At 33.5% G+C, this 72,089-nt stretch overlaps 2 protein-coding genes and 2 non-coding genes across 4 annotated transcripts; 3 read left to right on the top strand and 1 right to left on the bottom strand.

The window, feature by feature from the left end:
• Positions 1-1,019: 1,019 nt before the first annotated feature.
• On the top strand, positions 1,020-1,124 carry LOC113860370. The gene has a single exon (XR_003503823.1). It is a non-coding gene; the product is annotated as a small nucleolar RNA R71 (small nucleolar RNA).
• A 29,680-nt stretch (positions 1,125-30,804) lies between these two features.
• On the top strand, positions 30,805-31,827 carry LOC113859484. Its single transcript, XM_027492246.1, has 2 exons — positions 30,805-30,879; positions 31,006-31,827. Exons 1-2 carry the CDS (start codon positions 30,805-30,807, stop codon positions 31,825-31,827), a joined length of 897 nt encoding a protein of 298 aa, XP_027348047.1.
• LOC113860340 lies at positions 31,189-31,295 on the bottom strand. Its single transcript, XR_003503792.1, has one exon. It is a non-coding gene; the product is annotated as a small nucleolar RNA R71 (small nucleolar RNA).
• Positions 31,828-53,645: 21,818 nt separating the features above from the next.
• On the top strand, positions 53,646-57,976 carry LOC113857779 (pentatricopeptide repeat-containing protein At3g46610-like). Its single transcript, XM_027489969.1, has 2 exons — positions 53,646-53,727; positions 53,829-57,976. The coding sequence occupies exon 2, from the start codon at positions 53,831-53,833 to the stop codon at positions 56,117-56,119; it is 2,289 nt and encodes a 762-aa protein (XP_027345770.1). The 5' UTR covers positions 53,646-53,727; positions 53,829-53,830; the 3' UTR covers positions 56,120-57,976.
• Positions 57,977-72,089: the final 14,113 nt, after the last annotated feature.

Below are 72,089 nucleotides of genomic sequence, written 5' to 3'. Positions count from 1 at the left end.
CCAACTTCTCCTTCTTCACCTTCTGCAGCTAAAGTGCAACTGGGATCCTTTTCAGTAGGCATTTCTGGCTCTTGCATCACCTTACCAGATCTCAAGGTAATGGCACTCACATTCTTTAGGTTTGTGACAGTTTGTGTAGGGAGATTGCCTGAGCCTTGAGATTGAAGTTGATTAAGGGATGAAGCAAGCTGACCCATTTAATTTTCCAAGGTCTTGATACTTGCTTGAGTTTGTTGCTGGAAGGCTTGACTCTGTTGTTGGAAATTGAGATTACTCATGGTGAGTTGCTTCACAAGGTCTTCCAAAGATGATTCATTCTTTTGAGGTGTAGCGGCTAGTGAAGGGGAGGCTTGGTGGTGTTGTTGAGATGAAGATGATGGATGGTGATGTTGCTGGGCTGAATATGGCTTGTTTTGTCCAGCTTGATGTGGTTGGAAATGATTGTTGGTTGGCTGGCTAGAGCCTTGATGCTGTGCATTTCCTGCCCACCTTAAGTTAGGATGGTTCCTCCAACCGGGATTATATCTATTGGAAGATAAATCCCAGCTTTGTTGTTGCTGCGGCTGCTGAAAAGGAAACTTATTAGCATAAATATTAGCAGCATAAGCTTGAGGATTACCTTCCGAAGATTCAGTTTCCTGCAATGTGGGGCAACTATCAGTGAAGTGATCCGTAGATGAACAAATCCCACAAAGCATTGCTGGAATGGATGAAGGTGGAGGTGTATATGCAGTAGAATTCTTTTGAATGGATGCCAACTGTTTTACCATAGTAGCCAACTCATCTAGTTTATGCTCCAACTTGTGTGAATCTGAAGTTTGAATTTCATGGACACTCCAGGACATGATGGAGTTTTGCCTTGTAGCAAACTGTTGAGAGTTAGCTGCCATATTCTCAATAAGAGCTCTAGCGCTGCGGGAGTCTTGTCAACTAGGGCTCCCCCACTAGCTGCGTCGATCATGCTCCTATCCATTGGGTGTAAGCCTTCATAGAAGTATTGGATTAGGAGTTGGTCACTTATCTGATGATGGGGGCAGCTAGCACAAAGTCTCTTGAAACGCTCCCAATATTCATACAAACTTTCCCTCTCCAGCTGCCTAATACCACATATTTCCTTTCTTATTAAGGCAGCCCTTGAAGCAGGAAAAATTTTTTCCAGGAACAATCTCTTGAGGGTGTCCCAACTTGTAATAGAGCCAGGTGGAAGATAATACAACCAGTCTTTAGCCAAATCCATAAGAGAAAATGGAAAAGCCTTTAATTTCACATGCTCTTCAGGCACACCTTGTGGTCTCATTGTAGAGCAAACAATATGAAATTCTTTGAGGTGTTTATGCGGATCTTCACCTGCAAGACCATGAAATTTAGGCAAAAGATGGATTAGGCCAGTTTTAAGAACAAAAGGGGCATCCACATCCGGGTATTGGATACATAAAGTCTGGTAGGTCACGTCCGGTGCGGCAAGCTCCTTAAGTGTCAAGTCATTTTCTGCCATTTCTAAAGGTTCAGAATTTAAAGAATGCAGAGAAGAATATATAGAAGATGGAGAAAATGGTGAAGATGGCTCCTCAATATGTACAGAATTTTGTCTACTAAGGTTCCTAAGATTTCTATGGAATGTCCTATCAATTTCAATATCTGGAGGATATAAATCTCCCAGATTTGATCTGGTCATTCATTAGGAATTGTCTATGGAAATTTGAAAAGAAGTCAACTAATGAAGCAGTAAAAATGCAGAAAAATTCAGATGACATTTATGCAGAAAAACTAACATCTAAGTGCAGTAAAATAAAGTATTAACACCAAACAGCAAAAACAGAAAGAAATTGCAAATTAGGGAATGAAAATAGGCAACACACAAACACAAATTCTATAGAATTCTGCAGAATTATGCAGCAGAAACAGGGTAATTGCAGCAAACGAAAATACAGTGTGGTAAACTAAAATGCAGAAATCAGAATTCAAACAATATGCAGAAAACAGCAATTGAATCTACCTAAATGCAAGATATCTCTACTTACCTATGAAACTACAACTATATTAAAGTATTCACAATGCAGAAAACGAAAATGAAAACAGAGCAAATAACATGTTTATGAAAAATCAACACCAATGTCCCCGGCAACGGCGCCAATTTGATGATGATCTTTTTCGAGGTGTTTAAAAGATTTGTCGTAAATCCTCATCAAAATTTAAACAAATTAATGTAGTACTAGGGTAACCCTAGATTGTCTCCTATGAACATTGGTTATTAATCTTCATTAAACATGTTGAAGGCATTAATTAAACAAGCAATGAAAATGGGGGGTTTTGTGGTTTCAAATTAAAACAAAGAGCAATGAGCAAATGAGTTTAATTAATTCAAACAATAGAAAACAACAATCCTTAGTTCATCCACATAAATTCTATCCTCATTCCACTCAAGATTTAACATTCATCCTTTCTTCCATGAATTAGGTTAATTTAACAAGCGAAAATTAACCTTATGGTCCCAACGAAATTACGCAATTTGTTAGGCTCTAATCTCTCATCCCAAAATTACGCAACCTTAGAATTAAACCTAGGATTAAGCAACCCTTAGTTTAGAATCTCCTTAAAACAAAATTAGGGTTAATTGAGCAATACCCCCCTCATTCACCATTAATTCAATTCAAGAGACAAGGAAGAAGTAATTCATGAAAGAAAGGAATTATATTATCATTAAATTCAAGGAACTCAAGAACCCATGTGAATTCACTAAGGATTACACAAACTTAGCCCTCCATGGAAATGGGGATCAAAAACGCAATTGGAAAATGCAGAAAACTCATTAACATTAATGTAAAAGCAAGAGAAATGAGAAACCAAACCCTAGGTTGGACCCTTGGCTGTCACCCAAGGTTGCCCTAAGCTCTGGAAAGTATTCTAAATTGAGTAAAGAAAAGAAAAGGTTCAAAAAGTGTAAGAACTCCCTACCCTAATTTGGTAAAAATCTATTTATACTAAAGCTGGCGCCGCCCAAAGTAATTACTCTCATTCTTTCATAGTAACCACGCGCAGCATCAGTTGGGTTTTTCCTCTCTGGAGTGATTACTATGAATATTCATAGTAGTTACGCGCAGCACCTTCAATTTCTGCATGCTCTGGAGTGATTACTATGAATATTCATAGTAACCACGCGCAGGTTTGGTTGATTCTGGGCTGCTGTAGTTGTCACTTTAAGCTTTGGAAGTGATCACTTTGGTCCCTTTGCTGGAAGTGGCTTGCTGTAGTTGTCACTATCAATATTGAAAGTAGTTACTTTCACCTCAAATTCCTCAAAATCCAATAATTCTTCAAAATAAGCTTGGGGATTCCTGCCATATTATTCAAATGATCAAAATATGTAAAATAAACTATCTAAATTCATGTAAATTAACAAAAAACTAAGAAACCTATATTATTTAGCCTAATTGGAATATTCATCTTATTTACACTATCTAAGTCTATTCTTTTCTATAAAAAGTAATAAATGATGTATAAAAATGTAGTAAAATGTAGATTCATCACCTAACAGTACCAAGAAATATATATACACAAAGAGTATGATGGATTCTACTTAAAGGGAAATCAAAAGAGACACTAAAAGCTAATTCCATTTCCATCATAATAGTATTACTAGGTACATCATTTACAACTATAGCAATCCTAAAGAAACAAAGTCTTTGATACTCATTAAATACATAATTCAGTCTACTAGTTACAGAGCTATCTACTAATCTAATCCTCTCGGTGGATGCTGTCATCTGGGTTCCCTGAAATGTTTACGTAAGGATAAGTCTCTATTCACATTACCAAGCATACATTCACACAGTAAAACAAATATAATACAACAATCAATCATGTTACAAAGTCATACTCATATTCATGCAAAAATCTTTAAGTATTCAACTTATTACTCTTCATCTCTTGCTCAATACTTTGGATTCTCATTTCACTTTCATTGCCCTTGGGATCCCTCGAGGTATTCCTTAGCATAGATAGTCGCTGGATAGCTGCAGCTACACAGATACAACGTGTGTCGACCTGACCCCTTTTACCAAAAGCATGGTCAGAAGTATTAGTCAGGAAACGAATGTGAGACCTATGGTACTCCTACTCTCATTTGTTTTGCGCAATTCAAGAGGAGCATCCACCATCCTCATTTCTCCAAGACTTCTCAGTCATCTCCATCTTTCACACTCCCAGTGTACCTCTAAACTATCCATACTCATCCTTATCATATTCCATTCTCATTTCACTTTCTTTTTTTCATATTTCTCATCTCATCTCTATATTCTTACTATCTATTTATTCACATATGATTCATGCTTTTATATCTTTCTTTTAATCTAGTTCATTATTATATCACACATAAATCAATTATTGCTGAGAGTTAGTCCCCTTGAACTCAGTCCACTATGTACATGCATATACAGTCAAAATAAAATTCATACACATCATCAAACATCACAAAATAGGCTTCAAATATAACAAAAACATGCTTTCATCCAACATACACTTAAAATCATACATTTCATCACAACCTCTTCATGAATACACGCATACCACTTCCTCAGTAACAAAATAGAGCTCTCCTTACCTTGAAATAAAGGTTTAGTAAAAGGTTTTTGAGAGATCTTGCTTAAAAGGCTGAGTTCTTCCTAAATATCACAAGAGTTTTTCTTTAGATAAGGAAAAACAAGAAAATAACCAAAGAAATGGAGAATCAAGCTCCAAAAACTTACCAAAGAACAAGGGAACTGATCCTTCAAGCTTTGATCAGAGAAAAGTTGAGATTTTTCAAGGATTTGCTGAGAAAATGAGGAGAGAAGTCATAGAGAACGTATGAGGGTCGTGACTTGGATTATAATCCAAGTTTCTTAACTTGAAAACCCTTAAATACCCCTCAATTTGCGATATTCTCGCTACAGCAAGCCAATTCTTGCTACATTTAGAGATTCTCGCTACAACGAGACCTTATCTCGCTACAGCGAAAAAATTAGATAAAATTGCATTTTGCTGTCTGTCATTCTAGTTATAGCGAGAGCATCCTCGCTACAATGAAAGAGCATCATAATGCCTAATTTTGGATGCTGATTTCTTGCTACAGCGAAAAATCCTGCAACCTAAACATCTAAAACTCTTCTAATTTCAAGCAACATACATTAATAACTCATACCAAATACAAAACTAATAAATAATAAAAATAGGGGTGTTACATATATGAGCTAAATAATAAAGGATATAAAATAATAAACTTTAGGTTAGAAGACCATATTAAGATTGTACGAGTTGGACTGAGTTCGAAAGTGTCTGACGTTTAGCACATTGTACTGATTGCATGGTGTGATATTGTATGATAGCTTTCTATGTTAGACTGACATGATGCAATAAGTATAGATATGATTTGATAGATCAAATGTATTCAATTGAGTAAATTTGACATGAATAATTAAAATGTCGATTGATTTTTAAAGTATATGATGTATGAAAGAGAAAGAAAGAGATGCATGATTATGATGCTTAGGTTAGAATAACTTGAAAAAGGTGATTACGATATATATTATAACACATTGAAGGGTGTATTATAGTATATATTGTGATCCATGAATTTATATAGATTGTAACTCATGTATTATGACATAATGATCGATAAAAGGAATATAAAAATGAAAAATGCTGAGAAAGAGAAAGAGAATAAGTATAGATAGTACAGTGATACACTTGGGGTATAGAGTCCGAAAAAGATTTAGAAAATCTTGAAAAAATGAGGATGGTGAATTCTAAAGCACAATAATTTTTGTTGAAAAATAGACATTTACAGGCCACACCCTCATTTCCTGACAAAACTCCTAACTATACCTTTGCTAAAACAGCCGAGCAACACACATGTATCCATGATGTTGCGGCCAACCAGCAGCTATCTATGATATGAAGTCCTCAAGGGATCGCAAGGGCAATTATTACGAAAATGCTATAGATGTGAAATAGAATTAGAAATTGTATGATTATAATATATGTGTTGTAACAGATCGATTTATGTTGTAGTGATATGTGTGTTGTAATACATCAACGGGTGTGACTGGGACACACGTATTATGACATATTAATTGAGATGATATGATACATGTATAATAACGTACCGGTCAATATAGAAATATATGTGTAACGAATAAATTGTTGTATATGCTGTAACATCCTCGTTTTTGCTAAACGATTAATTTATTAATATAGTTCTAAGTTAATGTATAGTACTTGATTTTTTTGGGAAAAATTGGAATAGAATTAGCATGAGATGCTTTAGACAAAATTGTTAGGTATATTTTTAAGAAATTTTTGGTATTTTTTTAATTTTAAAATTTTTAAGTTTCAAAATTGTCAATTTGTATTGGTTAAAATTGCTATATAATGCTAAAAATAACATTTTATTTTAAAAATAACAATAATAATAATAAAAATTATAAAAAATTTATATTTATTTATAAATATTATTTGGAATATAAAAATAATTTTTTTTTGTAATTAATGAGCATTTTTGGATTTTCTGGTTAATTTTAAGTAAATTAGTTATATGCTCAAGCAGAAATTGCGTGTAAAAATTTTAGACACCAACTAAAGGATCAATAGTGTCAAAAATTATTTTATAATTATTTTTAATATATTTCATGATTATTTTAAATTTTGAGACTTTTATCTAATTATTTCAATTAATTACTAAAGAATTAGTGAAAATTCTAATATTATATTATTATTTTCACTATTTAAGATAAGATCAATTCATCCAATTCATTTTCTTCTCTCTTGGCTGCCGTAAGTGCTCTTCTTCTCCTTCCAAAAGCTTTAAAACTTCTTTGGCTCTAATCTTTTGATTTTCCAAGTAAGTTCATTAAATTTTTTGAATATTTCATCTATTTTCATCATTTTGAACACTTTGAACCGATTAATTTTTTTTATTTTCTCCCTCTTTTTGGGTGCTGGAACAGTGGCATGAGGGTGAGATTTTGTCCAAAAATTTTGTTTCTAAATTATGTTTTAATTAGCTTCATCTTTCTATATTTTATAATAAATAATTTTGGTGCTTTTTGTTTTGTTAAAAATACATTTGGGGGTTCAAAACCCTTGGTCTAGAGGTGCTGTCCCAAGAGTGTTATGAAGGGAAAATAATTGTTTTTAATCACCTTTAGGCTTATAGTATTCCATTTACATCATAGAAAACAATTGTAAGACTCGTAAGCCATTTTTGTGAAGATTAGAAAAAGATAGTTTCAACTCACTAGTAGTGGGTTGGGTGATTAATGCCTCTTAACATTGATCATGATTATGTGTGATTATTTTGTTAGGATCGTGATTTGAGAAGTGGTGGAAAGAAGTCGTTGGTGAGAAAAAATCGGTATACACTTTAAGGTAAGGGGGGACATATCTTTTTTCAAGGGTATAATAGAAAAACGTTGGGAGATGGGATGTTTTATTCCTTGCTATGTATGTATAAATTATTTGAAGGAATTTATAATTATTTCCATACTTAGTGTACAATTGTTTGATATTCTTTTTTGAGATTGATTTTATGTGTGATGATGCTTCTATGATAATTGTTTGTTGAATTCAATATAAATAATTGATTGCCTAAAATACTTGAGGAATGAACTATCATTCATGTGGAGTGAGCATATAGAAGGTATGTTGAAAGTTGAAAAGAATTGGAGAATTGTGAAATAAAGATGTTTATAAAAAAATGGGAAGATTTGAGATAAAATTTGATGGGTTTTGAAAAGTGTTTTAGAAATTGATAAATGCAATTGTGGTTAATTTTCTTCTTAAGAAAATGATTTTATTAAAAAAAATCTTCTTTAATTTCAAGTGGTTTGATCAAAATTTATTTAATAATTTTTATATATTTAAAGTATACCTATATACATATTTAAATAATTTAAAGTATTTTAATTCATTTTAAAGTATTATTTTAAATGAGTATTTTTAAATATGGTGATAATTGGAAAAAGGTATTTGAGAGCCATTGAAATAGTTGGAAAGTTCTGAAATGCGGTGGTGGTGAGTCTCTGCTTAAAATTAGAAGTGTATTAAAATTTTCTGGCTGTTTTGCAGAGAGAAGAAAATTTGAAAATATCTGAATTATAGAGGAAACTCTGCCGGATTATCGGTGAAATTTTGAAACATATGTTGTTGATTAAAAAGAAATATTTAATACCTAATTAAAAGACTGAAATTAGGTTCATGCATCATAAGCATGTAATGATGATGGTTTTGGATGGGAAGTATACGAAATCTAGGGGAGACTCCAGGTTAGTCTTGGGGATAGTCGGGTGTGATTGAGCCGGGCAAAGGCCAGGGCTCGCAACCCTGTGCTGTCGATTCTCACTGCAAAACTGGACTATGCTGACAGAACCCGATGGATTCTCAGAATCAGTTGAGCTATATCTTTGAAACTATCTAATGAGATGGTTATGACCAAGAATGGTTGGTGGCAGTGAACTCCTGATCCTTCCCAGAAAGAAAGAAAGAGAAAAAGAAAAAGAAAATGGTTTGGGCCCACATGCATGTGTCAGTATAGCAATTAACTAGGTGATGCACAGAATCATACATGGCATGTACATTGTGTGTTGAGTTGTTGCTAATTGCTATAATGATTGTAAATATCTTGACGTTTTTTCTACTATACTTTGGTTGAAATGGGTTTGTCTCACCCTTTTAGTTGCTATGTGTGTTGTATGTGAATATGTTTAGTAGATGAGGACACAAATGGCCCGACCACCATACCAGCTTAGCGTCACAGTCAGATATGATCCTGAAGGAAGATGGGCGCACGATTGGGAGCGACAACAGTTCACCCATACTGGCACTATTACCTTTTTGTTAGATAGAAATGGGCCAGGCCCACGGGCATACCCCATCCCCATCAGGGTACCCATGAGACTCACTTTTCCATTTCCTCCTGGAGTACAGTTTAGGAGACCCTATGTCCCACCTCTTGTCCCTATATTATCACCCCCAATATTACCCCCGAATTTTCTTAGATCTTTAGGGCCTTATGTACCACCTGTTGTACAACCCAATATAGCGAACATACCTCTACCTAGACACATCTTCGTCTCATCCACTTCAAATTTGACTTCCTCTAGTTCTTCTGACTTTCCGGATTCCTCTCACTGCTCAAACACTCCTATTACTACTAGAAAGAAGAGGACTTCTTCTCAGGCTAGACATCCTCCTAGTTTTGACTCCTCTGAGCAAGAACCTAGTGGGAAAGGAGAGTAGGCTAAGTCCCAGTAAAGTATAACTTGTACATATATGTAGATATAATTACTAGTGACTGAGGGAACGTATAAATATAAATCCTTAACCGTTGTTAACTTTTGGAGGAAATGGTACTTTTGAATATCATGGGTCTGGAGGGAAAGCTTGTGAGGTCAATTTTGTTGTTGTTGTCTCTGATATCGTGACCCTACTTTATTTTGTATGTAAATCAGCTATGTGTATATGTTTATATGATTGGATGACTGTATATTTTAACAGATGATATGTATATATGTATTTGGATAACTGATGCAGATGGTGTATTTAGTTTCTATTAATGTGAACAGATGTAAACTCATACATGTGGCTTTCTTACTGCTTGGATTATGTTAATATTATATTTATATTGATGGCATAATAAGTAGTAAGGGTGTCACATATGCTCTGATTGATGGTTGTATTATTGTATGTACTTGGATGTGATGATCATCAATATGAATTATGTAATATTGATAATGAAATAGAATAGAATATTAGACAATAACTTTAGTTTCTTTCGAAACAAAAAAAATTTAGTGGGCAGAAAATACTCACCCTTACTGGTATTTTCAGGTAATGAAGAAAAACAAAAGGAGATAATTGATACATTCTAGGGTCATACTCGTCAAGGATTGTGGAAAAGGAACTGCTCTGATATAATTTATTTAATATATTCAACGTATAAATCTATTTATGTGTTTCTATTTCATTGACATTGAAATATTAAATTGATAGATTTTGTAAATTTGTCAATTTTATTAATTTGTATTCTCATATTGTACTATTTCTTCTAAGTTGTACAAATTATTACTAATTTTCTTAAAAATATTTTCATTAATGTAAATTATTTAAAGCAAATTAATTAAAGAAAAGAATGATGTTACAGCGAGAGGGTCTCACTATAGCGAGATTCTATAGAAACCAGAGTGCAATTTCCTCTAAGATTTTCGCTACAGCGAGAGAAGGGTGTCGCTGCAGTCAGGGATCTCGCTGTATCGAGAGTTTCATGACTAGAGGGGTATTTGAAGGGTTTAGAGTTTGAAAAATTTATATTCCACTATTCCCTTTGAGATCTCTCTCTGTTCTCTCGATTCTCAACCTATTCTTACTAATTAAATTACCTCCAAAGCTGTTTGGGAGCTAGATTAAAGGTGGTAATCATGTTTGGAGCTTTTGGAGGTGAGTTTCAATGGGTAGGGTTTTAGTTTTCGTCCCACTTCTCTGTTTTCTTGGTTCTCTTTGAGTTCTCATTGAATTTTTCCATGTATTTAGGATAAAATCTGTGTGGGGGATGCTTTCATTATTGATTTGCATTGTGGATCTTCAATTTGAGGTAAAGGGGGACTCTACCCTATCTCATTGCATTTGAATCCGTTATTTTGCTACATATTGTAATGCGAATGGTTGGAAATATGTGTTTTAATGTAATTGATTTGATTGTAATGAGATTGTGTGAACTAATGATTCATATTTTGTACTCATATTTGTAGCCTTATGGCATCTTCCAAAATACCTTTTCTTTATTTATTTATTTCATTTAGCATATTTTTGCATTTCTTGCATTGAATTGGAGTTTTCATGAATACTTGTTATCTTTACTTTATATTTCATATTTTCTCTATTCTGACCTTTGTCCACTATTTTGGCCATAATTTTTTCTGTAGACCTCCTTTTTGGATGATTCTTTTTGTAATGGATTTCTAACTTCTTAGGCTTTAATTTGGACATATGAATCATACTGTTTGGAGTTTGGAGCTATTTTCTATTAATTTGTGAAGTTTAGACTTAAAACATGCCTTTTATATTTAGGGTTTCTACTTAGCGCTTCTATTTTATTTTTTGCAGAGGCCTTGGCCCATTTATTTCCATTTTCTTCTAAGAATAATATTTATAGGGGTCAGAGTTTGACTTTCAGAGGCCTAGTTTTAATTTTATATTTCCCTTCAATTTTGTTTGACAATTTTGTTTTTCTGTGAAGACCCTCTTTCCCGTTTTGAGGGTAAAATCTTTTCGTTCCATTCGCTTGCCTCTTTTTGGACTCTGCTGCATTCTCAATTATTTGTTTGTCATGAATCATATCGTCTCAAGCATGGATTGTTAGATCAATTGATCGCTCTGAGTTTGTCTTTTTACTTTCTCTCAATTCTTAATTAAGATTTATGCATGCATAATTTGATTAAATTCGATTTTTATTCTTGAATATAATATTGATCGATTGGTTTATGTTGCATTTGAGTTTTGGGTAAATTTGGTATAGTAATCCTAGTTGCGTCTTTGATTCGTGGGTTTAATTGGTGTTAGTTTTAATTGTTTTCATTTTTAATTTTTGTTTTCAATTTTTGTTTTCAAATTTTTTTTAATTTTTTTTTCGTCTTAACTTATCTCGTTTTTAATTCGTTCTTGTTTTTTAATTTTTGTTTTTGTAGGTTAAATTAAATTCATTTTTGTTTTAAGATTGTGTTTATATTCGTTTTCAAATTTTAAATTCGTTTTCATTTTAAGATTGTTTTTAGATTCGTTTTCAAATTTTAAATTTGTTTTCGTTTTAAGATTTTTTTTAGATTCGTTGTCAAATTTTAAATTTGTTTTCATTTTAAATTGCGTTCATTTTAAATTACTTTTGTTTTTAAATTACTTTCATTTTTAATCTGTCTTTAAATCACAAACCCTCCAAATTATTAACCACCATTGCAAGTTTAAAAATTGAAACAAAATGAATTTGTGTGCTTGTGAGATGACCTAGGTTTGCTCCCTATATTGCATGCTTATTTGAGGAATCTAGTCTTGTTTGAAACCATTACGACATAGTTGTCAAAATGGCGTTGTTGCTAGGGATACAAGTCATTTTGTTTTGATTTTATTGTGTGCTCTAACTGTTTTGTTTAAATTCCCATGTAGTTCGTTTGCATTTGGTCCTTGGGGTTACTTTTAATGTGATTTGTTTGTGTGTGTGGTCTCCTCTATTATTGATCAAATTAGAAAACAATTTTGATAAATCCATATTTTACCAATATTTTACTTTAGTTTTTAATACATTTGATATAGAAAACATAATGGAGAAAGCTAAAAAACCAATAAAAATAATAGAAGGTTCAAGTTTTGTCTAAATAGCTAGTTGTTTAGAGTTTGTGAATTTTCTGTGTAAAAAATTAATGGTTAGATCATATTTTGTAGGAATTCTAAGCTAAGTTCATAAGGATGGAAAATCAGGAGAAAGATAGAAGAAAAGTAGCAATTTTGGAGACAAGGAACAAGAATTAATGAAGTCAGCGTAGGGCGTTATCACTATTCTAAAGAAAAGTGATTATTCTAGAGCCTAATTTCAAGGATTGGATTATGCGTTATCACTTTTATAAAGAAAAGTAACCACACCCCTAATGAAGTGATCTAGTGTTATCACTATTTCTGATAATAGTGATCATTCCAGAGCTGGGTGAGAAGAACAATAATAGTGATCATTCTAGAGCTGGGTGAGAAGAACAAAATTGATTGGATTGAATAGTTGATTATGTTAATTAAGTAGTTGTTGATTAAAAATTTGATTACCAATCACAGAGAAGCTTTTGTCAATGGAAGTTGAAATTGTTTCTCAGATTTGAATCAATTACCAAGATTATTAATTTCTTAGGGATAAGTCATCTTAATCTTGCAATCTTTTGGTTTCTAATGCTTAATGCAACATTTAATTGAACCAGATCTAAGGAATTAGGATGATTGAATTGAATGTTAGATTCATTGAGTCAAGGAATTAACCTTTGATTAATACATCGTGAAACTTATTGTCATTCAATCCAAATGCTTGAAAGTTCAGAACTTGATTAAATTAACACTAAAATTTTGGTGAAGTAAACCCCTAACTATGTTTCATACATCTGTTTCCATATAAAATTCATAGCTTTTGCTCTGCTATAATTTCTGAATTTTATACTAGTTTATTTGCTTTCAAACATTACAAATTCCAATTGAATTACTTTAGGATCAACTAATTGTTGAATTGTGAAGTGATATGATAAATCCATATTTTACCATGTTTTTAGCATAGTTTTTGGTTAATAATTAGGAAAATAGTTCTAAAAATAACTTGAAAAGATCACCAAAATAAAATAATTAGTATAAATTGTTGTTTTGTTGAAATATTAAAATTGTTTAGATTTTTGTAGGAGTTCATGCAAAAGATGGAAATTTGTTGAAAGTGCTTAAAGGAAGGATTAAAAGCTGAAATTAAAGAAGAAAAGTCAAAGAATCAAGCTTGAAGAAATCCTAAGAGCTGGGCGTTAAAACTCCAAGTGATTGGTGTTTGAACGTGGAAAGAATAAAATACAACACTGGGTCTGCGTGGCTACTCTGAGTGATGCGCGTTAATACTCCAGCAACTGAAACTGGATAACTGTCATTGCGTTGAAACGTACATCACTTTGAGCCTTGGCGCGCAACAGAGAGTGGCAACTCATAACAGATGGCGTAGCAACGCAGAGCTGAGCATGTGGAAGAAGCGTTCACTGAAGTGTTGTGCATTGAAATGCACATCATCTGAAGCTTTGGCGTGCAAGAGTGCGTTGCAATGCAGATCACTTGCAGCCAAGGCGCGCAACCATGCGCCTTCACTCCAGCCATTTCACGTTTTGGCACAAAACTCTACAGTTTTTATAACTTCTTTTTCTCGCCAATTCTAGACGTTTGGAGCTTTTGTATCACTTTTAGAAGATTCCAGAACACCTGGGGATAACTAACTTTTAGAATTTCAAGGGTTAAGTCGAAGAATTAGAGGAACTCTATAAATAGGAATTAGAAACTTAGAAAAGGAGCTTTTTGTCATTTTTTTAGTTTTGGTATTCAGTTGTAACCATTTTAACTTCCAAGGGAAGTTAGAGGGAGAAGATATGAGTGACTTTTGTTCTTCTTTGCTAGAGGAATCTGGGAGAAGACAAAGTGATGGAGATAGCTCTCTGCTTTTTATCTTCTTTCTTCTCTCCATTTCATTGTAATGTGTTTCTAACTCTTTTTGTTAGGGATTTATGGATCTAGAATTGATATATTGATTTCGTTTTGACTTTGAACTTTGAGTATTTGATTTGATTGAGGGATTAATTCTGTGTTTACTTGATCTTTGAATGGAAATTCAATTGATTAATCAAAAAGTAACCTTCACTAATGGAAATTGGGTTTGTTGCTTGGATCTGAATTAATTCCCAAAACTATTGATTTTCTTAGGGATAAGTGTTCTTAGTTTTGCAATCTTTTGGTTCTAATTTGTAATGCAATATTGAACTAAATTTGGCCTAAGGAATTAGGGAGATTTGGTTGAATATTAGGACCAATGAATTGAGGAATCAATCTTTGGTTATTGTAAAGAGAAACCGATTGTCAATCAATCAATTGCTTGAATGTTCAGAGGTAGAACTGAACTGATATTGATATTCTAGTGAAATAAATTCCTAACTTTTCTCCATTCATAATTCATTCGAATAGTACAAATTAACATTCTGTTTTTAACAATTTCTCAGTTCTTTAATTCTGAAATTTACTTTCTTGCATATTGAAATCTGTTCAATGAATTGTTTGGTGCAAATGGTTATTATCTTGTGAATTGGTGATTAAAAATAAGATCCTAGAGGACGATACTTGGGACTCAATCTGATTTTCACATTTTATAACTTGCTACAACTACCTAGTACACTTGCTAGTAGTGAATTACACCATTTAAGTACTACGATAGAAAAATGTGTATCAAGTTTTTGGCGCTGTTGCCGAGGATCTTAATTTTTAACATCATTAGTAACTAGAGGATAACTAGATTGTACCATTTATTTTCTGTTTTTAATTCAGTTCTGTGTGATAGTTCAATTTCGTATTAAGTTTTGGTAGTGATTTTACATATATTAGTTGTTGTAATTTGAATTTTTGGATACTGCATTGCTGTTCTGTTTTTAAATAAACAGAGGTTATCTCTTTTAGCTCTTGAAGAATTTTTTTTGATTGTAGATTCTCTGTACTTCATTGCTCTGTGTTCTATTCAAAGTTCAAGTATTAGTGTTTGTGTTTAGTTTTCCTTGTGTTAAATGCGTGGGAAGAACAAAAACAAATCTGTTCTTGTATTTGATTCGAACATAGACAGAACTTTGAGAAGGATAAGGAATGACTTGAGAGCAGATAACTCGGCTAAAAAAAACTAGAATTCGCATTTTACACCTTCATCACCAAACTCAGCAGAAAAATAAGTCAATTCTTGATGAATCCACACTTTATAGATATTTTGTTTGGTTTTTATAAAGTTTTAATAGAAAAAAATAGATTTAGAGGCTGTAAATAACATTAAAATCTTATTTAGGTAGAAAACAATAGCTTTCTTAATTTTTGTCTTATTTCCATTAATTTTTGTGAATATATTTTGCAATTTTGATCATTTGAATAATTGTGCAGGAAATTCTAGACAAATTTCATGAATTTTTGGCTCTTTGAAAAAAATATGAACTCAGAGTAACTACTATCAGATACCAGAGTAATCACTCCAGGGAGCTGGTTTCAAGGGATAGGCCAGAGTAACCACTTTCATATATCAGAGTGATCACTCCAGAAGCCCCAGACCCCAAGTGTCCTGCACGTAAACACTCTCAGAAATGGGAGTAATCACTCTAGAGACGCCCAGAAGGAAGTGCCATGCACGTGTTTACTCTCAGAAATGAGAGTAATCACTCCAGAAAGGGAAAAAGCTAAAGTTGTTGTGCGTGTTTACTCTCTTGTTTTACAGAGTGATCACTATGGGGCTATGTCAGACTTAGTATATATAGACTTTTAGAAATTAGGGTACTGAGATTCATTTTTTCCTTAGATTCTTTTACCACTTTTGGAGCATTTTGCAGAGCTTAGGATTCTTTGGTGACAGCCAGGGATCCATTATACGTTTTAATTTCCAATTTCCCTTTGATTCTCCTTGATTTTACATTAATGTTGCTTACGTTTCTACATTCCCTTCTTTCATTTGTGAAGCCCATCCATTTGGAGGGCTAAATTCTCTTGTAATTCCTAGTCAACTCATATGGTTCTTGAATTCTTGAGTTTAATGGCAATATCACTCTTTCTTTTCTTGGATTTATTAACCCCAATCTCTGAATGAAATGAAATTTGCATGAGGGGAACATTGCTTAATGAACCCTAAATTACCCAACGAAATTCTAATCTAAAATTGCTTAATTTTGATTAATCTTTGAGATTGCTTAATCTTAGGGATAGAGAATTGGAGCCCATTAAGATGCTTAATTTTAATTGGGATACTAAAGTTAATTTTCGCTTGTTAAATTAACTTAATTCAAGGAAAAAATAGAGGATTATTGAATCATTTGAAAGAATAGGGATAGAACTCATTGATTGACTAGGGATTACTCTTTTTAATTGATTGAATTTCATTAGTTTACATTCTGTTCTTGATTAAAATCTAGAAATTGACAAACCTCCCCCCAATTTACTTGCTTTAAAATATATGTTTACACTTGTTCGATGTATGTTCCCAACCAAAAGTTCCTTGGAGATAACCTAGGACAACACCCTAGTATTGCATTTATATCTTGCATATTTGATGAGGATTAACGACAATCTTTGTGCATAACGAGTAGTGAAAAATCGTTCCATCAAATTGGCGCTGTTGCCGGGGAACTTTGGTGTTAATTTTGCATTGAACTTGTTAGTTGCTCTGTTTTAGTGTTCTGTTTTCTGTTTTTCTGCATTATTACTCTGTTTTTGCTGCATAATTCTGCAGCATTTGCTAGCTTGTGTTGTGTTTTCTTACAATTAATTGCAATTCCTTTTCTGTTTTTGTTGCTTAACCTCTTTGCTTCATTTTACTGCACATAGACATTAGTTTTCTGCATAATTGTCATCTGATTTTTTTCTGCATTTTTTTTGCTGTTTCATCTAGCTTACTTCTTTTCATTCCTTATAATTAGTTTCTAGTGCATGACCAGATCGAATCCTGGGGACTTGTATCCACTTGACCCAGAGATTGATAGGACATTTCATAGTAGCATTAGAACACATAGGAATAGTTCTAAACATTTTGAAGAGTTTTCATCTCCTTCATCTATCTATTCATCACCCCATTCATTAGAATTTGGAATTGAAAACATGGCTGACAATGAAAGAACATTAAAGGAACTGGCTGTACCAGATGTGACATATCAAACCTTATGGATACAGTATCCTGATATTGATGCTCCTTTTGTTCTAAAAACTGGACTAATACACTTGTTGCCAAGATTTCATGGCCTTGCAGGTGAAGATCCGCACAAGCACCTCAAGGAGTTCCATATTGTTTGTTCAACTATGAGGCCACAAGGTGTGCCTGAGGAGCATGTCAAGTTAAAGGCTTTTCCATTCTCTCTGATGGATGCAGCCAAGGATTGGCTCTACTATCTCCTTCCAGGATCTATTGCTAGTTGGGACAACTTGAAGAGACTTTTCTTGGAGAAATTTTTTTCCAGCATCAAGAGCTGCGTCCATAAGAAAGGAAATATGTGGGATAAGGCAACTTGAAAGAGAGACCCTCTATGAATATTGGGAAAGATTCAAGAGGTTGTGTGCTAGCTGCCCTCATCACCAAATTAGTGATCAATTGCTCATACAGTACTTCTATGAAGGACTGCACCCTATGGACCGAAGCATGATAGACGCCGCAAGTGGAGGGGCGTTGGTTGACAAAACTCCAATTGCAGCCCGGAATTTGATAAAGAATATGGCTGCCAACTCACAACAATTTGCAACAAGGCAAAATTCTTGTATTACCATAAATGTGAGTGAAGTTCAAGTTGCTGAGTCTGGTAAAATAGAACATAAGCTTGATGAATTGGCATCCATGGTGAAGCAATTGGCTTCTATGCAAAAGAGTGCTGCTGCATCCTCATCTGCTCCACCACCCATTCTAGCCATGTTGTGTGGTATTTGCTTAGCTACAGACCATTACACTGATAACTGTCCTACACTACAAGAGTCTGATACTTTAGAAGGTAATCCTCAAGCCTATGCTGCAAATATTTACACTAATAAATTTCCTTTTCCAAATTCGCAGCAGCAGCCCAATTGGGATCTATCTTCCAATAGATATAACCCAGGCTGGAGGAACCATCCAAATTTGAGATGGGGGAACAATTCTCAACAACAGAACCAGCAGCACGGCACTCAATATCAAGCACATCATGCTGGCCCAAATAGATTCCATCCATCTCAACATCAACCACAACAAGCCCAACAACATCACCAACCATCTTCCTCACAACCAAATGCACCCCAGAAAAATGAACCATCACTGGAGGAGCTCATGAAGCAATTGACCATGAACAACATCACTTTCTAGCAAAGAACAGAGGCTAGTATTAAGACTTTGGAGAACCAAATGGGACAACTAGCCTCATCTCTGAACCAGATGCAATCTCAAGGTTCAGGAAACCTCTGATGATGGTCTTTTTCGAGGTGTTTAAAAGATTTGTCGTAAATCCTCATCAAAATTTAAACAAATTAATGTAGTACTAGGGTAACCCTAGATTGTCTCCCATGAACATTGGTTATTAATCTTCATTAAACATGTTGAAGGCATTAATTAAACAAGCAATTAAAATGGGGGGTTTTGTGGTTTCAAATCAAAATAAAAAGCAATGAGCAAATGAGTTTAATTAATTCAAACAATAGAAAACAGCAATCCTTAGTTCATCCACATAGATTCTATCCTCATTCCACTCAAGATTTAATATTCATCCTCTCTTCCATGAATTAGGTTAATTTAACAAGCAAAAATCAACCTTATGGTCCCAACGAAATTACGCAATTTGTTAGGCTCTAATCTCTCATCCCAAAATTACGCAACCTTAGAATTAAACCTAGGATTAAGCAACCCTTAGTTTAGAATCTCCTTAAAACAAAATTAGGGTTAATTGAGCAATACCCCCCTCATTCACCATTAATTCAATTCAAGAGACAAGGAAGAAGTAATTCATGAAAGAAAGGAATTATATTATCATTAAATTCAAGGAACTCAAGAACCCATGTGAATTCACTAAGGATTACACAAACTTAGCCCTCCATGGAAATGGGGGTCAAAAACGCAATTGGGAAATGCAGAAAACTCATTAACATTAATGTAAAAGCAAGAGAAATGAGAAACCAAACCCTAGGTTGGACCCTTGGCTGTCACCCAAGGTTGCCCTAAGCTCTGGAAAATATTCTAAATTGAGTAAAGAAGAGAAAAGGTTCAAAAAGTGTAAGAACTCCCTATCCTAATTTGATAAAAATCTATTTATACTAAAGCTGGCGCCGCCCAAAGTAATTACTCTCATTCTTTCATAGTAACCACGCGCAGCATCAGTTGGGTTTTTCCTCTCTGAAGTGATTACTATGAATATTCATAGTAGTTACGCGCAGCACTGGGACATTTTGGGTCTCTGGAGTGATTACTATGAATATTCATAGTAACCACGCGCACGTTTGGTTGATTCTGGGCTGCTGTAGTTGTCACTTTAAGCTTTGGAAGTAATCACTTTGGTCCCTTTGCTGGAAGTGGCTTGCTGTAGTTGTCACTATCAATATTGAAAGTAGTTACTTTAACCTCAAATTCCTCAAAATCCAATAATTCTTCAAAATAAGCTTGGGGATTCCTGCCATATTATTCAAATGATCAAAATATGTAAAATAAACTATCTAAATTCATGTAAATTAACAAAAAACTAAGAAACCTATATTATTTAGCCTAATTGGAATATTCATCTTATTTACACTATCTAAGTCTATTCTTTTCTATAAAAAGTAATAAATGATGTATAAAAATGTAGTAAAATGTGGATTCATCAACCTCCCTGCACAAACTATAGCAAATCCTAAAAATGTGAGTGCAATCACTCTGAGGTCTGGAAAGGTGATGCAAGAACCCATAGTGTCCGAAGAGAAAGAAGACCTAAAATGTGCTCCATCTACAGTTGATCTAAATGGAGAGGAAAAGGTTCGAGAACAACCAGAACCCACATCTGCCCAACCAAAGGTGGCAGAAAATGTTGATAGGCCAATTCCTCTACCATTTCCTCAGAGAGTTATCCAGCCAAGCAAGAAGATTGAAGAGGCTGAGAAAGAGATCCTTGAGACCTTCCGAAAGGTAGAGGTGAACATACCTCTACTAGATGCAATCAAGCAAATACCCAAGTACGCCAAGTTCTTGAAAGACTTATGCACCCATAGGAGGCGTCTTAAGGGTAATGAGAAGGTAAATATGGGTAGGAATGTTTCTGCACTCTTTGAGAAACAAAGGTCCACAATGCCTGAGAAATGTAAGGACCCAGGAACATTCACTATCCCATGCATTATTGGTAATAATATGATTGAGAATGCCATGCTAGATTTAGGAGCATCTATAAATGTCATGCCATTGTCCATTTTTACTTCACTGTCTCTTGGCCCTCTGCAGCCTACAGGTGTGGTTGTTCAGTTAGCCAACAGAAGCATAACAAACCCAGCTGGGATTGTTGAAGATGTATTAGTCAGAGTGAATGATCTCATCTTCCCAGCTGACTTTTACATTTTGGACATGCAAGAGGGAGAATCAGTGAAAGGTGCTGCACCAATCATTTTGGGAAGACCGTTCTTGAAGACTGCAAGAACGAAAATTGATGTGCACGCTGGGACGCTCACTATGGAGTTTGGAGACAGCATTGTGCGCTTCAACATTTTGGACGCCATGAAGCATCCATTGGAAGAACACTCTGTTTTCCAAATTGATTTGCTGGATGATTTGATAGATGATCAATGTTCTGAATTTTTAGAAGAAGATTTTGCTCTTAATTTTTCTGAATTTATAGACAATTCCATTTGTGAATACTGTAATAATTCTTCTGTATGTGACAATTGTATTTCTGACTTTTTGAATGTGAATTCTGCAACTTCTGTTATTGAGGAAATTGAAAAATCAATAGGGGAAGAATGTGATATTTTGAGTTCAGCAAGTATAATTGAATCTAACCCCTTTGACTTGAATGTTGCAGAAATTTCTTCTACTGAAAGTACCAAGTCACTTCCCTCTGTGGAGCAATCTCCTACACTAGAGCTTAAACCATTGCCAGAGCATTTGAAATATGCCTATTTAGAGGAAAATGAGAAGCTCCCAATGATAATCTCCACTAAGCTGAATATCAATCAAGAGGAGGAGCTCCTAGAAGTGATAAGGAGGCACAAGAAGGCTATAGGCTGGACGCTTGCTGATATTCCTGGAATCAGCCCCTCTCTTTGTATGCACAGAATATTATTAGAGGAGGGTGCTAAACCAGTGAGACAGCCTCAAAGGAGGGTAAATCCCATCATTTTAGACGTGGTGAAGAAAGAAGTCACCAAGTTGCTGCAAGCTGGGATTATCTACCCTATATCTTATAGCACTTGGGTCAGCCCGGTCCAAGTAGTTCCCAAGAAATCTGGACTCACTGTGGTGAAGAATGAAAAATATGAGTTAATACCAACCAGAGTCCAGAACAGTTGGAGAGTCTGTATAGACTATCGGAGACTTAACCAAGTGACCCGGAAGGATCACTTCCCATTGCCTTTCATTGACTAGATGTTGGAAAGATTGGCTGGTAAGTCTCACTATTGTTTCCTTGATGGTTTTTCCGGTTATTTTCAAATTTGTATAGCACCTGAAGACCAGGAAAAAACCACTTTTACATGTCCCTTTGGCACTTTTGCCTATAGGAGAATGCCGTTTGGCTTGTGCAATGCTCCAGGCACATTTCAAAGATGCATGCTCAGTATTTTTTCTGATTTAGTGGAGCATTGCATAGAAGTCTTTATGGATGACTTTACTGTATATGGCCCATCTTTTTCTGCATGTTTAGTTAATTTGGAAAAAGTTTTGAAAAGATGTATTGATACTAACCTTGGGCTAAATTTTGAAAAATGTCATTTCATGGTAGAACAAGGTGTAGTCTTAGGCCATATCATTTCTAAAAAGGGAATTGAAGTAGATCCCGCAAAACTTGATGTTATTGCACAACTACCTTACCCCTCTTGTGTTCGAGAGGTTCGTGCTTTTCTTGGTCATGCAGGGTTCTACAGGAGATTCATTAAGAACTTCTCCAAAATTGCCATTCCCTTGTCTAAGCTTTTGCAAAAAGAGGCTGAGTTCAATTTTGATGAAAAGTGCAAAGAAGCATTTAATATGCTTAAGGAAGCCCTGACTACCACACCCATCATACAACCTCCAGATTGGACCACACCATTTAAATTAATGTGTGATGCATCCAATTTTGCAGTGGGGGCTGCATTGACTCAGAGGGTTGGTAAGTTTCCTCACATCATTTATTATGCTTCTAGAACTTTGGATCAAGCACAATGTAATTATACCACAACTGAAAAAGAATTGTTGGCCATTGTTTTTGCACTGGATAAGTTTAGATCATATCTGTTAGGGTCAAAAGTTGTGGTTTTTACTGATCATTCTGCTTTGAAGTATTTACTGAGAAAGACAGATTCTAAGCCTAGGCTTATAAGATGGATGCTTCTACTTCAAGAGTTTGATCTGGAGATCAAGGATAGAAGCGGAACCCAAAATCTGGTAGCTGACCACCTGAGCAGGATAGAGGGAGTTCCTAACCCTATTCCAATTTTAGATGATTTTCCTGATGAGCAACTCTTAGAGTTGTATGCTTCACAGGCACCTTGGTACGCTGATATTGTTAACTTTCTTGCTGCAGGAGTTTTTCCACCAGATGCACCAAAAGCCAAAAAGGATAAGATAAGGAGTGATGCCAAACACTATGTTTGGGATGACCCTTATTTATGGAAATTCTGCAGTGACCAAGTTATTAGAAGATGTGTGCCTGATGAAGAGATCTCATCCATACTGCAGTTCTGTCATGCCTCAGCTGTAGGAGGTCATCAAGGACCCCAGAGGACTGCAAGAAAAGTATTGGATGCAGGACTATATTGGCCATCCATTTTCAATGATTCATGGCAAGCATATTCCACCTGTGAAAGATGCCAGAGAGCAGGCGGAGTAATTACCCGGAGATAGGAGATGCCCCAGCAACCCATCCTGTACTGTGACATCTTTGATGTCTGGGGTATCGATTTTTTGGGATCATTCCCTTCCTCTTTTGGTTTTCTGTATATACTTCTTGCTGTTGATTATGTCTCAAAATGGGTGGAAGCTAAAGCCACCAGGACTAATGATGCTAAAGTTGTTGCAGATTTTGTCTGTAGCAACTTGTTTTGTAGGTTTGGAATCCCTAGAGCCATCATTAGTGATCAAGGAAGTCATTTCTCAATAGGACTATGGAAGTCTTATTGAAGAAATATGGAGTTGTGCACAAAGTTTCCACTGCCTATCACCCATAGACAAATGGGCAGGCTGAGCTCTCAAATAGGGAAATCAAGAAAATACTTGAGAGAGTAGTGCAGCCCCATAGAAAAGATTGGAGCCGCAGGCTTGATGATGCCTTGTGGGCACATAGAACAGCATTTAAGACACCCTTGGGAATGTCACCATACAGGGTGGTCTATGGAAAAGTCTGCCATCTACCAGTTGAAGTAGAACACAAAGCTTACTGGGCAGTAAAGACTTGCAATATCCATTATGACTCAGCTGGAGAGCAGAGGAAATTACAGCTGCAAGAGTTAGAGGAGCTACGTCTGGAGGCCTATGAGAACTCCAGAATTTACAAGGAAAAGACCAAACAATATCATGACAAGAAGATCTCAAGCAAAGAGTTCTACGTTGGTCAAAAGGTTCTCTTGTTTAATTCTCGTCTTAAACTCATGCCTGGAAAGCTCAAATCAAGATGGCTTGGACCCTTCACTGTTACGAAGGTATTTTCCCATGGTGCAGTGGAAATCATAAGTGACTCCACCAGCAAAAGCTTTATGGTGAATGGACATCGGTTGAAGCCATTCTTACAAAATTCAGTTACCTTGGAAGAAGTTGAGGAGATTGAACTGCACTCACCATGCACTAATCTCTCCTACAACCTATGGTCTGAGTAATCCACTTCATACGTCAAGCTAGTGACGTTAAAGAAGCGCTGTGTGAGAGGCAACTCACAAAAGATCTTAAGAATTTTTAGTTATTTTTCTGCAATAAATGCTGGTCTTACATTTGAGCCTCTCTATTTTGATACTTCCTTGTCTTGGTACCTTGTTGTATTAACTAACATGGTTTTTTCTGCATAATCTCCATTTTGGCAGAGTGAGATCATGATTGTGGGGGCTAAATGCTGCACAAAGTCAAGCAAGTTTGAATGCAGCAGGATGGTAAATATTTTTCAGGCTTAAGGCAATCCCCTTGGTAAGAAAACAAAAGATCATCATGAAAGTAAGCACTTTCCTGAACAAAAGTAATCACTTTCAATTCTAACTTGTATTTTCACTCTCTGTAGTGAACACTCTCACATTTAATAGTGATTACTTTCATTGCATGTAAGCCCAAGGTGTTGTGCGTGTTTACTCTTAAAAATCATAGTGAACACTCCCAAGCCTTTTAGCACAGCGCCCAGCGTGAAGCTTTTGGAGTGTTTACTATTGAAAAGTTGACAGTAAACACGCGCAGAGCTTTTTACCCACTTTCACCCTGAAGCCTCTGGAGTGTTTACTATTCAAAAGTTAACAGTAAACACGCGCAGAGCTTTGTACACACCTTGATCTTAGAAGCCTCTGGAGTGTTTACTCTTGTAAAGTTGGTAGTAAACACGCGCAGACTTATTCCTCTTTTTGAACTTAGATGCCTCTGGAGTGTTTACTCTTAAAAAGCAGAGTGAACACGCCCAGCTCATTTGCACCAAAACCTTGTGCGCGTGTTCACTTTTAACTTTTGAGAGTAACCACTCTGGCCCCCTATATATATATAGTGCTCACTCTCTCACACACTCTCACCCCAGTTCTAAACAATTCTCACCGCCATTCTCAAATTCATCCCCCTCCTCCATTCGTATTTGATTCATTGCCCCAAAGGTTCAGTTGCTCACATCTGTTTCGCACCTTGCACATCCAATTTAGGTAATTTTTAACTTTTAATTCCTGGAATTAGGGCTCTTGCTGTGAAATTAGGGATTTCAATTTCGCAACTTCCTGGACTGCAATTGGGTGTTTTAATCTATCATTCCATCAATAATTCTGCACTTTAGACTTAATGGACCAGTCACTTGCGTTTAATTGCTGCACTTTCGATATTTTAAACCCTAGGGTAGTTGCCCTGTGCGCCCAGAGTGCTCACTTTGGATATTCTGCATTTGGACCTTTTGGATTGAAATTGTTAACTTGCTGCAGTTATTAATTGGATGTTTGGATGATTGAAAGATGAAGGGGGCATTTCATCTGATTGTTCTGCTGAATTGAGAAGTGTTACCTTAGGAGTAACCACTCCCATTTGCAATAGTTTTCACTTTGAGTGTTCTGCTGTGCTGATATTTACATAGTTCAACTAGGATATGTAATTTTTAATTTTTGATGCATTTCCTAAATTCACTACTAATTACACAGTTCCCTTGTGCTATCCTAGTTATTTTGACAGCAATTAAGCCTTGTAGTGATCATTGCCATGAACATAAGTAACCATTTTGTCTGCACCTCCCTCACCACAATGTGATATTTTGGGATTCTTTGCTGTCTTGAATGTGATAGATTGTTATCATTGTTGCACTTTTATGATACACATTCAATCACCCTTAAGCACCTCTTTCATGTTACTGAAAATCTGCATAATCATACACTGCATAACACTATCTGTTCACTCTCATGCTCAAATTCATTCACTCACTGTGTGTACAATTTCTGAAGCATGTATACTCACTCTGAACCTTCATCCACATGCTTAGCCTAGTTATTTTTGCAATCTGCTGCATCATACCTGTCAGGACTAGATTCTAGAGTGATTACAGTGTGCCATGATCATCATTTTGCTATGTTCTTTACTGCATATGTATAGTATATCTGCCACCACACATGCAGCAGCAGTTCTACACACTATTTCTTGTTAAGTTTGCCCTTTTGAACTGATATGTTTTAACCTTTCTGCATAAATTGTTGCTGCCCTGTGTCCAAAGTAGTTACTGTCATTCTGCATAGTGAACACTTTGGCAGCACAACACCTCACAGTGCATACTCTGACATCACTTAAACTGTGAATCTGCAGCAACATGGCTAATACACCCAGGAAGACCACCCCTAGAGCCAAGAGAGCCAGAGCTGCTGGAGCTTCATCATCCAGACCCCCTCCTGCACATGACCCGAGGTTTCGCTCATTAGCTCATGAAGAATATTTCAGAACCAACATCCTGCGAAGGCAAATAGTGCAAGATCGTAACTTTGAGATCCAGGAGGGCACCTATACTCAATTTCGGGAGGAAATTCAGAGGAGGGGCTGGGATCTGTTTACCTCTTGTGCTAGAAATGGGTGGAAGGAGATCACCCAAGAATTTTATGCTAATGCAATGAGGGTAAAAGGAGACCAGCTGGCCCTTCGGCACACTATGGTAAGAGGTGTAGAAATTCATTTTTCTCCATCTAACATTCAGAGGGGTCTGAACATACCTCCAGTGGAGAGGAGAGCTGGACAGCTTGATTTCACTACATTCAGCTATCTAGAAGAGAAGGACTACAAGCCCATACTCCAGGCCATTTGTAAACCAGGAGAAAATTGGAAGTTTGACATGCAGCTCATGCCAAAGAATCTGACCACCAAACACCTCCTCCCACTAGCCAAGGTGTGGAGCATTTTCCTGCTAAGCTCCTTCATGCCAGTACGCCATTCCTCCACATTGGCTATCAAAAGAGCTGAGCTTCTATATGCCATCCTCACTGGTATGCCAATCCATGTGGGAGACATTATAAGCAACTTCATCATGAGCATCTTAAGCACCAAGAGGGACTCCCTTGCTTTTCCTTCCATCATCACCATGCTCTGCCAGGATGCTGGAGTAGACATGGGTGAATATCAGCAGAGAGTCAAAGCTGCCCCTCCCATCACTACTGCCATGGTGAAAGATCTTTTTAATGCTAAGAAGAAGTCTACTGACCCAGGTCTCTCCCTCCCTGCTGAATATAGGAAGAGAAGCCAGTTGAATCTTAGAGAACAGGTCAAGCAAATAGCACTGAGGCAGGATGCAATCCATGCTGGCCAAAAATCCATGCTGACCCTCCTGGAAACTATGTCCCTCAATATAGGAAAGAAGCTGGGCATGACATCAGAACAAATTTATGACGCCCCTACCTTCACTGCCCCTTTCCTTAGAGCAGTAGTTAACCAGGATTTACCTCCATTCACCACCACCCATGCACCTGTAACTGAGAAGGATAACAGCTCCAGTTCTTCAGAGGAGGAAGAGGATGATGATAAGAATGATGACAATCTTTCATCCTCCAGCTCAAATGAAGATCTTATATAGCTTTGCTTTTCTTTCTGTCATTTATATTTCTACAATTTCTAGTTCATTTCCCTGTATTTAGTAAATACTACTTTCATTGTAATTATCATCTTTAGTACTATTTTCCCCTTTATTTTCATGCATCACCCCTTGAACACTCTTTGACGCTTTCATATATATACTATTTGTAGTTTAAATTCTATCCTTATACTCTGTGCTGAATCCTTTGTGCGTCTTTGTGGAGAGAATGCCCTCAGTAACATCAAGAGGAGCATGAAATTGATCTCTGAGTGTGACTCTGAAAGGGGGGTGATCTCTTTGCCTCTGTTTCGCATTGTTTAGTCTGTTTTTCCTGTATAGTTCATAGATAAAATACCAAAACAACCTCTTTGTTTCTTTACTTTTTATTTTTGATGAAATTTAGTTTTCTAATTCTGATTTTATATTTTGATCACACTTCCTATTCAACTCAATCATTCTCTGTTTTGTCAACAATTATCGTTCTTACCACACTGAACGTAGTTTCCTGTAAGGTGAACTGTATTCACATGTTGCTAAGAAATTATCATCTTTTACCATGGTAGAGAATTGGGCCTTAAAATTCTTTTTTGTGTGCACATTACATGTACTTTTGCATTCATCTTCTAGAACTTGCCCTGTTTCTTAGTTGAATATGCATTGTACAATTTTTCATCTGGATGATTGAGGCCTTCTTTGCACATATCCACCCCAGAACACCCCCCACCAAATTTCCTTTGTTCTACACTCCCTTCTTTTGCTAAACTTAGCCTGCCAACATATTTTCCTTCCCTTAAGAGAGATATTTCTTTTGAGTTGCGTCAAGAATGATTGCAAGAAACTAAGTTTGGGGTGCTAATTTTGACTATAGTTGCTTGAGGACAAGCAAGATCTTAAGTTTGGGGTGGTGAGCATTATACATGTCCATATTACATGTCAAAAAAAAATGCTTGAATTTGAAGAAAAGAATGATTGCCAAAGTCCAACGAATCAAAAAAAATAATAATAATAAAATGAAGGAATGGAGGAAAAAGGAAAAGAAAAAGAAAAATACAGCAAGTCTTTTTGATAGAAAAAGAAGTTCCACATAAGGCAAAATAAAAAAAATGATGAAAGAATGCCTAAACCTCATAAATTGCATCCTTTAGTGCATTCCATTCTAGTTATTGTGCTCATTCACTCAAAAGAATTTTCCTTTCTTAAAAACCCACTTGAGCTTTTGCCATTCCTTGATAAAAAATTGAACCTAACCTAACCACATTTGTGACCAACAAAGCCCTTATGATAGGTGGTTCATTGTATCTAGGCAAAAGAAATTGAGAATATGGGCAAGCATATGGTAGGGTGAGGCAAAATGCATGAATTGAGAGAAACACTGAGCCTACAATATTAATGAGTGAGAGTGAAATACTATACTGTGAGCTGGATGATTTCTTTGCATTGTGTGGACTGCATGAAACCTTGCTGGACTTTTGTTTTGGTTTAGTGGGATTTTGCATGAAAATAGATGATATGAGTGTGATTGTTTTGTTGAATGAATCCATAATTTTGAAAATATTGGAAGTGCTAATTGGAGTCTAAGATTGGAATGGAAATCTTTGAGAAAATTTTTGGATAAATCCAACCCTTTACCTTCAATTTTCTTAAGTTTTAGTTTGCTTGAGGACAAGCAAAAGTCTAAGTTTGGGGTTGTGATGAATCCACACTTTATAGATATTTTGTTTGGTTTTTATAAAGTTTTAATAGAAAAAAATAGATTTAGAGGCTGTAAATAACATTAAAATCTTATTTAGGTAGAAAACAATAGCTTAATTTTTGTCTTATTTCCATTAATTTTTGTGAATATATTTTGCAATTTTGATCATTTGAATAATTGTGCAGGAAATTCTAGACAAATTTCATGAATTTTTGGCTCTTTGAAAAAAATATGAACTCAGAGTAACTACTATCAGATACCAGAGTAATCACTCCAGGGAGCTGGTTTCAAGGGATAGGCCAGAGTAACCACTTTCAGATATCAGAGTGATCACTCTAGAAGCCCCAGACCCCAAGTGTCCTGCGCGTAAACACTCTCAGAAATGGGAGTAATCACTCTAGAGACGCCCAAAAGGAAGTGCCATGCGCGTGTTTACTCTCAGAAATGAGAGTAATCACTCCAGAAAGGGAAAAAGCTAAAGTTGTTGTGCGTGTTTACTCTCTTGTTTTACAGAGTGATCACTATGGGGCCATGTCAGACTTAGTATATATAGACTTTTAGAAATTAGGGTACTGAGATTCATTTTTTCCTTAGATTCTTTTACCACTTTTGGAGCATTTTGCAGAGCTTAGGATTCTTGGGTGACAGCCAGGGATCCATTATAGGTTTTAATTTCCAATTTCCCTTTGATTCTCCTTGATTTTACATTAATGTTGCTTACGTTTCTACATTCCCTTCTTTCATTTGTGAAGCCCATCCATATGGAGGGCTAAATTCTCTTGTAATTCCTAGTCAACTCATATGGTTCTTGAATTCTTGAGTTTAATGGCAATATCACTCTTTCTTTTCTTGGATTTATTAACCCCAATCTCTGAATGAAATGAAATTTGCATGAGGGGAACATTGCTTAATGAACCCTAAATTACCCAACGAAATTCTAATCTAAAATTGCTTAATTTTGATTAATCTTTGAGATTGCTTAATCTTAGGGATAGAGAATTGGAGCCCATTAAGATGCTTAATTTTAATTGGGATACTAAAGTTAATTTTCGCTTGTTAAATTAACTTAATTCAAGGAAAAAATAGAGGATTATTGAATCATTTGAAAGAATAGGGATAGAACTCATTCATTGACTAGGGATTACTCTTTTTAATTGATTGAATTTCATTAGTTTACATTCTGTTCTTTATTAAAATCTAGAAATTGACAAACCTCCCCCCAATTTACTTGCTTTAAAATATATGTTTACACTTGTTCAATGTATGTTCCCAACCAAAAGTTCCTTGGAGATAACCTAGGACAACACCCTAATATTGCATTTATATCTTGCATATTTGATGAGGATTAACGACAATCTTTGTGCATAACGAGTAGTGAAAAATCGATCCATCAATTCTCCAACTTCATCTGTAAATTCAGAAGCAAAGATGGCTGAACCACATAGACAAAGGACTTTAGGAGACTATGGAGTACCTAATATGCATGGATACAGTTCTTCTATTGTCAGACCAACCATTCAAGCCAACCATTTTGAAATTAAGCCTGCCTTACTTCACTTAGTTCAACAAGATCAATTTTCTGGTTTAATTTTAGATCATCCTAACTTGCATGTTTCTAATTTTCTGTAGTTATGTGATACTATAAGGATCAATGGAGTTAGCGAAGATGCAATCAGATTAAGATTGTTTCCATTTTCCTTGAGGGACAAGGCAAAATGTTGGCTCCAAGCCCAACCACAAGGAAGCATAACTACTTGGACAGATCTAGTCAATAAATTTTTCTCTAAATATTTTCCACCTTCTAAGGCTGCAAAGTTAAGAGGAGAGATCACATCCTTCATGCAACAAGAGGGAGAAACCTTATATGAGGCATGGGAGCGATACAAGGAACTCTTGAGAAGATGTCCACATCATTGCATACTGGAATGGATGCAACTTGAAACTTTCTATAATGGGATGAATCCAGCAACTGCAACCATGATTGATGCAGCTGCAGGAGGTTCTTTGAACACCAAATCACTAGAAGCTCAAGGAATTATAGATATGATGGCCACCTCCATGCATCAAAGCTGTAGCTTGAGACAATCAACAAGTAGTAATGGCTATGAGGCAAAACTTCTTGAGACTTTTTTGACTCAAAATCAGCTGCAAAATCAATTGTTTTCTGAGCAAATAGCTGCACTCACCCAACAAATCAGCAACTTACAAGCTGCATCAACCCAGAATACTCCACTTGTGTGTGATTTTTGTGGAGGGAATCATGTAAACGGAGCTTGTGATGGAAATAATTCTGAATCTCAAGAACAAGTCAATTATATGGGGAATTTTCAGAGACAACAATATTCATTTTCTCCTGGTTTTCAATTCTCTAACAATAGAAACCAGCAGCAACATAGCTGGAATAACCAAAATTCTAATTGGAAAAATTCTAACTCTGCTGTTCCATTTTAAAATGCAGGACCAGCAACTCAACAACCTTTTTTCCAAGGGTATCTAGCCAACCAACTTCAAAAAAATCAGAGGTTTTCTAAACCACTGAATGAAAGACTGAACAAAATGGAAGAAATCATGCTGCAATTCATGAAAGTAACACAAACAAGCTTCAAGAATCAAGAATCTTCCATGAAGAAGTTGGAAACACAGATTGGACAGTTAGCTGAGCAACTGTCCAACAGAGAAGATAGGAGATTTCCTAGCAACACAGTTATAAATCCAAAAGAACAATGCCAAGCTGTGATGACTAGGAGTGGAGCTGTTGTGGGTAGTCCAAAACTAGCCGAGAAGAGAGAGAAAACCAAGGAAGAGGAGAAGATTAAATTTGAACTAGAAGAAGGGAACTTCACTCTATTAAAAAGAGAAAATTCAGAAATGGATACCTTCCCTAAAACTGTGAGAAGAACAAAGAGGCAAATTTTAGAAGATTCAAACAAGCCTCTAGATGAAGAGAAATACAAGCAACTAACTTATCCACAAAGAGTCACTAATCCTAAGCAAGAAAGGCAATATGAGAGATTTCTAGACGTCTTCAAAAAGCTCCAAATTAATATACCATTTGCTGAAGCATTAGAACAAATGTCTTCATATGCAAAATTCATGAAGGAGTTGCTGTCCAAGAAGAGAAAGTTAGAAAATGACAAGACAGTCCCTTTGTCTGAAGAATGTAGTGCTATTTTGCAGAGAAAGCTGCCTCAAAAATTAAAAGATCTAGGCTCATTCAGCATTCCATGCTGTATTGGAAGTTGCACAATAGGAAAAGCTTTGTGTGATCTTGGGGCAAGCATCAACCTTATGCCTCTTGCCATAATGAAAAGGCTTGGAATAGAGGAAGTCAAGCCAACAAGCATCACTCTACAACTTGCGGACAGATCATTTACTTATCCATATGGTATTGTAGAGGATTTATTGATAAAAATTGACAAGTTTATTTTCCCTGCAGATTTTGTCATTTTAGATATGGAGGTGGATGCCGATATTCATTTAATATTGGGCAGACCTTTCTTAGCTACAGGGAGAGCTTTGATTGACGTGCAAAAAGGGAAATTAATGCTTAGAGTGCAGCATGAAAAGGTTACATTTAATATTTTTGAAGCACTCAAACATCCTAGTGATGATAGTACTTGTATGAGAGTTGATATTTTAGTATCTATGTCATTTCCTCAATTAATTGATAATGTTGATGAATTTTCTATGTTAAGGGAAATTATAGTTGCAGGGAATGCACAAGCTGCTGTAAAAAGAGAAGAAAAATTCATGGAATATGTGCAGCAACTTGAAACACTGCCTATTATCCCTTTATCCAAAAATTCAGCAAGAGGGGAGCTTAAAAAAGAAGAGAAAGAAGAGAAAGTGGAGAAACTTGAGCTGAAGCAATTACTGTCTCACTTGAGGTACTCTTTTCTAGATCAAAGACATCAATATCCAGTGATTATAAGCAATAATCTCAAGGGAGAAGAAGAAGAAAAGTTGCTGAGAATTTTAAGGAATCACAAATCTGCAATTGGATGGCACATCTCAGATTTGAAAGGTATTAACTCATCCTTTTGTAGACATAGAATTATGTTTGAGGACAACTACAAGCCAGTAGTGCAGTCACAAAAAAGGTTAAATCCAGCCATGAAGGAAGTGGTTAGAAAAGAGGTAATGAAGCTATTGGATGCAGGGATAATCTACCCAATTTCGGATAGTCAATGGGTTAGCCCAGTTCAAGTTGTTCCTAAGAAAGGAGGAATAACTGTAATGGCAAATGAAAAGAATGAATTAATACCCACTAAAACTGTCACGGGTTGGCACATGTGCATTGATTATAAAAAGCTTAATGATGCAAGAAGGAAGGATCATTTTCCATTACTATTTGCGGATCAAATGTTAGAAAGATTGGCTGGACATGCATTTTATTGTTTCCTTGATGGATATTCAGGCTATAATCAAATAGCGGTGGACCCTATAGATCAAGAAAAGACTGCCTTCACATGTCCATTTTGAGTATTTGCATATAGAAGGATGCCATTTGGATTATGCAATGCTCCAGCCACATTCCAAAGGTGCATGTTGTCCATTTTTTCAGATTTAGTAGAAAAGACCATTGAGGTCTTCATGGATGATTTTTCTATATTTGGCAATTCTTTTGATGATTGTCTATCTAATTTGTCCATTGTTTTACAGAGATGTCAAGATACAAACTTAGTGCTGAATTGGGAAAAGTGTTATTTTATGGTCCAAGAGGGAATAGTCATTGGCTATAGAATTTCTGAAAAAGGAATTGAGGTGGACCAAGCAAAAATTGAAGTCATTAGTAAACTACCTCCACCAATTAATATTAAAGGAATTAGGAGTTTCTTAGGCCATTTAGGTTTTTATAGGAGGTTTATAAAAGACTTTTCAAAAATAGCAAAACCTCTTAGTGATTTACTTGTCAAGGAAACTGAATTTATGTTTGATGAATCATGTCTGTATGCATTTTCTGTTTTAAAAGAGAAACTCATTTCTGCACCTATTCTAGCCAAACCTGATTGGAATTTACCATTTGAATTAATGTATGATGCTAGTGATAGTGCAGTAGGAGCTGTTCTAGGGCAGAGAAAAGACAAGAAATTGCATGTGATCTATTATTCCAATCTGTACAAGTGAATTATACAACTACTGAAAAGGAACTCCTTGCCATTGTGTTTGCCTTTGATAAATTCAGATCATACTTGATAGGATCAAAAGTAATAGTATATACTAACCATTCTGCACTTAAATATTTGTTGTCAAAGCAAGATGCCAAGCCAAGATTGCTGATAGCATGCATTATTTGTGCACATTTTCAATCCTTTAGAGTGTGTAAATTACCTTTCATGTTCCCTTATTTCACAAATTATGGCATTTCCTAGTTAATTGGATGATAGGAACTAAATTTCAATTAATGTCTAAATTCTGTTTTCAGACCTGCACTCACTGTTTTGATCGTAACTTTTTCCACAGATGTCCGTTCGGTCTGATTCCAGTTTCATTGGATTCCTCATTTTCTGGGCTATAAAATTCATGTGCAGATCGTCCAAATGGAAGCTGTTTTCTATTTTCTATGAATTTTTGAAGTTAGGAAAATTGTGCAGGAAATTTTGTATTCGAATTTTGTTCTTGTAATTTCATTTCATTTGTATTAACATTTCATTAGCTTGTAATTTGGGCTGTTTAATCACACTTGTGGGCCCTTCCTTTTAGTGTTGGATCTGATCATAAGTGGTGCCTATTAATATGTTAGAGGCTCCACTTTGAAGGTTGTTTTTGTTTTTTTAGGTTTTTGTTTTAACACACTTTTAAAAATTCGGTTTTGGCTCCTAAAATTCTCTCTCGAATTCTCTCTCTTCTCTTGGTGTGACTTTTCGTTTTCTTCTTTCTTCTTCTCTCTTCTTGACTTGGCTGAACATTGGATTCAATGGAAGGCTAGGCTTCTCGGATTGATACACAAGGAATAGGGAATTGCAAGGAAGATTCAGAGTGGCTCCAAGTTTGAATTCTCTTTTCTCCTTTTCTCTTTCGTTTTTCAAGATATTGATAACGTTTAGAGATAGGAATTGAATTGAATTGCGATTGTAGTTTGATTCATGAAATTGAATTAGATTGATAGATCTATTAGTCAAATTCATAATCTAGTTTGTTACCAAATTCGATTGAATTAGTTAATGGATTAGATGTTCAAATTAGGGAAACAATGAAGGATGTTGTTTACATGAACCTATGACTTGTGGATCAATTAATTCTCATTAGATTTCTCTTTTATTCCAGAATTTTATGCATTTGATCAGATTATTCTTAAACTCTCAAAATTCCCTAATCTTTTGTTTCATTTTAACAATTCGGCAAAGAAGAATTAGATACAAACGTGTCCTTGAGAATTTGACCTTGGTTGACATTATTCTACAAATAATTGCGAAAACCTTGTGCATTTGATAAGTGTTCGATAAAGCTATATCAATTGCTGAGATGGATTCTGCTGCTACAAGAATTTGAGCTGGAAATTAGAGATAAAAAGGGCAAGGAAAATGGAGTAGCTGATCATCTGTCTAGACTGCCATTGGACAGTTTGAACTCTAATTCTTTGGACATCAATGAAGAATTTCCAGATGAGAAATTATTTGTGGTGGAAGAATCACCTTGATTTGCTGATTTAGCAAATTTTAAGGCCACTCAACTGATTCCAGCAAAGTTTATTTGGCAACAAAGAAAGAAATTTCTGCATGACAGCAAATTTTATGTATGGGAAGACCCTTATTTGTTCAAAATAAGGGTAGATGGTCTATTGAGAAGGTGTATACCACAAGAAGAACAAGCTGAAATTCTTTGGCATTGTCATAACTCAGAATATGGAGACCACCATGGTAGCTCAAGGACTACTGCAAAAGTCTTGCAAGCAGGATTTTTCTGGCCAACATTGTTTAAAGATGCCAAGAATTATGTTGAAAGCTGTGACAAGTGTCAAAGGACAGGCAATATCTCTAGAAAGCATGAACTGCCCTTGAACAATATTTTAGAAATGGAGATGTTTGATGTTTGGGGAATTGATTTCATGGGACCATTTCCCACGTCCTTTTCTCATGAATATATACTTGTGGCAGTAGACTATGTGTCTAAATGGGTGGAAGCCATCCCAACAAGGTCCAATGATGCTAAAGTGGTGATATCTTTCATCAAAAGAAATATATTCACTAGGTTTGAAGTACCTAGATTCTTACTAAGTGATGGATGTACTCATTTTTGTAACAAATATCTTGACTCAGTCTTAGCAAAATATGGAGTGAGACACAAGATTGCTACACCCTATCATCCACAAACAAGTGGACAAGTGGAAGTTTCAAATCAAGAAATTAAACAAATCTTAGAGAAGGTGGTGAATCAATTAAGAAAGGACTGGTCCAAAAAGCTAGATGGCTGTCTATGGGCATATAGAACAGCCTTTAAGACTCTAATTGGTATGTCACCTTATCAATTAGTTTATGGAAAACCATGTCACTTACCTATTGCATTGGAACATAAGGCTTATTAGGCTACAAAGTGGTTGAATTTTGATTTGGCAAAGGCTGGAGAAAAGAGGATTCTGCAGTTACATGAATTGGAAGAATTCAGACAACAAGCCTATGAAAATGCCAAGATATACAAGGAGAAAACCAAAAGGATTCATGATAAATTCATCTTAGAAAAGGAACTCAGATCTGGACAACAAGTGTTGCTGTTCAATTCAAGACTAAAATTATTTCCAGGGAAACTCAGATCAAGGTGGTCTGGACCCTTCCTCATTAAAGAAGTATCACCTCATGGTGCAGTCTTGGTGGCAGATCCTAATACAGGAAGAGAGTTCAAAGTTAATGGTCAAAGGTTGAAACTTTATCATGGAGAGGCATTCCCAAAGGAAATTTCATGCATTAAAGTGGTTTCTCTTGAATGAGAAACATCAAACATCAAGCTAGTGACGTTAAAAGAGCGCTTGTGAGAGGCAACTCACGTTTCTAAAACTTGAACTCTTATTAATTGAAGTTTAGATGTTGAATTTCTAGTTAATCTTGAGTCATAGTAGTATATTTTGTTGAATTAGGTAGAAATTAATATTTTGAAATTTGATTTTTGATAAGGAAGTGTAGTAAAAATTTATTGGTTGTTTGCTGTGATTCAAGGAAAAATTAGATGGTGAACTTAAATTGCAAAAAAATTGTAGTTCTTAAGCTGATATGGAGGGAACAATCATGGGAGTTGAGACTTCAAGTGAGTAGAGTAACAACGTAGGGACCTTATGATTTGTGCGTTGAGACTTTAAACACTTGAAACCAACACGCGCAGACTAATAAAGAAGAATCTGAAGCGGAGAGTTGTGCATTTCCACTCTAAACAGCTGAAGTTTAACGCAAAGTTGCGCACTGACATGCTAAACGGATAGAGCCAACATGCAGAAGCCTTGAGTGAAGAGCTGAGGAGAAGCAGTTGCACGTCTTCACTCTACTCACATGACGCTTTGGCACGCAACTGCGCGCCTTCACTCTAAGTGAATAAAGCCAAGACGTGCTCTGAGCACCTTACACAGAAGCAACTGCGCGCCTTAACGCCAACTAAATGAAGTTGCCACGCGCAATTACGCGCCTTCACCCTAGCTGTTAGAAGCCAACACGCGCAAAGGTTAGATCTTTAAACCTTAACTTCTTTCATTTTAAAGTAAGCACGTGAGCTGCATGAGGGTTTTAAGTTGAAATGCAGAACGAGTGAAGTAGCCACGCCTGAGATATTTTTGAACAGAATTTTTTTGCGTGATTACTTGCCCTATTTAAAGCCTTCATGCGTTCAGAGTTCTCACTTAAAACCCTTAGAGCCAAAGCGCACTGTGAAAAACCCTAGCTGCCCAGCAACCTTTATCAAAAATCAGAAATTTTTTGCTTGGTTTGAATTGAACCTGAGACTTCATTCCACTACATTATCACTGTCAAGTAAGTCTGTATCATTTCTGCACTCCAATTCCAGGTAATTTTCCTCAATTTATGAATTTAAATTTTAAGGTTCTTCTTAATTTGATTTGGGGATAATTTGAGAATTGTGATTTGGGAGTGAATTATGTTTAATTGATGATTGGAACATGCAATTAAGGTGTGATTGAATTGAATACATGCCAGACGTGTAATTTTTAATGAGAATTTGAATCTGCATTATGAATTTTCGTTTTGTTCATTTGTTGAGTATATGCAGAGATATTGTCATAAATAATTAGGGAATTTTGTTGATAAATTTGTGTAATGTAGCATTGAGAATGATGCAAAACATGTTCTGTGAAATGCTGAATGAATTTTCATCAGTCTAATATCCAGAAAAAGAATTCAAATTGAATTTTATAAGTACTAATGTGCTTTTTAGTACTGTAAACTGTTAATCAAGACATTCTGGATTATTATTCTGATGAATTGCAGTGATTCGTTTTGCATTTTATTATTTTTTATCATGGAACTTTGATCCTACAGTTGTCATATTGTTTTCCATTTAGCACGTTGAACAATGACAATTAAGAGTTAAGTTGAACCTGAAAACTTTGGACATAGCTAGATACTGGAATTATAACTTGGTGATGGTTCACATAAACTTTAAGATGGCATATTCTCTGTATTTGGAAAAAGGAAAAGTGCTATACATGTTGAATTAAATTTTGCACACTTGGTTAATTTCTGCATACTTGGTTAAATTCTGAACTCATTCTTTCTTGGTGTAAAATTGTGATAGATACTGAAAAATGGCAAGCACACCAAGGGGAACTCCAAGGACAAAAAGAGGCAGATTTTCAGAAGGTCCCTTCTTCAAGAACAATCCTTGACCATGATCCTAGATTCAGAGGCATTCCACAAGAAAACTACATCAAGGCTAATATTCTGAAAAGGAAAATAGTTCATGACAGAAATTTTGAACTAAAGGAAGATGAACACTCAGAATTTTCTGACCAAATTAATAAGAGAGGATGGGAATCACTTGTCTCCGTTGCTGGTAAGGGATTCAAAGAGCTGACACAAGAATTCTATGCAAATGCTTTGAGGACTAAGGGAGAACATTTACCTCCCAATCACACTTTTGTTAGAGGCAAGGTGATCAATTTCTCAGCTGAGAACATCAATAGAGTACTGCAGATCACAGCTGAAAGGGAAGAAGAACAGCAAGATTTTTATGAATTTCTGAATAAGCAAGACAAGGATTACACACAAATTCTACACAGAATAGGCAGACCAGGGACAACTTGGGAAATGAAAGCAAGAGATGAGGCCAAAAACATCTCCACACCCAAGAATATCCCAACCAGAAATCTGCTGCCCTTCACAAAAGTGTTGAGTATTTTTATTTTGAGTTCTTTTATGCCTGTAATTCACAGCTCCACTATTGCCATCAAGAGAGCAGAATTAATCTTTGCAATAGTGGATGACTTCTTTGTGGATGTTAGGAAGGTGATCAACAGCAGCATTAAGATAATTTTAAAATCAAAGGCTGATTCTTTAGCCTTTCCAGGACTGTTGGCTTTGCTTGTAAGGATGCTGGAGTGGATTTTGCATATTTCAGAGAACAACTTAAGGCCATTCCTCCTATAACAGCTGCTATGATCAAAGAAATATATACCAACACTCCTGTCACTGCTGCCTCACCTCTTCCAACTAAATTCAAAAAGGAATCTCCTTTGAAAATGAAATTCCAACTGCAGAAAATTTTGGACAGGCAAGAATCTTTGGCTGCAAGGCAGGATGTTCTACTTGAAAGTTATAAATCTGGACTTCTTTTGATGGACACTATGATGATGAACATAGGAAAGAAGCTAGGAATGACAAAAGAGCAGCTATATGAGTCTGAAGTTCAAAATGTACCATGTCTAAGGGCCACTACATTCAACAATCTGCAATTGTTCACTCCTGGTATGCACACTCCTCCAAGAGAAAATGAAGAAAATGATGAAGAAGAAGAGGAAGAAGATGAAATCAGCTCAGAAGAAGAAGAGGATGAAGAAGCATAGATTAGGAGTTATTTTGCTTTATTTTACAACTGTAAAAGTTTTAGTGCTCAGAACAATTTAAATTTTGTATAATTCAGTGAGAACTTTTGAATGCTGAGAACATTTTAAATCATTTTCAGTTGTAATGCATGTTGTTGTTAATTACTTTAATTTTCTGCAGTATTCATTTCATGCAATTCCTTTAAACTGCTGATGATTTGAATTTCGTTTATGCAGAACACTTCACATTTGCACACAGCACTCACACTTGGACTGCACACTTGCACAAGTTTCATAGAAGGGGGGGTGAAACACTTCCTGAAAAATAGAAAAATAATTGCAAATGAATCATTGAACTGCACCTCTTGAAATAATTGAATATAGTGAGATTCTGTGAATTCTGAATTTCAAATTTTTTTTAAGTTATTTTTCCCATTCTCACATGATTGTCACACTTATCATTTTTTTAAAATGAGGTAGTCTTACCATTCTGTGCATTCAATTCTGAAAAAGTAGATTGTGAGCTTGATTGTTAATATTTTCACTTTAATTCCTTGGTGAGACTTGAGCCTCATCAATAATATTTCTTGATGTGTGAAATAGATCTCATATTTTGCTGCACCTCTAGAACTTGCATTGTTCTTGATTGAAGTTATAATATGTTACAGTCACATGTATGATGGAGGCCTTCCTTGTGTATGCTTAGAGCCTAAATAAACCTCCATTATGCTGAAAATCCTAGTTCACCCTTTTGAGCCTTTAACCTGTTTTTCTTTTCTTTTTTTTTGGTAAACTTCAATTCAAGCCCTACTGAAAAACCATGACACATTTCCAAATAAGAAAGAGGCAATTTAAGTTTAACCAAAGATGATTTTCAGAATTAAGTTTGGGGTGGCATGTTGTGATATTGTGTGACATTGCTTGAGGACAAGCAAAGTTTTAAGTTTTGGGTGGGTAACAGCAAAGTATGAGTCATTTGAAAGGAATGATTGAATGAAAAAGCAAAGTATTGAAAAGAAGAAATAGAAAAAGTAAAAATCAAAAAAGAAATTTGTACAGAAAATTCAGCAAATAAAAAACACTTGAAATATTTCAAAAATTCAGAAAATGCTGTGCAGAAATTGAATGGAAGAAAAGAGAATGCAATCTCATGCTAAAATTCTGAATATCATCTACTTGAATTGCATCTTTTCTATTTGGCATAACCTGCATTATTTCCAAATTCTTTGAACACCTACCTATCCTTTAACCTCAATTTCACCTGAAAAGTCCTCTTGATATGTGATTTGATACATTTTTTTTAGAGGAGAATGAGAATTTATGCAAGTCTATGGTAGAGTGTAGTAAAAATGATGATTTTGAGAGCAAACATTAAACCTAAACACTGCTGAGTGAAGAAGGAAACAATACTTGTGAGCTGTGGATCATGTTTCTCAATTTTGCTCATATGAAATTTTGCTAAATTACATGAATTCAGATGGCATATTTTTGTTGATTAAGTGGTTAAAACAGTGTAATGATCATGTTGATCAATGGATGAATAACTTGAATTGGATGAGAAATAAAAAAGATACAGAATTGGGTATTAGAAATGTTGAAAAATCAGTTTGATGATTGAATTCTTGTCAATTGGATTAATCCCTTTCCCTTTTGTTTGATTTGATTTGCTTGAGGACAAGCAAAATTCTAAGTTTGGGGTGGTGATAAATCCTTATTTTACCATGTTTTTAGCGTAGTTTTTGGTTAATACTTAGGAAAATAGTTCTAAAAATAACTTGAAAAGATCACAAAAATAAAATAATTAGTATAAATTGTTGTTTTATTGAAATGTTAAAAAAATTTTAGATTTTTGTAGGAGTTCATGCAAAAGATGGAAAGTTGTTGAAAGTGCTTAAAGGAAGGATTAAAAGCTGAAATTAAAGAAGAAAAGTCAAAGAATCAAGCTTGAAGAAATCCTAAGAGCTGGGCATTAAAACTACAAGTGATTGGCGTTTGAACGTGGAAAGAACAAAATACAACACTGGGTCTGCGTGGCTACTCTGAGTGATGCGCGTTAACACTCCAGAAACTGAAACTGGATAACTGTCATTGCGTTGAAATGCACATTACTTGGACCCTTGGCACGCAACAGAGAGTGACAACTCATAACAGATGGCGTAGCAACGCAGAGCTGAGCATATGGAAGAAGCGTTCACTGAAGTGCTGTGTGTTGAAACGCACATCATCTGAAGCTTTGGTGCGCAAGAGCGCGTTGCAATGCAGATCACTTGCAGCCAAGGCGCGCAACTGCGCGCCTTCACTGCAGCCATTTCGCGTTTTGGTGCAAAACTCTGTAGTTTTTATAACTTCTTTTTCTCGCCAATTCTTGACGTTTGGAGCTTTTGCATCACTTTTAGAAGATTCCAGAACACCTGGGGATAACTAACTTTCAGAATTTCAAGGGTTAAGTCGAAGAATTAGAGGAACTCTATAAATAGGAATTAGAAACTTAGAAAGGAAGCTTTTTGTCATTTTTTTAGTTTTGGTATTCAGTTGTAACCGTTTTAACTTCCAAGGGAAGTCAGAGGGAGAAGATAGGAGCGACTTTTGTTCTTCTTATCTAGAGGAATCTGGGAAAAGACAAAGTGATGGAGATAGCTCTCTGCTTTTTATCTTCTTTCTTCTCTCTATTTCGTTGTAATGTGTTTCTAACTCTTTTTGTTAGGGATTTATGGATCTAGTATTGATATATTGATTTCATTTTGACTCTGAACTTTGAGTATTTGATTTGATTGAGGGATTAATTCTGTGTTTACTTGATCTTTGAATGGAAATTCAATTGATTAATCAAAAAGTAACCTTCATTAATGGAAATTGGGTTTGTTGCTTGAATCTGAATTAATTTCCAAAACTATTGATTTTCTTAGGGATAAGTGTTCTTAGTTTTGCAATCTTTTGGTTCTAATTCGTAATGCAATATTGAACTAAATTTGGCCTAAGGAATTAGGGAGATTTGGTTGAATATTAGGACCAATGAATTGAGGAATCAATCTTTGGTTATTGTAAAGAGAAACCAATTGTCAATCAATTAATTACTTGAATGTTCAGAGGTAGAACTGAACTGATATTGATATTCTAGTGAAATAAATTCCTAACTTTCCTCCATTCGTAATTCATTCGAATAGTACAAATTAACATTCTATTTTTAACAATTTCTCATTTCTTTAATTCTAAATTTTACTTTCTTGCATATTGAAATCTGTTCAATGAATTGTTTGGTGCAAATGGTTATTATCTTGTGAATTGGTGATTAAAAATAAGATCCTAAAGGACGATATTTGGGACTCAATCTGATTTCCACATTTTATAACTTGCTACAACTACCTAGTATACTTGCTAGTAGTGAATTACACCATTTAAGTACTACGATAGAAAAATGTGTATCATGATACTTCATAAAACTATTCCCTAAGGACGATATTTGGGACTCAAACATGTTTCCAAGATTTTATAACTTGCTACAACAATACTAGTATACTTGCTAGTCAATTTCACTTTTAGTGTAACTGTTGAGAAAGTAACAGTGTGAAAAATAGAGTATTTGGTCTCCATAGTAGTCGCTACTGTAGGTTACTATTCACCCAATTTTAGAAAAATCAAATAAAATAGTTAAAGATTGAATTTTGAGTTAAATTTTTGTGTCCACATTTCTTTTAGTGTCTTTTAGATAGTAGAATTGGCGAATTTGCAAAAAAAGTTGTAGAAAAAAATATACAAGTAGGTCGCAAAGAAAAAATTGTGGAAACTTAAAACGGACATAACTTTGGCTAGGAAACTCAGAATTGACATTATTGCATATGCATTTGGGGTAGAAAAAATTTTCCTATTCACTACAAAAATTCCCTGCTTTCAAAAATTGCCTATTTTTCTAAAAGTTTTTTTTTTATTTTCTGCTATTTATTTACCTATTTTTCCTGATTTTAGGCATCTAGTTTACATAGTTGTGCATTTCAAAAAATTTAAAAATTTTTGTGGTGTTTTCTTATACCAAAAAGAGATTTATCAAGGCTTCACTTTATCTATATCTCATATTTGCATGGTACTTGCTTTGTAAATTGACATTGTTCACTCAGTTAATGCTTATTAAGTGCAGGATGTTCTTTGTGATTCTAACCTTGCATGACTAGGTCTAGAGCAAGTACACTGTATCGATTAGATCCTGAGATTGAGAGGACATGTTTAAGACTGTACAAATTACAGAGAGAATATTTGCAAAGAGAATATAGTACAAGATAGATGGCTACGAACAACTAAGAAAGAACCTTGAAGGAGCTGGCTGCCCCCTGATGTTGGCCACCAGCCAATTTGCATCCAAGTGCCGCAGTTACAAGAAGATGCAGTGATGAATCCACATTTTATTAGATTTTTACTTGTTATTTTAATATTTCTTAATAGAAAAAAGTAAACTTAGGGTTGTAAATAACATAAAAATATCATTTTGGTCAATTTATAATAGATTTCTTAATTTTAGGTTAATTTACATTTATTTACATAGATATAGTTTGTAATTTTGATTATTTGAATAATTGTGCAGGAGTTTCTAGACTTTTTCCATGGATTTTTAGCATTTGAGAAAGTTTGAGATGAAAGTGATCACTTTGGAGTCCATAGTGAACACTACAGCAAGCTTGTTCCAAAAAGGTAGACCAGAGTGATCACTATGAACCCATAGTGACAACTCCAGAAAGGCCAAAAAGTACAAGATCCTACGCGTAGCTACTATGGAACCATAGTAGACACTCTGGAGCAGCCAAAGTTATCACTCTAATGCCAAAGTGACAACTCCAGAGAGGGCAAAAACACAGGACCTGCGCGTAAACACTATGAAGCCAAAGTGATAACTCCAGAGAGGCCAAAATCACAGACCTTGCGCGTTATCACTATGGAATGTGCGTAATCACTTTGGAACGCTGCAAGTTATCACTATGAAACCATAGTTGTCACTTTGGGCGAAAATTTTTGCACTATAAATAGAATTTGAGAAATTAGGGTACGGGGCCTTTTACATTTCCTTAGATTCTTTTGCCACTTTTGGAGCATTTTGCAGAGCTTAGAATCTTTGGGTGACAGCCAGGGGTCCATTATAGGTTTTTAATTTCCAATTTTCCTTTGATTCTCATTGATTTTACATTGATGTTGCTTACGTTTCTGCATTTCCTTCTTTCATTTGTGAAGCCCATCCATATGGAGTGGAGGGCTAAATTCTCTTGTAATTCCTAGTCAACTCACATGGTTTTTGAATTCTTGGGTTTAATGGTAATATTACTCTTTATTTCCTTGGATTTATTAACCCCAATCTCTGAATGAAATGAAATTTGCATGAGGGGAACATTGCTTAATGAACCCTAAATTACCCAAACGAAATTCTAATCCAAAATTGCTTAATTTTGATTAATCTTTGAGATTGCTTAATCTTAGGGATAGAGATTGGAGCCCATTAAGATGCTTAATTTTAATTGGGATGCTAAAGTTAATTTTCGCTTGTTAGATTAACTTAATTCAAGGAAAAAATAGGAGATTATTGAATCATTTGGAAGAATAGTGATAGAACTCATTGATTGACTAGGGATTACTCTTCTTAATTGATTGAATTTTACTAGTTTACATTTTGCTCTTGATTAAAATCTGGAAATTGACAAACCTCCCCCCAATTTACTTGCTTTAAAATATATGTTTACACTTGTTCGATGTATGTTCCCAACCAAAAATTCCTTGGAGACAACCTAGGACAACACCCTAGTATTGCATACATTTCTTTGCATATTTTATGAGGATTAACGACAATCTTTGTGCATAACGAGTAGCAAAATCTCGCATCATCATGCAGCCACCTATGAATTGAAGTCTGGTTTGATACATTTGCTGCCCAAATTTCATGGACTGGCAGGAGAAGATCCACACAAACACTTGATGGAGTTCCATGTAGTCTGCTCTACTATGCGGCTAGTGGATGTGCCTAAAGACTTTGTGACATGACCAAAGATTCGCTTTACTTGCAGCTAACACCAATTACTACCTGGAATAACATGAAGAGGATATTCTTAGAGAAGTTCTTTCCTGCCTCAAGAACTGCAGCGATCAAAAAAGAAATAAATGGGATCAGGCAACTGCAAGGAGAGACTTTGCATGAGTATTAGGAGAGGTTCAACAGACTTTGTGCAACCTGTCCGAATCACCAAATCAATGAGCAATTGTTGATCCAATATTTTTATGAAGGTTTACTTTCTATGGAGAGGAGCATGATTGATGCGGCTAGTGAAGGAGCTTTGATGGACAAGACCCCATGCAACTTCAAGGTATTTGATTTCCAATATAGCAGAGAACTCACAACAATTCAGTTCTAGGAGTGTGACCAGATCTGTGCATGAAGCAGTGATCAATTGGATTTTTATAACATTATTTCCTCTCATTCCTAGCTCATTAATCCTCTTTTGTGCCTAATTGGTTGAATTGGATCATTTTATGATGTTTGAATTTTATTTGGGCTTTATTTAATTTTTCCAGTATTTGGAAAATTTTGATACTGTTTTGGTTTCTAGACCATATCTTGAGTTGTAGAACTCCTTTCATTGTGATTTTTGATTTGTAAGAAATCTAAGAGAAAGATGCACAATTCCTATGAGAGGTCAGAAATCAATTCTGATGATAAGAAGCTGAAACTGGGCCTGGAAAAAGTCAGAACGCTGCAGTCGTGGATCCTGAGCAAGGTGCAGTATTTAGGCCATATCTCAATCCACAAACATCCGATTAAGCCCATTCTAGTGGCGTTTTGAAGCTGACATCCAAGGCTACAATTGTCCTTCAGGCCACCAATCAAAAGAAGGCTGTTTTCATAGCCAAAATAACCGAATAAAGTGACAAACAAAATTTTGAATTTTGAATTTAATTTTTTTTTGCTCTTTTCTTTTCTTCTCTTCTCTTCTCTCTTCTGAGGCTTAGATTTCCATATAATTCAAGGATTAAAAGGGACGTGACACTCTTGAGGATTGGTCTCACATTGGCATAAATTTAATAACAAATTCGGTTTCATCTCTTCCTTATTTTCTCCTCCTTTTGCTAATTATATTTTCGAATTGAAGTTATTCGTTTGGATTGATGATTATGCGTCTGGTTGATTATGTATTATTCGATTGATGTATGTAATTCAGTTTTAAGGGTTTTAAGGAACATGAATTGGATTTTCAAATTTGAAAACTACGATTAACAGCATTGGTAAATTAAATTGGCACAATTCAATTAGGTTCTAGAGTTTTCTAAACTTTAAGTGATTATGTGTTAATCGAATGCATGAAGATTTTCGTGTGAATGCTGAGTTCGAATTGAGGTTTCATTCGGATTCATTGTTAATTACCAAATTGCTTATTGATGTATTCTCTTAATAATTCTTGGATTGGAATTTCAATTTCTATTCACTCTTCATTCTAATTTTTTTTCTTTCATAAACAAACCCCCCGTCTTATATACTCTCTAAATAGATTAATTCGTCCTTGTGATTCTTTGAGAAACGATCCTACTTGCTTACCTCGTACTATAGTAATTAGGTGTATTTTGACCCGTGTGCGACCACATGTCAAGCAGCAACTAGCAATGTGGCTGCATCGATAACCAGAGGCTGGAAAACAAGCTCACAGAGTTAACTTCATTAGTGAGGCAACTAGCAATTGGGCAGGCAGTACACAGACGCCACATACATGTGGTATATGCTCAGGTGATCATTACACAAATTCTTGTCCTCAGCTGCAAGAGACGTCCAGTGCACCTTCTCATGTGGTGGCAGATATACACCCTCCATACTAGCAGCAACAATATAATCCATTTTCACCTACACATAATCTAGGGTCGAGGAATCATCCTAATCTGCGAAATGGTTCAAGCCCAGCACAACATCAACAGAGGTATAATTCCAGCAACCACAGCCTATGCAACATCCCACACACCACCAGCCAGCACAGCAACAGCAGCCAAAATACACTTCTTCCCCTCTCAAACAGCAGTCTCCTCAGCAGCCACCTAATTTTGGCCCTTCTTTGGAAGAACTGATGAACTAGATAGCCACACAGAATATGCAGTTTCAGTAAAATGTTTCAGCCACTATACAAGATCTGCAGACCTAGATTGGGCAACTAGCTACCTCGGTGAATAATCTGCAACAACAAGGGTCTGGAGCATTACCTTCTCAACCTGTAGTAAATCCTAAAGGTAATATGAGTGCTATCACTTTAAGAAGCGGCAAGGAGCTCGATAGCAGCCCAGTGTAGGCCAAACTAGTCTAGCCCAATGCAAATGTCACAAAGAAGTTTGTGCAGCAGCAGCAGCGGATTCCTTTTCCATTTCCATCTAGAGTTTCTACATCAAAGAGAGTGGAATCTGTACATACAAGAGGAATTTGAAGAAGAGGGCAGTCCAAACAGTTTCATCCTTGTCTCAGTCCAACCTTCCGCAGAAATGTGATGATCCACGCACATTATCCATACCCTGCACCATTGGAGAAACAACCTTTACTAATGCCTTGTTAGACTTGGGAGCTTCCATTAATGTCATGTCATCAACTATGTATAAAATGCTACAATTGGAAGACTTGAAACCAACTAATGTGATCATTCAATTGGCAAACCGCAGCACAGCTCAGCCTTTTGTAATTCATCCTTATTTTGAAATACTTTGTTGAACCATGCATTAGGAACCATTTGAAGAAAAAATTTTAACATTCCTATTTTGTGAAATTTATTTATTTTAGAAATTAAATTTAAAATGTTACATCAACCATTCAAAATAGAGGAAGTTGAGGATAAATAAGATATTAAAGACTTGTTGGGCAACTAAATTTGCTAAATGTGAAGGTTCATAAAAATATAATTTTTTTTAAAAATTAATAATATAAAGACTAATTCGATCCAAGCTCTTTGATGTACTGTTGTTGATGAAAAAAAATTCTTTCATTACTTTGCTATATTTATAATTAATGGAAAAATTCAAACTTACTTTACATCAACTTAAAAATTCATCGCACAAGGGGTCATTAGTTGCACCAAATACAATATCATCAAAGTATATTTAAACTAAATTTTTATCATAAATTTTCTTAAAAAAATGTCATATCAACATTTTCTTTAGAATTATTTTAAAATAAAAAAAGAACTCAATCTATTATACTAATGAGTTTATTTTAAAAAATATAGTTTTTTTTTTAGTTTGAAAACATAATTTGGAAAAAGATCTTCAAAATCAAAGGACTTCTTTACAAAGACTTTTTCTTCTATTAATCCATTTAATAGCACACTTTTACATCCATTTGTCAAAGTTTTATATGATTTTATGCAACAAATGAAAGCATTATGCAAGAACTTCTAATCAAACTATAATAACAAAGGTTTTAGTGAAGTTGATACCTTTTTTTTTATTGTAGCCTTGTGATACTAATCAATTATTATTTCTTATCATTTTACCTTCTTCATTCAAATTAGTTATAAAAATTCACTTAATTCTAATAATGTTTTTATGCAATGATTTTGAAACTAAGGTTTAATCTTCATTTCTTGTGAATTAATTAAGTTTTTCTTACATAGTCACTATCTAACCATTACTGTTTAAAACTTCATCAATTGTCATTGATTTTTTTAGAAATTCAAAATAAGTTTGACTATAAATATGGATCTAATTCTAATACATTATTGGACATATCTTCAAGTATGAGATTTAATTGATGATGAATTTTGTATTTCAAATATCTTTGAGTAGTATCTTCTTCTATCTTTTAATGTATCATTAATTGTGTTGTTTAGTTAACTTTTACTTTCACCGTTGATTTGTCAAATTCTTTATAAATTTGTAAAATCATCCTCAAGTTCTTATAGTTTCTAGTAGACATTAGTCTTTCATTGAATTTCAGATGAATATATTTTTTTACAATTGAGGTTTTAAAGTTAAAAACCTTATAAGCCTTAAGTATTGGAATACTACAACAACTAAATTTTATCTCACTAAATGAAGTTAGTTACATGAATAACACAATATCATTGAACTTGGTTAGAATTACATGAATAACACAATATCATTGAACTTGGCTAGAAACCAAATTCATATGATTTCTTAAGTATTGGAATATCAAAGAAAAATGTCTTTAATCTACCTTGGAGTCCAAATTTGCAATTTGATCCTTAAGTAATTAAGATATAGTGTATACATCCAATGGATGAAAAAATGAAATGTTTGGCTTTGTCCTTTCCACAGTTCATATATTGTCTCGCTCAATAATGATTTTATAAGAACCGTATTCTATATGTAGCATGCAATGTTGATTATTTTTCCTTACAAGTGTCTTGGCAAATAATATTTGCAAAGCATGATTCTAGCCATTTTCTTGAAGTGTTCTATTTTTCCTTTCCATAACTTTACTTTGTTAAGGAGTTCTTGAAGAAAATTGTAGAATATTCCACTTTGTTTACAAAACTTGTTAAACTATTCATTTTCAAAATTTCTTACATGACTACATATGGAAAATATATAGAAACCTTAAAGGACTAAGTGAAAAATATATTCATGTAAATCTAGCATAATCATTAAGAATAACTAGTTCATACTTTTTACTACCTGTATTTAGTGTCCTAGTAAGGTTCAATAAGTGTACATATACTAGATCAAATGAAATAGAAATAGAAATAGAAAAAATATTTTAAATTTGGATGAGATTTTTGTTTTTTTTTTTCCCTTTTGACAAACTTCATATCATAAGTCACTTTTAAAAGGTATTTTACTCAGCCCTTCACAAATAAATTCTTGTTAAATTCCTCTAGATTTATATATACAAGTTGTGACGCCTATAATTGGTAAATACTATGAACCTGACTACACAATTTTATTTTTATTAAACATTATATTATATTCACTATCACAAAATTTATGTTAAGCAAATTATGTTTTAATTTTGTAACATATAATAATACATTTTCAATTGTAAGTAAAGGATCCTTACTAACTTTATACGTATAAGCAATAAGACTCTACTAATTATCATCAAAGATGACATTTTGCTTCCTCATATAATCTTAGTTTTAGAAATACATATACGAAAGCACATATGTAATAGGAATTAAAAGATAGTTAGGTACTCATATAATCTTAGGTCCTTAAGGGTTAGTTTCTCTAGGATTTATCAAATTTTTGTTTAATGTAAATATAATATGTTCAAAGTTTTACACAAAAGGAACATGGTGATCTTGTTTTAGAGAAATTGACTTAGGAATGTACATGGGTATCTTACTGTGATTCTTACTCAAAGTTTGATATGTCTCATATCTATACAATTTTTAAAGATCATATTGAAGTTAAAAGTTTCATCAACAAATATACCTAATATTTGAGTGGGATCATTGATCATATTTTGATGTCTAGTTATTTTTTCAAAGTGTTTATCTCACTTACGAATATAAGTTTTGCTTGATTCAAAAAATATTTTATCTGTATAACTCAAATTTTTATTTTCTCTAATGAACTCCAAAATATCTTATTCTTTTTGTTATAACTCATTAAAAAGTTTGACATTACTTTTTTTTTTTTTTTAAATTTCAGAGGCTTTAAATAAGAGTATCATTAGGAAGTTCACTATATGCTTCCAATAGAAGGTAACAAGATAATACCTTATTGTAGAGATTTGTAACTTCTTTTTGGTTTATGTCTTAGTTTAGTTTTAGGCTTAATGTTAGTCATTAAATAAATATAAGCTCTTTCTAATGTATTATTATTTCTACATGATTCATTATTATTAAGTTTTTCCATATTGATAATAATATTTTATTTTTCTTTAAATACTTCTTTTTTCCTTTTATATTTGGACACTCAAACTTGCAGTGTTTAAGTTTTTTGCATTCAAAATAAATTAAGTCAATTTTATTTAAAGATGGTGATCCTTTAAATTTACTCTTGTGTTAGCCTTTTTCATATACTTGAATTTTGTTTTTTTCTTTTTCACTAAAGTCCTTTGTCATTCGGTATGAAACATGGTACATCGTAAGATTCTTTTAATCCGAAATTAGAAGTTTTAAAAAACTCCTTAGCTTTAAGAACCTTTGAAGTAAAATTTTCTTGGTAGCTTTTTCTTCATTTAATTAAAAAGCAATTGTCTAATATTTTTTCGTGGGATTCCTATAATTCTTATAAAATCTGTGTATTATTAAAGAACTCAATTTTTTAAGATTCATTTTAAAGAACTTTAAATTGTTCTTCTCTAAGATGATATTTGTTTTAATAGCTCTTAACTGTTTGAAATCGCCAATCATCTTCTTAATTATTTTTAGACCAATCATTTTAAAAGAATTTATATTGTCATATTAGAATGCTCATTTTAGTTTTTTTTTTAACATTGCTTATTTCTTCCTAAGTTATTACAACATTTTCTTAGTTGTCTTGCGGTTAAAAATTTTATTGTATTTTGTAATTAACTAAGCAAAAGTAACGAAATATCTAACTTTTTATTTTTTGCTTTGTTACTTCTTATAATGTAGTTTGATCTTCAAGTTAAACTATAATTCAATATATTTATAGAGGTGATCTCAATTTTGAATGATTTCTTAAAAATTTAACCAAAGTAAACTTAATAAACATTTCCATTCTATTAATCTAAGAAGGATAGTCGATTTTAGAAAATGTTAGAAGCCTTGATACAATTTTTTTTATAGAATAAATTGATTTTGTTGATTTATCATTTTCCTTAAATATTTTTTCTCATACATAGGTTAAACCTTAAAATGTTGAGACTTGACAACTAAAACTTAAAATAAAAAAAAAAAACATTAAACGAAGTTGAATTGAGGTTTTTTTTTTTTTTAAAGTTTTGAAAATTAAAATTTGATAAATAACTACTAATTTTAAATTAATAATAAATTATTATTTTTAAATAAAATAAAATTTAAATTTAAATTAAATATAAATACTTAATTTTAAAAAAAAATTCATTTGATCGATGTGAAAGAGAATTAACTCTTAAAATTACTGTATTTAGTAAAAGCTCTTTAAGATATTCTTATTTAAAAAATTGTACTCATAAATTATACATAAGTGTGGATTAAATTTATATTTTAATGTTCAAACAGAAAGTATTGATAATTCTTTAAAATAATAATCTCAACCTTTAAAATTAAATTTAAATATATATGAATAAAAAAATATTTGGTATATTAAATATATTCAACAAACAACAGTGAAAGTTAACATTTTCCGTTTTATATTTATGCTCGGTTTATCCGCTTGATTCACTGCAAACGAATGGCTGTGAGAAAGGGAGGTTGCCGCTGCTCAGCGTTCTTCAACTGATTTGGGCGAGCCTTAGTGGAAGGAAGGTAAGAACCCATCTTATGCTGCGTCCCGAATTATTCCCGTGACTTCTTAGAAGATCTGTTATTTCATTTGTAAGTGGGTTTTTCCCCTTTTGGCTTCTCAGAAATGGTTCACACTTTAAGCACTTGGCCCTTCAAAATGGTGCCTCCTCTTCCTGTTGCCTCTGAAATAGGTTCTTCTAGTGTTACTGATCTCAACAGGAGAAGAAGGTCGAAAATGGGTCTTGTTTTTTCCGTTTCTTACAGTACACAAGTTAGTGTTTTTCAATGTTCAAAAGGTTATGGGGCAGTGGTCTTTTCTGGACACCCAAGATTGGATTTGAGATATGGGTTTTTGTTAGGAAGCTCTGAAATCAAATTTGTCACCATTTTTAAACCAAACAAGAGTCCTGTCGGAGGCTTGGCTCCACCCTTGCTGTGGGCATTGGAGGAGGGAGGTGTTGGAAACGAATTGGTTGAGGAGCAGATTGAATCTACTTGCTGTGGTACTTCGGTTAACGGTGAGTCAGTGGGCGTGACCTCTTTGAATTTGAATCAAGTCCAGGACAATGACTATGAACAAAAAGTGCATGGTGATGACAATAGTGAGGAGGATGCAGAGGAAGAGTGTGATGGGAAGATTGATGTTAGAGCGCTTGCCATGAGATTACAGACTGTAAAGACTGTGGAGGACATGGAGCAGATTCTTAAGGACAAGGGGGACTTGCCCCTTCAGGTGTTTTCGACCATACTTAGTGGTTTTGGTAAAGAGAAGAGAATGGATTCTGCAATGATTCTTTTTCATTGGATGAAGAAGAGGAAGATGGAAACTAATGGCTCTTTTGGCCCCAACCTTTTCATATATAACAGTCTATTAGGTGTGGTTAAACAATCTGGACAATTTGCAGAAATGGAATCTATTTTGAATGAAATGGCTCAAGATGGAATCACCTATAATGTTGTGACATATAACACCTTGATGGCAATTTATGTAGAGAAAGGAGAAGGTGACAAAGCTCTAAATATGCTTGAGGAAATCCAGAGAAATGGCCTTACACTGTCTCCGGTATCCTATTCTCAAGCCTTGTTGGCGTACCGGAAAATGGAAGATGGCTATGGAGCTCTAAATTTCTTTGTTGAGTTTAGAGAAAAATACCATCAAGGTAAAACTGGAAAAGATGGCGATGGAGAAGATTGGGAGAAAGAATTCATGAAGCTTGAGAAGTTTACAATCCGTGTTTGCTATCAAGTAATGCGCAGTTGGCTAGTCAGTCATGATAACTTAAGCAACAATGTATTGAAGTTTCTTGTCGATATGGATAGTGCTGGGATTCCACTGACGCGGGCAGAACTTGAGCGGCTGGTCTGGGCTTGTACCCGCCAAGATCACTACATTGTTGTAAAAGAGCTGTACGTACGGATAAGAGGAACGTACGATAAGATCAGCTTGTCTGTCTGCAACCATGTAATTTGGTTGATGGGGAAAGCAAAGAAGTGGTGGGCAGCTTTGGAGGTATATGAAGATTTATTGGACAAAGGGCCGAAGCCAAATAACTTGTCATATGAACTGATAATCTCTCACTTCTATGTTCTTCTCAGTGCAGCCAAGAGGAAAGGAATTTGGAGATGGGGTGTCCAGTTATTAAACAAGATGGAAGATAAAGGCCTAAAACCTGGAAGTAAAGAATGGAATGCGGTGCTTGTGGCCTGTTCTAAGGCTTCAGAAACTACTGCAGCTGTGCAAATATTTAAGAGAATGGTGGAAAATGGTGAAAAACCAACTATAATTTCATACGGGGCTTTATTGAGTGCTCTTGAAAAGGGAAAACTCTATGATGAGGCCCTCCTTGTGTGGAACCATATGGTCAAGGTTGGGGTCGAACCAAATGCATATATCTACACAATTATGGCTTCGGTTTATACCGCACAAGGAAATTTTAATAGAGTTGATGCCATCATTCAGGAGATGGTAACATTAAAGATTGAGGTAACAGTAGTGACATACAATGCAATAATTACTGGTTGTGCACGGAATGGTATGAGTAGTGCAGCATATGAATGGTTTCACCGAATGAAAGTTCAGAACATCTCCCCCGATGAGATAACTTATGAAATGCTGATTGAGGCTCTTGCAAATGATGGAAAGCCAAGGTTGGCATATCAATTATATGTGAGAGCTAAGAATGAAGGCCTAGTCCTCTCTTCAAAAGCTTATGATGCAGTTGTACAATCCTCTCAGGCTTTTGGTGGAACCATTGATTTAGGTGTTTTAGGACCTCGTCCTGAAGATAAAAAAAAGAAAGTGCAAATTAGGAAAACATTGACTGAATTCTACAACTTGGCTGGTGTTCCCCGGAGAAGTAAATCATTTGATAGAAGTGAAACTTATCACTCACCTACACAAGAAAGTCCATAAGTAATTTAATACATTGAAATTAGCATAGTCAAATAATATTTTGTTACCTCTGTACATTCTGGTCCATCATCGCTTGAGGCTTTTGTATCCTTAGCCCGAGAAGGAAAAAATCACAGTCAATGTTTTCTTTTACTTTTATAAGAAAAATAGAGACGTAACCCTTTTTGCGGAACTATTGTTGGTATTCTGCTCAAATATTTGGAAGGAGAGTTTGATCCTTTTAGAAAATTATTCTTTTCCCTGAGCATTTTCTTACTTGGGCATTAAAATAGAAAAAATTGTTTAAAAGTGGTGATAGGATGCTTGTCTTGCATCTTCTTAAATTTTGTAATCATAAGATAATAATTGAGTCCTGTATTTAGTATTTAATTTTGTAACTGACTTAAAGTTTACATTTACACATTCTTTTATGATGGCTTGTTCAATAATTGTTTTTAGTACTACTACTACCTCAGTTCCTAATTATTTGTCCAGACAGAGAGAAGATAATCTTTGCTAGTTTTTCCAATTGGTGCTATTATACTTTTCTATCATGAAAAGCAAAAGATTTTTTAGTAGAATCATGTTTTCCACACTTTCTTTTCTTCTGATTCGTTAGCTCCAATTCCAGTTTCTTGCAGTTGCCCAATGTTTTAGTTTCTCACTGCTCTAGTCAGAAATTATGTCAATTCTCTGTTTCCAGTTATCCATTTACTCTGACTCTTAAATATACCATAAATTTTGCTTGATTGCTACTGGTATTGCTATCTAATCTTGCTATAACTGATTGTTTCCTTGAACTTTTCTCATGACAAATCCACTTCAGTTTCATCTCCTATATTTCCTGATTTAGGCAAATTGCATTTATTCTATTCTGAATTAAATCACCTTTTTTTTCTTGCTCTTATGTATTTTGTATGGTAAAGATTATTGAAAATTTATTTAGAATTGGATTGCATTTATTCTATTTTGAATTAAATTACTTTTTTTTCTTGCTCTTATGTATTTTGTATGGTAGGTTGCATCCTTTGTATTGATGGTGTTGAAAATTATTGAATTTATTTAGAATTGGATGTTTTAAGCGCCACAAACACAAATATATGTATATTTCGGAGATAGTTTTCTATATAAATTATGTCTGTTTCTGTTAAACATATTTGAGAAACTCTCTTCCTTGCCAATTTTTTCAAAAATTATGACACAACAAATATAATTTTTATGCTTAATTTATCATTAAAATTTAATATTATTTATGAATTATTTTTTCATAAATTAGATGAAAATATACGAATGTTCATAAATATAATATAATTCTCAAAATTAAAAATATAAATTGAATATAAATATTTTTAGAAATTCTCATTTTAAGACCATGAGCTAAAATAAGTAAAAATATTGCAACTATTTCTTCTATGCTTATATGATAAATATTATGTAGTCCTCCTCTTTCACGTAAAATGTTATAAAGCTCAAAAAACTTGATTAGTGAAACATAATTAATTATAACAATTTTTATATCACGTAAAATGTTATAAAACTCAAAAAACTTGGTTAGTAAAACATAATTGATTATAACAATTTTTATCAGTCTCATGATATAATCGCCTTAAAACTATACTTTCTAGTGTGTTTTTATCACTCTATTGCATATAACATTAATTTTCTCTTTTTTGTTTCCCTTATACTCTCAATAGTTCTTGAATTAATTTCTAATATTTCCTCCAACATCTAACAATTCAAGAAAAGTATTAAACAATTTATTATACAAGTAACATAAACAATACAATTTGTGGTAAGTGTAAAAAATGTAGAATAACAATATAATATAGTTTGCAGTAAGTGCAGAATAGTAATACGACACAGTAAAGTAGACATATTTAACATATAACAAATGTAAAAAAGGAGAAAGAAAGAAGAAGATCCATAAAAAGAGGATGAGAACTAGAAAAAAATTACTTTTATTAATAATCAATGTAAAACGAGAAAGAAAAATAGAGAAAAAAAAGAAAATATAGAAAAAAAAAGTGATATTAATAATTAACATAAAAGGTAGAGTTAAAAGAAGAAAAGAAAAGAAAAATATGAAAACATAAGACGAGGAAGAAAGATGCATAGGAGAAAAAGAGAACAAATAAAGAGAGAGGGAGAAAGTATTTCGAAAATAAAGTATATAGGGAAGAATAAGAACCACAAGATGAGAAATTATGGAGACAAAGAGAAGGCATGATAAGTGAGAGAATATATTTGTGAATTATGATATTAGGAATTCAAATTCACTAAGTTAAGAATTGAAGTTGATCAAATTTAGTTTTTATAAAACTCCATGGAATTGGTTCATAAAATTATAATCTCAATTCTAAATGGACATTTAAGTATGGTATTTAAAATTTTAAAGTCCAATTCCAATTTTTACATTCAATTCTATCCGTAATTCCTAACATCAAATGGACACTCTGAGTTAAAAAGCTTACATTAGACACATTCAAGTCATTTGTTGCACTTTAAAGTGTTTTATTATTATTTTTTCTTATTTTGGTGTAAAGAGTGAGAAATAATCAGAAAGATACTTTTGTATCATTTAAAAAAGTATAATCTTACTCTTTTCAAAGATTATTTTGCTTTGTTGGTTAATTGGCTTGCTTTGTTGGTCTTTTGAGCATGATAGTTGTGGAGGTCTTTTTTTCTTCTTTTTAGAAACAATCGGTTCTTTCATATTATTTGTACTTTATTAATTGTTTTACAAACAATCTCTTACAAATAAATTTGTTAAATATGATATAAAATTCACCTAAGATTTAATGATCTTCAATTATCAAAATCTGTTATTAAAACTTTTTGTTTTTTGAAAAAAAGAATTACTACTTTGTAAGAAAAACAAACGTGAAAAGTGATGAAACAGATATATACCTCTACTATTTTGATTTTTGTTAATTTTATTATTTTATTATTTAAACTAATTAAATTAAGACATGATGCATTCATTTAATTCTTGCAAAAGTTTTTTGAACTATTTAGCACTTCTCTCTGAAGAATTTGTCTTTTGTATTAACTACTTCTTTATGAGTTGAACTTATGGTTTGTTTTAGAAAAAAAAAATCAATAGCTTATTTTCTATTGTAATAATAAACTTCTAGAATCTTGTACAAGTGTATCTACACAATTCTTGTATTACCAATTCAAATTTGAGATGATAAACTGTCTTTCATTAACCTATTCTCTTCTTGATTTACTCTCTTTATTATGATACCTTTTAGTCACTAAAAAATCATTAATATTTGTAATAATTATTTTTCAAGCTTGAGTGAGAAGACGTATAAAGGGAGAAAATGAGAATCTATTTATTATTGTTTTAAAGTCAGTAATATTTATAAATACTTTAAATTCAAATTAATGTGGATAGTTTTTTTTTTTTTTTTTACTTTTTCACTTTATATACTCTTTATTTTATAAAGAAGTTAAAAATCTAATGTGATTTTTATTTGGTTGAAAGTGTAAAATTTTTTACATTAATAGTGTATCAAAAGTAAGCTCTTAAACTAATAATTTAATTAGAAAATATTGATAATGTAATAATTTTTTATATTATCATTATTATAAATTATATATTTAAAAATTATTCTTATGTAATAATTATTTTGAAAATATTATCTAAAATAATTTTTATTTAGCTAGGAAGCAAACTTTTTAATATTAATAGTGCATCAAACTTATGCTCTTAAACTAATGTATTTTAAACCAAGCTCATTGCCAAACTCGTTTGCTTGTAGTCTGGTTCGTTAGTTTATTTATTTTATCTATTTTCTGAATTTCCAATAATAATTAAAAAATTATTTAATGGATTTTATGTTTTGAATTTTGAGCTTTCTTTTTAGTTTTGAAGTGAACATTTATTTTTTATGCTACTTCGACTTTATGTGAAGACGTATGCCGGTTAAAACTTAAAATAATCTCAAAAGTGAAAAAAGTGAATTTTAATTTTTATATTTTGTATATATTGTAACGCTCTAGATTAACAATAATATTTTAATGTAAGTGTATGTGGATTGTTATATGTTTGTGTGTTTGAGTTATGTGATGATGGTGTTTATTGGATGATGATGTGAATACAGATGTGTAAATATAAGTGGATAAATACGTGAGTATGAATGTGAATATTGATTTGGGTTAAGATTAGACATGTTTGACTTGTGATTGGTTTAGATTGATTGATAGAATAGGCTAAAGCGTGTGCTGCAGGGACATTCTCGCTACATTGGATGATTCTATTGTGTTCTCGCTTTAGCGAGAGTCTTCTCATTGTAGCGAGAAGGCAATAGAGAGAGGTGCATTTTTGGATTGCACTCTTGCTGTAGCAAGAGGGCCTCATTGTAGCGAGATTCCGCAGAAATCATAGTGCAGTTTCCTCTGATATTTTCACTGTAGCGAGAAGGGGTGTCACTGCAGCGAGGGATGTCTCGATGTAGTGAGAGTATCGCGATCAGAAGGGTATTTGAGAGGTTTAGGGTTCGGAAAAACTCATTTCTCACTCTTCCTCTCCTCTCTCTTTCAATTCTCTCTACCATTAACCTATTTTCACCGATTAAATTGCCTCCAAAGCCATTTGAGAATGAGATTGAAGGATAGAACCATGTTTAGAGCGCTTAGAGATAAGTTCTAAGAATTAGGATTTTGATTTTCGTCCCTTTCCTTCACTTTCTCAGTTTTTCATGGAGTTTTCCATATGTTTAGGACAAAAATCAGTGTGGGAAATGTTCCTATTGTTGATTTTTTGTTTGGGTCTTCACTCTGAGGTAAGGGGGACTCTACCCTATCTCTTTTGGTTTGAAATTTGTTGTTAGAACTAGATAATGAAATGTGGTTGAGATAAAATGTAGGAAAGTGTGTACCTTAGTAGAAATTTCATGTGAAATATGATAGGGAAGTTATTGGGTGATGTGTGTGATGAAATGAATTTGATTGACATGGGATTGTGATGGAATTGTAGTGTGTTTAAGTGTAATGTGAGCAATTATGTGTGTACATGCGATGTGTGAAGACAAAAACTATGATGTAATTGAAAATGTGGGTGATTATATATGGTTGCATGCCATTGATGGATGATGAACAATATGAAATGGGTAAATATGTGTGAATAACATGTTGGTTGTTTTTGAATATGTTAGAAAACTATGAATAGTTTAACGATATACTGGGGGTGTGGAAGATGACGGCGGTAGAGATACCTTGAGGAAGAGAGGGTGGTGGTGACACCAACAGTGAGTGTGAGTGCACCACAGGCAGCACACTCTCCTCCTAACTCGACCTTTGACTAATACCTTTGCTTGTGGCTCAATATAGCACACGTTGTATCCATGGAGAGGGAGCTATCTGACGACCATCTATGGTGTGAAACTGAGTAAATCCCTGAAGTTGAGGGCATTAGAAATATGTAATCACAGTGAGCGTGACTACGTATAGTAAGCGCACGTGTGTGTGAATTGGTTGATGGTGCAATTAACACACCTGTTTGTGAATTGAAAAAGAATGTTGAAATGTATTATTTTACATCTGCTTGATGGGTGATTTGAATAATGTTAGAAAAATGTATAGTGCGTGAGGTGAGTCTCTGTGCTTACGTGTGATAGTGTAGAATATTCATTCTTACATTCATTTTTCAGGTGACCAAAGCGATCAATACCAGACTCAGTGAAGGGATGGATGACATTGTTATTTATAGGGCTTAGAATATTTATTTTTAGAGCTGAAATATATTAATTAAGTCCTGTAGAAATAATTGATTCAAATTTGTAATCTACATTTATTTTGAAAGACTTTATTGAAATCATGTGTTAGGAACCTTTTATTATTTTTATTTTTATGAAATTGATTTATTTTAAAAAATTAAATTAAGGTGTTACATATATTTTCCATTTATTTTTATTTTATTCATTTCACATCTCATATAAAATATGTAACTTATACCCAATTAAGAAAATACATAAAAAAAACCTATTTGGGTTCCTATTATGGTTACATGAGTGAAATAGATAAAAAAAAATGAGTTTATTCAAAATTCAACTCAGTTTATTCAAAATACCCGTGTTAAATAAAAAAAAATGATCAAAACTTTTTTCGATAAAAGCGAAACATAGTTTTAATTTTCATAAATATAATTAACTTAAATTTTTAATTTTTAATTATTTTTCACCCTCATAAATTTTAAAAATTTTATATTTAGTTCTATTATCATTTACTGATTACGTAATATGCATTTAATTACTGCATATCGTTGATAATTTTAAAAGAAATATTAATATAATAAAACTAGATGCATGTCACTTATCTTAAAATAATAACATACCTTTATAAAAAAATACAAAATTATGTAAAACTTAAAACTGACCAAAAATATTAAAATAAGAATTAAATTTAATCATATTTATAAAATTTAAGAATATATTTAAACGTAAAAGAAGATAAAGACTTCAAAACGGGTATAAATGGGTTGATGTGAGACGTGATGCCAGCATATCCTTTAAATGGTAAAGACAGTTACATACAAACGCGGTGCAAACTGTACAATACCCAAAAAAAGCCACGCCAGCTATTAATGATCTTATTTCAATTCTGCTTTTCTTCGTTTCTCTCTACTACTTTGTTTCTCGAATTTTGCATGTTCTTCCCTGTTCAAGAGACCAAAGAGTTCTTACACATATAAACCTTCAATGACATCGGTAATTCATTTTTTTTTTTTACCTTTCCTTTATGTTTTCAACTTTTTGCATGCTTTTTGTTTTTTTATCATCTGCTTATTCTAATTTTTGTATGATTGATTCAACATAGGAAGCTTTTTATGTCTCCTCTTGCCAATTCCTTCATGAAAGGGGCTGCAAGAATTCAAATAAACTTCACGTTGGTTATAATAACATAAGAAAAGATGTGACATGATGAAATCTTTCAGAATGATATATGGGTTGACATTAATTCAATGTTTAAATATGCTTTAAACGCTACAATGGTGGATACAATCTTGTAGAAGACAGTTTAATTAATTAGCTTTTGAATCAGAGGAGCTAATCTTACAGCTTCAGGTTTTAGTGGATGGGAATATTTGTAAACTATTTTCAGAAAAGCAACGGGATCTCCTGCATTCAACTGCAGGGGTTCAGTATAAATCCTTGGATCAAAAAAATTTCAAAATTAAAACATTTCATCATTTACAGTTTTAATAGAAAATACTAATTATGAAGGGTGAGATCATTACAGCTATTTTTAATAACTGAAGCAATGCTTCAAATTATGTCCTAAATGATTTAATATACACTATGTTAATCCTTACTTATAGTCTAAATGATGTAATTCCTGCAGCAAGAAAGAGATCTACCATTGCCAAAGTTTGGAGAGTGGGATGTGAATAATCCAGCTTCGGCTGAAGGATTCACTGTCATATTTAGCAAAGCAAGAGATGAGAAGAAGGGAAATGGTGCAGCTGGGCAAGCAGCAAAATCCAATGTAAAAAATAATTCACCCCAAGGAGATAATGATGTGGTAATTTCCATCATAAAGTGTCTTATTTTCATATTCATGATTCAATGTCAATTTTTGTATAACTGATAATTTTTCTTCTGTGTGAATTAATCCCTTCTGTTTCTCTTGTGCAGCAAAGGAAATTCTGCTGTTTCTGACTCGAACATGCTTGCGTTTACCCAAAGATGCCATGATTTGACCACTTTTCTTATCTTTGCTAGCCATTGATGATGACTGTGTTTCATCACAAGGATAGAGCTAGCCTATAAAAGAAAAGAAGAAAAGAAAAAGACAGTTTTAATTCCTCTCAATATCACCTAACGCAATTTCATTTTGCTCCTCAACCTTGGTCGTTGTCGGTGCTTATGTATTATTGGGATTAGGAAGTATTTGAGCCTCTACATATATATATATATATATACACATTGAAACCCCAGCTTCTTTTGCAGAGGTGAGTTTCTCCTCAAAATGGAGGCAATAGTTTTGTGTGACCCACCATTAAGATATTATACACGAAAATAGAGGACAAGGTAAACACCCAAGATTGAAATTAACACAGGTTTAGAGTATTGAACAAAATTCTTTTTTCAAAACTGGTAACACTAGATAAGCTTTGTAGGTAACAACTTTCTGCCAGCATAATGTGCTATATTCATAACTATGTAAGTGAAGCTTGCATGATAAATTATATTTTTGAAAAAATGACAAGTGTATGTTAATAATCATGAATGTTAATTAAGATAGACATTTTCCCTTAGAAGTTCGTTAGCAAGTCATATTTTTAATAATCAAGATTATAGCTAGTTAATATATTTTTTTAAAAAATAAGTGAGCATATATTATCTAATTTAAGATTAAATTTTCATAAATAATGTTTTATTATAAAAAACAATCAACCAAGTTGTTTTTTTTTTTCTTGTCAAAACTTACTCTCCAAACAAATTCACCAAACAGGTTTTTTCATTTCAATGTTTAAAAACTGTTCACCAATTATATATATATATATATATATATATATTCTCACACTAATATAAGTTTAAAAATTCTTGTACTAGATCAGAGTCTTTCATTTATGTTATATTTATCGGTCAATTTAAAATAATAAAGTATAACATGTTTGATGTAAGCTAAATGAAAGACTCAAATTGCATGTAAGAGTTTTTACTTACATTGGTGTGAAATATTCTATGAAATAATATTTAAAAACTAAGAAAACAAAAATAGAATCAACCAAGTCTCGTATGACTACTAGCAAAACTTGACACAATTGGTAGATAACTAAGTCTCTTATTGCGTGAAGTTTAATTTTTGACTACGACAAAGTTTTCCTATATGAGACAAAACACCGAATTTTAATTTAGTTTTAAAATTTTTAAAAAATAAAACTGAAAATTAGTTTGGTTTTGTTATTGTTAAGATATCTAAATTAAGGAGAAGAAGAAAATTAACCAAAAGAAAATAGTGATAATTAATTTTGGTGGAGGCTAGCATGAGTTAGCAAGGTAAGTGATTCATGAGTGAGTGACCATATTTAAACCGTTAGATATATTTTAAAATCTATAAACGGTTTGGATCTTTTACCTTATCTTAATAATATAAGTTTATACATATTTATCATTTAATCTTTCATAGAAATTTTTAAAATTTCTCTTTGTACCTTCAAAACCTTTTATTTTGTATATTCAAAACCTATTATTGTCTTTTGTCTTCAAAATACTGTATGTTGTATTTTTCCTTCTTTACCTTTATATATCTTGAATCTTCTAACCTTATTTTAAGAAAGCGTGCATTTGGTTTCACATTCAAATGTAGTTTGAATACATAATAAAAAATAACTTTTGAATCAATAAATTGTTGAAAGTTATTTTAGATCTTTAAAGGTCTCTACAAACCCTATTTATGAAGTTAATAATTTTTAGAATTATAACTTTCACATCCACTCTTCCTGTCTTAATTTATCATGAAAATAAGGTTTTGTATCGATACATTATTCAATGTCCTTTTAGATCTTTCCCATGTTCTCTTTGTATAAGGATTGTTTTTGCATCGCACAAATTCTGTAACATTCACTTAAGCCGATAGTTTTCACTTAAGCAAAAATTATAGAAAAAAAAACTCACTGAAGGTAATTCGCTTAAGCGCAAGTAAATTGCTTAAGTTGTGAAATATAGTACAACAGCTGCTTAAGCGATGATTATTAGCTGAAGCGAATATCAAGGTAAGGAAATTCTTACATTATAACCAGTATAGCTTAAGAAAAATTTTTATGGCTTAAGTGAAATAGCATAGGGTGCAGCAGATATGAAATATATCTTTCAATTCTCCTCTCTATCTCCTTCTTTCTCTATTCTTGGGACTTGGAAAGTTCAACGAGCACCTGAATGGAAGGAGAGGAAAACAAAGACTAAATTCTAACTTCTTAACATTTTAGCTTATAAATCCAAACAAAAACCATTATAAGGACCTATCACAAAACATGTTACATTTTTTGAGACAAAATACATAACTAAACCTAAAATATTTTTAAAAATAAATTATGTAACAATGATATGAGAGTGCTAAGTTGGCTCTTCGTCAGCTAGCTCAGCACTTAATAGATTTATAAATTAACGATAAGAACTAAATCTTCATAAAAAAACTTTATAAGAACTCATCACAAAATATGCCATAATTAGAGGAATCAATCATATATTTAAGGCGTATTTCAAATAAGAGTTTTAAGGAATTGAATTATAAAAATCTAACTTAGAATTAAAATCAAAATGATTTACGATGCAAAGATGAATTCATGAAGTATATTTCAAAATTAATATGTATCAAAAGTCGCCATGGGTAATTATACGAAAAATATACCATATGAAAGAAAAAGAGCTCAGTCAAGATCTCTATGCATGTCTCCACAAATTTTATCACAAAGAGGGAGTGTCATGTTGAGGTACACAAATTATGAGAAAACAATTAGTCTAAGAGTCAAGACACGAGCAAGGGATGGACAATGGAGACTATAATATGTAGGAATCAAGCTATTAAAGAAGCCTTTGAAAGTATTTGAATTTGTTAAGCAAATTCATGCAATGGTAGACAATGTTGTTGAAAATTTTGTTAAGATCATTTGTAAGAGAATGCAAATCTTAATGTTACAAGCTTTTTTGTATGATAAAAAGTAATATTTGAAGTATCTAGTTTAATTAATTGCTTACTCAATTTTTTTTATGTCAAGACTTTTGTCATACCCTATTATTCAATAAACTGTTTTGTCTGAGTCATCATACCTTAAATTTGTTCATAAAATTTTATATAATAAGGCTATATTAAAAAACTTATCAAAGTAAGTACGAAATAAAACAACAACAGATAAATATTCACAAGCTTTTAAAAATTAAAAAAAATTACCAGTAGAATAAATTTAAGAAAATTGGTTTGAAATTTCCATAATAAGATAAAGTAATTAAAATATTTGAAAATAGTATTATAAAAAAGTTGAAACAAATCTGATGACCTTCCACCTTATTCTCTTCATTGTTTTTATAAATGCAATGATGAATTAACTATTTTTATAATAATTTGACTTAAGTTTTTAAATATTTTTGTTGAAATTGTAAAAAACAAGGTTTAATACCATTTAAAAAAATACTAGTTATACCATTAACAAATAAAAAATATGTCATTTAACGATCATTTTAGCTATTTGATTAAGATTTTAAATATTGAAAAGATTTACCAAATGCATTTTTAGGGTTAATGTCAACTTTTGAAATATATGTCCAAATTGAAATTATAATAAAAAAAAATTAAAATTCACAGAAAAAATTTACTTTTTATACTATGTTATTTTGAGTTTGAGATTTGCGACCATAACATATGACTTAACTAAGTAATATAATATCAAGTTAATTAAATTTCATTTAGTTGAACTATTGGTATTCATGGTGATTAAGAAATAAAAAAAAATTCTTTTAAATTTAAATATATAGTTTAGGTGAAGATAAGAATTAGTTGAACTATTGTTATCTCACTTATGTAAATGATAGGGACTTACTATGTCATTGAAGCTAAACATACATTTAAGCTTTAGATATAACGCTTAAGTGACTATGTCCCCTCGGCTTAAACGAATTGTGTATTGCTTAAGCTTATAAAACTAACTTAAATCAACAAGTTAAAACTTAAGCAATAAATATCTAGCTTAAGCAAAATAAGTCCAACGTAAGCGAATTAAATAGAACTTCAACGAATAAATTCTAGGTTAAATTTAAAATATTGCGCTTAAGCTAAAATTATCGTGCTTAAGCCAAAAATATCACGCTTAAGCTAAGTTTAAATTGAACCTTGAAGTTACCAGATGCGCTTATGTAAAACATATTAGCTGAAGCGAAATAGAAACATTAAGCATTATTTTGAAATGGAGTAAAAAATTAAGCTACAAGTGAATTACTGAAGCAGAGATTAACTGCTAGAAGCAGATTTGTTTTTATGCCCAAAGCTTTCTGTATTATATTCGCTTAAGTATATATGAAAGGGCTTAAGCAAAAATGTAACGATAAGTTGTAAAATTGAACACACGTTCTTTGCTGATTTAGGAACAGCCTTGAAATATTGGGATTGTGTGACCTCACACTCAACTCATTAAAGAAACTGTCACTAAGTTTTGACATTTCATGTTCTAAGAAAATAGTAAAAAATAAGCAAGACCATTATTAGTAAGACTTTCATTAACGATTGACCTAAGCCATCATAAAAATGAATGAGAATGTTTCTGAGTATGATGATTTAATTGTCTTTTAGATGGCCCTTTGAAAGCATGTTATTTGAGAAAGTTTTGTGTTGATGAATATGAGTCTTACTTTAGCAAATGCAACAACAAAAGAAAATGGACAAATGAAGTCCAAAGCAGTTCAAAATTACATAGTGTGTGTAAATTAAATCAAAGTTTATGCTTGCAAGTTCTCCATGGAATATGTTAACACCCTAATACATGTTGATCTATTTCAGAGTATAAACGCACAATTGTTTGCCTTAAGTAAAGCTATAGAAGGCATAGTGTCAACTACAGTAGAAACATGAATTAATGTTTAGGGTTTAAGGTTTAGGGTTTAGGTTCAAGTCCTTGGAAAAATATATCACAATACTCCATGAATATTCTTATAAAAAATCTTTCAGTAATATAAGTAAAAAGGAATAGGGAATATGGAAAATATTAGTTACATACATATATGATCTGATGCTTGTGATTTAAAGATTTGATTGCATGTTTTAGAAAAAGGTCAATTGTTTGGATATTGTGAAAAAAGTATGCAATGTTATTCTAAACAAAGTGTTGTATATTGAAAGGTTTATCAGAAATAACGACCAATCAAGTTGTCAATGATGTTAAGATGAAACAAGTCCAAAATAGTAAACATGGTATTGCAAGTAGAATTGATCCTACCACCATTGATAAGATTATATCAATGGTATTGCATAGTGTCAACTACAGCAGAAACATGAATTAATGTTCAGGTAAAAAAAAACAACATTCCCTTGTTTTGGTTCAGGTTCAAGTCCAAAACAGTAAACATGGTATTGCAAGTGGAATTGATCCTACCACCATTGATAAGATTATATCAAACATAAACAACCCCCATTTAGAATTCTAGACAAAACAAAATATGACATTCAAAGACATATCATCGGTCATCCTTGATATATCCTCTGATGATGATGACAACAATAGTATCCTACCTTATGAAGGAATGGATAAAATGCATGCAACCTCTAAAGCAGAAGTTAACAGAACCCTTGTCATTCTTTTTGAAGGAGTGTACATGCCAACCATGAGATAAAAATTATTAAAAAGCATAATTATTGCAAGGATCATTCATCAAAGGTATGACAATTCTAACACAAAATCTATATGGTGTATTATGGTTTGGTTTATATAGTATTGACAAATATATTTGTTTATATTGTAATTAGATAATAGGAGGGACATTACTTATCTAAAGCCCCCAATTTTGTAAGAGTATTTTGTTTGTTAATATAAATATGTGGATTTATGTATGTTTATGTGTTTGATTTATATGACGATGATTTACGTGATGATGTGAATATAAGTATATATATGTGTGATGATGTGGATGTATATGAATATGGATATATGAGCATGAGCATGAATGTTGATTCTGTATTAAGGATATTTGACTTGTGGTTGGTTAGGATTGATTGAGGAAAGTAGGCTAAGTGTGAACTACAAAGACATTCTTGCTGTAACGAGAGTGTCCTGGGCGAAAGGGGTGCATATGTTGCATTCTCGCTGTAGCGAGAGAGCAACAGAGAGAGAGTAATTTCTGGGTGCAGTCTCGCTATAGCAAGATTCTGCAGAAACCAGAGTGCAATCTCTTGTGATATTTTTGTTGTAGCGAGAAGGGTGTTGCTACAACGATGTTCAGATGTCTTGTTGTAGCGAGAACATCATGACCAAAGGGGTATGTGAAGGATTTAGGGTTTGAAAAATTCATTTTTCATTCCTCTCTTTAAAATCTCTTCGATTCTCTCTACCATTAACCCATTTTCACCGATTAAACGGCCTCCAAAGCTGTTTGTGAGCGAGATTGAAGGTTGGAATCATGTTTGGAGCATTTCGAGGTGAGTTTTTTTATGGCTAGGGTTTCAGTTTTCGTCTTTATTCGCTGTTTTCTCGATTCTCTTTGGTTTCTCATAGAATTCTTCCATGTATTTAGGACGAAATCTGTGTGAGGAGTGTTTCCGTTGTTGAGTTTCATGTTGGGTCATCATTTTTAGGTAAGGAGAAACTCTACCCTATCTCTTTGTGTCTTGAATCCATTTATATTGATAGAAAATGCAATGTGGTTAAGATAGGACGTAGAAAGATATGTATTTTGATGAGAATGGTTTGGTTGTTATTGAATTTTGATGGAAATGTGATGTTCAACATAATGTTGTTGATATTTAAAAATGATGGGTAGTATATGTTATGTGTGATGAAATGAATGATTGTACAAAGATTATGATAAAAATTGTGTGATTGAATATTGTGTGGTGGAATATGTGTATATGTGCCTTCAATTGAGAATGAATGATATGAGAGAAATGAAATGTGTGTGTGGAAGACATGATGAATTGTGAATGTGATTGTGTTGGAATATGTTGGAAAAACTGTGAATGGTTTAGCGATAAACTAGGAGTGTGGAAGATGGAGGCGGTAGAATACCTTGGGGAGGAGATGGTGGTGGTGACACCAATTTTGAGCGTGGGTGCACCATAGGCCACACACTCTCCTCCTGACTTGGGCTCTAACTAACACCTTTGCTTGGGCTCAATACCGCACATTCAATAATGTACCACAATAAATGTATTGAATGTTAATACAATTCCTCTTCTTTCATGAATTTCTTCTTCCCAATCTCTTGAATTGAATTAATGGTTGAATGAGGCGGGCATTGCGTATTAATCCTAATTCGTTTTAATGAGATTCCAAACTTGGTTTGCTTAATTCTGGGTTTATTTCTAAGGTTACTTAATCTTTGGATGAGGGATTGGAGTCCATTGAATTGCTTAATTGCGTATGGGAATCTAAGGTTGATTTTTGCTTGTTAAATTAACCTATTCTGGAGAAGAGAAAGAGTATTAAATCTTAAGAGGAATTGGGATAGAATCTATATGGATAAACTAGGGGTTACTACATTTTATTGATTGAACTTTGCAATTTAATTTTATGCTTGAGTAATTTGCACTCTAAACTAACAAACCCCCCCTCCCTTTTACTTGCTTTGAATACACTACAAACCATATGTTTGATATTTGGTAACTCATTTAATGATTCATGGGAGATAACCTAGGTTAGCACCCTAGTGTTACATTAATCTCTGTTTATATTTTGATGAGGATTCGCGACAAATCTTTGTTCATCACTATACATGTTGATGATATTCCTAGGAATATTATCATGTTAGGAATGAATTTTTATTATAGTATTCCTTTTGATTTTCCTATAAGTAGAATACACCATACTCTATGTATATATATCTATAGAGGCACTGTTAGGACCCCAGCAGCTTTCATATACTTGTTCACATACAATGATCATTACCATCTTGGAAGGCCGACGCGAGTTAATGGTGAGCGAGTTACAAGTATTGAGTTACGCCGACTCAGGAGATATATATCTTGGATCAGATAATGACCTCGTTTCCAAGAATTTAGAGCAGATAGAGAGATGACATAGGGATGACTAGCACCGGGTCCTCAGTGTTGGGATATGTTTTGAGGCTGCTCTGGGTCTTTATATATTTGGGTTATGTAATTAAATTTTAAGTCCTATGTATTTTGATAAACAGTTTGTAAATTATTGTACTTAATATATAAATGCAGGCTTTATACTCATATTGGTAAAAAAAAAAATTATTTCCAGTTGATTATGATTTTTTTTATTTGTTATTTATCGTTATTATTTAATATTGCATTGTCAGAAAATTTTATGAAATAG

The sequence above is a fragment of the Abrus precatorius genome, unplaced genomic scaffold, assembly GCF_003935025.1.
Source record: "Abrus precatorius isolate BTA unplaced genomic scaffold, Abrus_2018 Scaffold2, whole genome shotgun sequence".
NCBI classification, from domain to species: Eukaryota; Viridiplantae; Streptophyta; class Magnoliopsida; order Fabales; family Fabaceae; genus Abrus; species Abrus precatorius.
This window is presented reverse-complemented; position numbering and strand designations above follow the sequence as displayed.

Coding starts and splice junctions, on each gene's coding strand:
- LOC113859484 (XM_027492246.1), top strand. CDS start 30,805: ATGGCTGAACCACATAGACAAAGGACTTTAGGAGACTATGGAGTACCT. Junction 30,880..31,005: donor ATGGATACAGTTCTTCTATT/GTCAGACCAACC, acceptor AATTTTCTGTAG/TTATGTGATACTATAAGGAT.
- LOC113857779 (XM_027489969.1), top strand. CDS start 53,831: ATGGTTCACACTTTAAGCACTTGGCCCTTCAAAATGGTGCCTCCTCTT.